This window comes from Heterocephalus glaber, unplaced genomic scaffold (assembly GCF_053883595.1).
Source record: "Heterocephalus glaber isolate CG9 unplaced genomic scaffold, H.glaber_assembly_v1.0 deba00000071, whole genome shotgun sequence".
NCBI lineage: Eukaryota > Metazoa > Chordata > Mammalia > Rodentia > Bathyergidae > Heterocephalus > Heterocephalus glaber.
The window spans coordinates 19,089,909-19,143,687 of record NW_028258137.1 but is presented as its reverse complement, the minus strand read 5'-3'; the positions used below and the strand labels follow the sequence as shown (position 1 = coordinate 19,143,687).

Below are 53,779 nucleotides of genomic sequence, written 5' to 3'. Positions count from 1 at the left end.
AAATCATTTTCTCAAGCACTTTCACTTTAGGAACAATCTGAGCTCTATCAAACTAACAAGCAACCGTCCATATTTTTTTGATAAATCACTTTCACACACTTTTTCTCATGAGCTTTCTAGTCTTGTCGTTATCTCTTTTTATCTTTCTAACAAGACAAAACTTTTATCATACAAAGTCCTCTCATATCAAAGGTATATCTCTTGTACTTTATAGCCTTTTTAATATTTTTCCTCTGTCAACTTGGTTGTGGCCGCTTGGATTTTAAAGTGTCCTCTTTTTTTCCTTTTTTCTCTGTTCTCAGATTGTTACATTTTAAATTTGACTGCTTGCCAACAGACTAAGCAAACTTGAGTCAATGTTCTTACCAAAGGGCAGAGAGAAGAGCAAGTTAACCCTGTAATTATATTTCAAGCATTTGCAATGCACAAGAAATGTTTTAAGCATAGCAATTAAACAAAATATCAATTCACATTGGAAACCAAAAGTACATTTATCAATTAGCCAAAATTTCTAATTTGATTCCTCCTGTAAAACCTCATGTCTGGCAGCACATGGTTGTAGTTTCTGAATGTTGACCATGTAGCCCCAGGCTGGGGTTGTTTTGGCTTCCAGATGTTTGCAGGCAGCATCAAGCTGGTGACACTGAGCAAGTGCTGGCCTTGGGGCTCCCAAAGCCTGGAGTGTTTTTCTCATTGTTTTGTTTCCCCACTCTCCAGCGCTTTCCAGCTGTTTTCATTTCATTTATTTACGTGAACTCATGTATTTTCCCATTCCAGTTTTTTTTCCAACCTGGGTGTGGGTTTTATCCTAGCACACTCCCTTTGTGTGTCACTGATTGCTGTCCCATCCCACCAGCTGTTTCAGAGTCACTTGTTAACTATTCTCACTTGCAGGCTGCTCCCCCATTCCATTTGGGGTTGTAGGTTTCCTCCAACTCCCCCTGAGTTGGAGTACTCCATACACCCCAGGAGGTGAACAGGCTTCCCTTCTGTCCTAACAAGATGAGTTTTCCCTGGGCCCCAAAACCATACTGCGGTCCTGTAGCACCCTGTTGTTCCAGAACCTTCTTGAACACCACCAGGCGGGCTGATTCCCTCTCCAAGCTGAAGTCTCACTTGGCAGTGCCAGAGGTCTCAGAATTCCCTCAGCTCAGACCCCTCTCAGGCCTGCAGGCAAAAGAGACAGAAACTTCATCTCCAGTCCTTCCCTGGTTGCCAGAAATGTTGCAGAATTCCAAGGGACAAGACAGACCAATGGGAGTCAGGAGGATTTTATTTTAACGTTTAAGGTGTACCCCAGCTCAATGGACTCCTGTCCAAAGTAAGAGCATTGAACAAAGAGGAGTTCCAGCTTTTATACATTTAATCAAAAGGGGGTGGTCTTTCTAGTGTCACGAAAGGGGGCGGGCAAGCAAAGTTACAGAAACAAATAAAAAGCAAGCTAGTCATGTCTCACACAATGACAGTTTTGTTCCCTGTGAATCTTGTGAGAACAGGGCATCATGAACTTTGTTTAGAAGACATAGTTGCCAATCTCATCTGTATCTTTTGAGGACATACAGTTCCTTAAAGGTTGCAAAGATTTCATTTACAGGAATGTAACTGTCTGCCCTATTAGTACTGGGGCAGGGGGCCAGCCTTGAAAGAAGGCAAATTCCTGAGAAGTCAGGTCATCCCTGAAAGTTAGCAAGAATCTTGTTTAACTTTATCTGTTAGCAAAACAAGGACTTACAGCTACAGGAGAGAGAGGGGTGATGACCAGAGGGAACTGTTTGTTTTACAAGGCCTGCTTCAATGTGAGCTGCTTTTCTCTGCCAAAACCCTTCCATCATGCCTTCCTGCCTTGGAACCAGCCAACTGTGGTCTAAAAACGTGAGCCAAAATAAAGCTCTCCTCCTTTAAATTGTGAGTGTTGGGTATTGTGTTTCAGTGACAAGTGACTAAGACAAAGAAACAGAAACAAACCCACACAACTATATCCACTGATTCTTGAGATAGAAGCCAAAAGAAATGCTGAAGAAATACAGCCTCTGTAAAAAATGATTATGAGAAAATGAATATCCATAAAGTTGAAGACTGGAACCAGGTCCTTATCTCTCACCCTGTACAAAGATCAAAATAAATCATTTTTGAAGCTCCTCGAAGAAAATATAGGGAAAACAGTCAAGGTCATTGGTCCACAAAGACTTCCTAAGACACCAATATCAGAGGAAATAACAGCAATAATCATCATCAAATTTAAGAGCTTCTGTACAGCAAAGGAAACAATCACAGGGCGAAGATTCCACCTGTAGAATGAGAGACAATATTTGCACGGTACTCTTCCAACAGAGGATGGATATGCAGAATATAAGGAGAACTCAAAACACTTAACACCACAAAATAAAAAGGGAAAGAAACCCAAATAGCCCAATCATTAAATGTAGAAATGAATTGGACACTTCTCAAAAAAAAGTTCAAATTGTCAGTAAGTTTATGAAAATATTCAACATATTTTGCCATCAGGGAAATGTAAATCAAAGCAACATTGAGATTCTATTTCACCCCAGTTAGAATGACTATCATCAGCCAGACAGGGTATCACATGCCTGTAATCCCAGTGCTCTGGGAACCTGAGGCACATTCAAGGCCAGCCTGGAAACTTAGTGAGATCCAGTCACAAAATTTAAAAATTGTTTAAATGCCTGAGGATATAGCTAAGTGCAAAGGGCCTGAGTTCAATTCCCAGTACCACTAAATAAAAGGGTGACTGGCTTATGCAGGTTTAGCAAAGCTGGGGACTGAGGTTGAAGTCTAGGATAGGCGAGATCTCAGAAGAACCTAGCCAAAGTTTGTTCAAGGAGAAAAATCACTGATATCAGTAAATAAATGTGATGCCTAAGGATTAAGACAGTGGAATAGAAGCTAGCAGGAAATCACAGCCTCTCCTGGACCTGAAATTGAGATAACCTGGAAACCAACAACTTAGTAAAGAGAAAGAGAGGACAAGCTCTAGGAATCAAGGAGCCCAGGAGAAAGCTAAATATTACTGAGAAATGGAAGACAACGTAAGGAAAAGAACAAGACAATTTGGAACACTAACCCCAGTTCTCAGGGAAGGGGACTTGTCTCACAAATACAAGGTAACCCCAGAGAGGGCCAGCAGCCTCAAGGAGAAACACCAGACAAGTAGTGCTAACCCCAAGAAAAGGTCAGTCATCATGAGGTGCAAATACAGTGTGAGGTTTTACACTGAAAGTGACTCCCTCCACATGGCAGGCTAGCTTGGGAGAAAAATCCACTAACTGCTGGCAAAGATGAGGGTGGAAGGAACACTTCTGTACTGTCGGTGAGAATGTAAATTAGTACAGTCACTGTGAAAATCAACATGGAGGTTCCTCAAAAAACTAAAACTAGAACTACCACTTGATCCAGCTATACCACTCCTTGGTATATACCCAAAGGAATTAGTCAGCACATAATAGGATACCTCCACATCCGTGTTTACTGTAACACAATATACAAAAGCCAAGATATGGAACCAGCCTACATCCCCATCAACAGATGAATGGATAAAGGAAACATGTCATATATAAACAATGGTGTATTATTCAGCCATAAAAAAGAACAAAATTTTGTCATTTGCCGAAAAATAAAGGAATCTGGAGATCATCATGTTGAGTGAAATAGGCCTATATCAGAAAAACATATATCACATATTTTTCCCAGTATATGGAACCTAGAAAAGATGATTTTAAAAAGTAGAAGGGAGACTATTATTAGACAAGATGAAGGGAAGAAGAAAGAGAGGAGCAAGGGCAGGTAATGAGGGCATGAATGGGATCAAATTACACTAAAGACATTGAACTGTGAAAAATGTGAAACTGGGAGGAGAAGGAGGCAAGAGGTGATGGGGAGATGATTCAAATACGTTACAGGCAGGTACAAACCTGACAAAATGCAACCTATTATCTGTATAACTAATATGCACTAATAAAAATGTAGGGAAAAAAGAATTTGATGCCTAAATTTAATACTCAATCCAGAAAAATTACATTGTGCAATCAATTAACACATCCCACAGAGTTAGTTTTAATGATCTGGCACCATGCAACTTCTGGCTCTTCAGCAAAATCAAAATATCCATAAAAGGTAAATGTTTTGAATGGATTCAGGGCATCCAGGCAACCACAACAGTGCAACTAAAGACCTTCAACAAAAGACTTCCAGAACAGCTTCAGAAAGTGGCAAGAATGATGGACTAAGTGTGTTTGAAGTGAGAAAAAGTATTTTGAGGATTATTGACAATATGGCCTCTACTGTAATAAATTTTTTTAAAACTTAAACATTAATTGTATTTTCTAATTATACTTTGTACTATAGAGATAGCTGCATACCCGTGTGCATTTCACAATATCTAAGCCATGGAACTAGCCCAGGTGCCCGACAACAGATGAATTAGGAAAGGTCAAATATGGTGGCTCAAGCCTATAATCCCAGCACTCAGGAGGCTGAGGCAGGAGGATCACTGTGAATTTGAGGCCATCCTGGGTTACATAGTAAGGTCAAGACCAGTCTGAATTACCTCATGAGACCCTGTCTCATACACAATATTATTCAGCCGTAAGATAGAATGAATTCACATCATTTGCAAGACAGTGGGTGGAACCGGAGATCATCATGTTAAATAAAATAAGCCTAAAAGTCAAATATTGCAAGTTTCCTCTCCTATGAAGAATTTGGGAAGGATAAAGGGAGTAAAGAAAGGGAGGAGGGAGGGGGAGAGAGAGAGAGAGAGAGAGAGGAAAGAGGGAGAGAGAGGGAGAGGGAAGAGTTTTACAGGAAAGCGCTAGTAAGGAAAAGGTAGGAAACTAGGAAGGGAGGGGTTAGGAAAGCTTGAGGGGCACATGGAGAGGATGATCAAAGTATGTTTTCTACATGTATAAATATGCCAAATGAAACCCACTAGTCTGTGTAACTAGTACGCACTAATAAAAAGAATCCCTGTGGCTAGTGTAAGAGGCAGGTATCTCCCTGTTTGTACAGATGAGGGAATTGAGGAGAGTTGCACTCAATGACTTGCCCTTCCCAGTTCTCCTGCTCCAGCCGGGGACTTCCTACTCCACTGTCAAGATTCTACCATGTCACAATCTCTCCACATCCTGAAGTTCCCATGGCCCTATCTACTTCTGTGAATTTCAGCCTCCTCCCAGCTTTTTAAAAAATATCAGGTGAAGGCTTAGCATGCCAGTGAGGCTCTCTTTGTCTTTAAATCTTTCTTATGGGAGTTCCCTTCTTATGGGAAGCACAGAGATGGGGCTTTAGCTGTGTCCCTGAGGAGTGACTGCCCCTCCTGTCCAGACGACACCAAGGCCCGGAGAGGGGACAGTATCAGTATCCACAATCCTAGTGCTCAAAAGGCTAAACTGGGATTACAATCCAAGTCCTCCCAAACTGTCCTTACCCAGGTCATGGTGTCCAGCATGGGTGCGCCAGGATAGGGGTGTCTCAAAGGCATATTTGTTTCTTGAATGAATTCCCAGTGTCAGAAGGAAAAAGGGACTTTCAGAGCCAGAAATAACCTCAGAATCAATTTGGCTAAACATGTCTTTTTTTTTTTTTTTTGGTACTGGGGATCGAACTCGGGACCTTGCGCTTTTGAGGCAGCCGCTGGAACCACTGAGCTAAATCCCCGGCCCTAAACATGCCTTTTTAGTGCCAGTCACCAGTCCCTTTCTCAGTGAACTGGATGATGGACCACAGCTCTGTGATTCAGTCACAGCCTGTCTCTGAGAAAGAGAGAGAAAACTAACCCATCTGCGCTGCTACACATGGAGAAGATATTGGTGGCAGGTCCTTCCTTTCCTATATCAGGAATCTCCTCCCCATCACCCAGGTCCTGCTGGCCAGCTTAGATGCCTGGCCTGACCAAATCAGGGTGCTGAGAACTGAGCTCAGCTGGCCTCATACTGACTTCTCTTCCTTGCTGGGAGGGCATATCCACAAGAATCTCAATGGCAAGGGCCTGTCCCATTGGCCTGCATTGGACCATGAGGAGCTGTACCTGCAACTGGATGACCACCCTGCCATGGGTCACATCCTGAAGGTCCCCGGAGCTGAAGTTCTGGATGGGGACCCTGACCTAGATGATTCAGCTAAAGGGGCCATGGGGGAGAGGCACACAGAGCTGAAGCTCCCTGTTTGGGGTAGAGAGGATAGGCTTGAGTGTAAATAGGGGTCTGGTGCAGTGCCACATGCCCACTGAGGAGCCTAGGTTGACTCCACAGTCATGCAGCCATTAACCATCCTTCAGCCATCCACTCAGCCAACATTTATGAAGAGTCTACTGCGTGATGTTCATTGCCATTCCTGCCACGGTTCCCTCTTGGCAGACTATCAGTATATCCTCCAGAGAGTGGTGGATCAGTAAATCCCAATGGACACCCACTTTTCTCCATACCCTACTGGAGGTGGGCCCCTCCTCCCTTCTTTTTTGGTACCGGGGATCAAACTCGGGTGCTTGCGCTTGTGAGGCAGGTGGCGGAACCACTGAGCTAAATCCCCGGCCCTCCCTTCTTTACTTTGTCTTTTCTCTCCCTTCTGTGTGTCTCCTACCAACTTCTACACCTTCTTCAAATGAAGGAGATGCTTGGGGAATTGACCTAACCTGGGCATCTCAATTCTAGGTGTACCTCTCAGTGAGTCCCATGTTTGCTCACATCTGTACGGGGCCAACAGAAAACCTGATTACATAAACCTAGGATCTTTGTAAGTTCAGGCTGCTGTGAAAGAGTATCTTGAGAAGGGTCACTTGTAAACAACAGAAATTTATTCATAGATTTGGACTCTGGGAAGTCTAGGGTAAAGATCCTGGCAGATTTGATGAGTGATGAGGGCTTGCTCTCTGGCTCATAAATGGCACCTTCTCACTGTGTCCTTACTTGGTAGAAGGGACAAACAATAGCCCTCACAACCTTATCACATCCTAAGGGCTCTACCTCTTCCTGCCATCATATTAGAGATTAGGTTTCCACATATGAATTTGGGAAGGGATCCAAGTTTTAAAGACCATACATATAGCACCTAGAGTTCCCTAATATCATCCACTGAAGTTGCTTACTGCCAAAAATGTCTCTACCTATTATCCCCCTAGATGGAATGTCATCTATCTTTAACATTTGAAAAAGCTTGGGCCTAGGATTTAGCTCAGTGGTTCCGCAGCCTGCCTGCCAAGCACAAGGACCCAAGTTCAATCCCCTGTACCATAAAAAAAAAAATAAAAAATAAAAAAATTGAAAGAGCTGACTCACTCATCTGTTTCTGTTTAGAAAGGTCATTGCCTCTTTTCATGATGAGCAGGACAGGGCATGTCCATTGGCCCTGGAGTCAGGCCAGTTTGGAACTGTGCAAGAGAGCCAGGCAAGTATTGAGGAGTGGCCTGTTTCCGGAAGTTTGCTATCATTGTCATTGAGTCTGAAGACATTGTGAGGCCCGTGCTTACATAATCATTACAGATTTGTAAAGAAGTTTATCTGTAAGATCTGTCTTGGAAGTGGGATTGGAGGTTCAGAAGGTCCACATGTGTCTAGAGGAAGATTCAAATTCTCTGGTTCCCTGAGAGTCTCTCCATCCAGGGAACTGCCCTTGCAATCTCCTTGCTCCCTATTTCCCACCCTTCTTCTCATCCTGTGACTAATTTTCTTTCTTACTTCATTGTTATCTCTAAATTTTGGCTTCTCCAATAAAACCCATTGTGTATCTTTGTCTCCTTGTACAAAGGTGCCAATTTGTGTTCAGTTTGTTTCTTTGTTCCCCCAAAGTATCTTCTCTCCGTCATTAAAAGGCTGTGTCCCCTGTTACATACCAAAAACACCTCTCTCCCAATTTCTCTGCCTCTGACTCACTTGCCATCCTCAATTTTCCCAGGGAGAAAGTACCCATTCCCTTTTAATCCACTGCCTTTAAACTGATTTGGGGTTAAAAAAATGAAAATGCATGCATTACCCATGATGGACTCCAGGTGGCAGACAAGGACAACGTTAAGCCTGGGCTGAGGCACTTGGCGGAGTAGAGTCCTTGACTGGCATTTAATATGTCCACTGCTTCCTGAAAGCATTGTTGAACGCTTGCTGCAAATATGGCTCTGATAGTTTTCAGTTCTAGGGGTGCACAGAACACTCCCCCAAAGTGGGTTTCCTTAGTGTTTTTAGATTTTTGTGATTTTTAAGAGTTTTGTTGTTGAACAATTTGCATACAATTATGTTCACCCATTTTAGGTGCATAATGTGGTAAATTTGAGTAAATGTATGAGGCATCCAACCACCAGCGCATCACTTTCAAAATGTTTTTCCACTGCAAAAACTCTCCTCACGCCCCTGTACAGTCATCACTGCCCTCCATCCTGCTCCCTGGCAACTTCCTAGCTGCTTTCTCTTGGTATACTTTGCTCTTTCTGTGATATCATATAAAAAAGACTCCTTTATGACTGACTCTGTCACTTAGCATAAAGTTTTTGAGATTCAAACTGTACATCTGTCCTTCTATTGTGGGGCAATATTCCGTGTAGGGAGACACTACACATGTCCACTCCCCACGTGATGCACATCTGAGTGACTTCCATGTCTTTTTTTTTTTTTTTTTTTTTGGTACCGGGGATCAAACTTGGGACCTTGCGCTTGCGCAGCAGGCACCAGAACCACTGAGCTAAATCCCCAGCCTCCATGTCTATTTTTAATATAGCTGCTCTGAACACTTTCAGGAATGTCTTCCCATGGACACATGCTCTCATTTCCTCTGAGGTAAAGACCTGAGAAGGAAATTGCTGAGTTATGTGACAAGTGTGTGTTTACCTTTTCAAAAGAAAAGCCAAAGTCCTTCCACAATGACTGCATCATTTTGCATCCCCACCAGCCAGCCATATATTATGGGGCCAGTTGCTCCACATCCTCACCAGCCCTTGGGTCTTAAATCTGATTCTGTTGAATCGATGTGTAGTCATTCTCATTGCTGATGTTACCCTGGCTTTTGCCTCTTGTTGGCCTTTCTCTCTCTCTCTCTCTCTCTCTCTCTCTCTCTCTCTCTCTCTGTCTCTCTCCCTCCCTCCCTCTCTCTCTCTCTCTCTCTCTCTCTCTATATATATATATATATATATGTATATGTATATTTTTTAAACGCCCCTCTCCACACACATAGTTATATTCCTGGCACATGTCTTCATTCTGCATTTTTACAATTACATTGGCCATCGCTGATGCCTTAGTAAATTGGTGGAAACATGGCAGAGCACATGGGGATCTTCACCCCAGTTATGGTGAACATCAGCCTCCAGATTAGGAAGAATCACTGTGTTGTCCAGCTATCATTGAGGAGAATGGACAATGAACTGGAAGGAGCTGGGGTTCTCTCAGTACCCACAGCCCAGGTATTAGCTAGGTAAAGAGAACTAAGGGCAGAGAGAGCATCTGCCCAGACATGGGCTGGAACCATGGCTTGAACCACTGGGGGTTGGATGGGAGACATTGAATCAACAAACTGGTCTTGCTGACTGAGTGGAAGTCAAGAAGCCCTGTCTGCTGCTCTGTCCTGACTACTCCAACTAACCTGAAATGTGGTTAGTCTTAGAAAATGCCAAGAAAGGATTTTTGGGATACTAGGTTGTGGGAGTCCAAGCCCACTGGGGGCTGTATGAAGAGGCCATGACAGTGGGCACTAGAGGCCACCTGAGGTCGAGCCCAAACCACTTTCTCTAGCAAGTAGCTGAGCTGGTGCTGTGACCTCCTGCTGTCTTCACTTTTATCTAGAGAAATTCTTTTCCTTTTTTCTTTTTTCTTTTTCTGCTTTTTGAATCTCCCAGATTTGGGCCTATCTTCCCAGTGGTACCACAAGCCCAGGAGAGGCCTATTGCATCCTCAGCTTTGGAACCAGCAGGTACTGCTAAATGTTTATCAGGTGGATAAATTACCATAACTCCATGTTTACAGAAGTGGGCTACAGAGCAGGAGTGGGTTGAGCAGGGGCTAGATCCTTATGAAGTGCCAAAGTCTCCACTGTGTGGCAATAAACCAGCCACAACAGAGTAGAGATGAGTCTGTGGAGACCCTCACATCAGAACCATCTGGGGATGAGGAACCTTGAAGAGGACCCAGTCAACTATGAGTCCAGAAGGCAAAGAGGAGCTTTCAAGATGGAGGGTACAGTCACATCTCACTGCCTTTGCTCAAACTGTTCCCTTCAGCCTGATTAAAGGTCTTCTTGCACCTCCTGTGGGGATTCTTCCTCCTGGACCTTTTCAGAGCAGCACTCCCCCAGGTTCTCCAATTACAGCTTTCTGCTTCCTTCTCTCTGCCCCCAACTCCTCAGTAGGCCTGTGACTGCAAGGACAGTGGATGCAGAGACTCCAGGTTTAAAGAGAGGACTCCTGGTATCTCAGAAGTCACTCAGTGCATGGGGAAGAAGCCAAAAAGGGCCAGGAAGAGGGGAGGTGGCCATGCCCTGCCTACTGGCCTCTGGCTACCAGTGACCTCTGCCTGCTCATTGTGGGTCTCCTGTAGCATTCACTTTTGGGCCCCACCTAGAGCCTGCCTAAGTCCAAATTCCACCATGGGGGAGCACTTGCTCCTGAACTGCCTGTGCCAAAACACAGAGTGTTGGCACCACAGCAGAAGGAGGGCTGTGTGCTGACCTTGGCCGTAGGGCTGGACCAATTTCATGTGTGGCTAAATATCGTGACCTGTGGGCTCCTGATTCTCCTCGTCCAGGGCCAGGGTGAGACTCCCACAGCAGCAGGGCAACACAGATTGGGGACAGGTCTACTAAACTGGGCAGAGGCAGAACCTGAGACTGCAGCAGGGAAGCACCAGGGAGGGAAGATCTGGTCAGATGACATATGACTGTGCAAGAACCCTGCACCCATCCAACAGGTCCCAAGCACCCAGGGTTTGACCCCAGAACCCCAGAGAGAATATAGGCTTCCTGAAGCAACCTCAAGGACTGAGCTGAGTACCAGGGATTCTTAGGAATGCCTGTCTAGTGGGGCTGAATCAGCAGATGGAGAATTCAGGACATTTCTTCTATGCTTGTGGACATAATAATACCTTTCCCCTGCTTTTTGGCTCCAAGTGTCATACCCTTGGCCAGAGGACTCACCTGGCCCCTTCAAAGGGGATCCAAGGAAGATTACTTGTCCTTGAGGGGGACAGAAGCCTCCAGACACTGCATCCTAAAGCAGACCTGAGAGGATACTGGGTTCCTTTCACCTTGGGCATCTGGCCTGAGGCAAAGGAGTGGCTTAGCCATTAGGGCAAAGGTAATGACACTCTGTGACTGCCTGCCATCCCCAGCTGCTTATCAGAAGTCAGGCCGGGTGTTACCATGCCTGGGCATATCTTTGATCCTTGATGCCCTCACCTAAAAGGCCCTTGCTGTGGGACATGCTGCTTTCCTGCCACCCTTTCCCAAATTCTCAGAAGGAGTCTCACTCACTTCTCCCCCATGACCCATCCCCAGGGCCTTCCTCCTTTACCAGCTATTTTCCCAGCCCTCAGAAGTCACCAGAACCTTCCAGGCAGGAAGATCTGCCCAGCCTCACAGATGGCGCAAATTTTTTAATAGTGTTTTGGCTTGAACCCATGTTGAGGAAGAATCGTCAATAAACCATAAGAGGGCACAGATTTGGGGTCCACGTTCTTCTGTCCCAGCTGGCCCTCACTTCTCCACAGGGACCATCAATAATACAGGGTCTACACACAGTATCTGGGAGTTTATCTAAGAATAGATATGTATTCTTGTCCTTGGTTTCTACCTAAATGGTCACCTCCTTGCTGGTACCATCCTTTCCTACTTCCTAACACCCTGGTCACCTCACATTTCTGCATGGCAGAGCTTTCTCATACCATCTAATGTAACTGTGTCTCTTCAAGAACCCAGAATTGCTGATACGAATGTTCCCTAATTAGGAACATTTTAACAGATTTTGTCCTTTGCTGTAACAAACACAAACATGAGGCATCAGCAGGCAATGACTACAGTGAATTATACGCAGAGAAATTTCATCCAGCAAGGAATTATGTGTAGGCAGCATATTCCTGGGAGGAGTAAGGTGTCTTTTGGACATGGAACACATCTTAGTTTGCTTTAAGTTTCTACAAGTAGATACCTGATTCTGGATAATGTATTAAAAATAGGTTTATTGATCTTACAGTTTTAAAAGCTGAAAAATCCATGATCAGCTGGCCCTCATCAGTGGGCTGTGGTGGGAGTCTTCCAACGATGCCACTACATGGCAATAGCATTTCACGTAGGAATATGGAAAGACAGCACATGCTAAAGGGACTGGCTCACACTTCTAAAAATTAGCTGTCAATCTTTTTTAATTTTGGTACTGGGGATCGAACTCGGGTCCTTGCACTTGCGCAGCAGATGGCCAAACCACTGAGCTAAATCCCCGGCCCCCTAGCTGTCAATCTTAAGAGAATTATTCTAAGGCCAGAGATTTAGCTCAGCCTGCCTCGAAAGCACAAGGTCCCAAGTTTGATCCCTGGTACCAAAAATAAAAATAACAAAATAAAACCCTAAAAAGTAATAAACAAAAATAAAAAATAAAAAAAGGAAAGAGAATTATTCTACTTCTGTGAGACCTACTCCACTCTAAAAACACAGCACTAATCCCTTCACAGGACAATTATGCCTCAGTCACCTCCCACTAATCCACCGTGCTTAAAGTTTCCACCACCTCAATACCACCACACAGGAGACCAATTGTCCAGCATATGAACCTTTGGTGAACTGACCATATCCAAACTCTAAAGCATTCTGTCCCTGCCCTCCAAGGTTCATGTCCTGCTTACAATGCAAAATGCATTCATTCCATGCTTACAGTCCCAGAGGCTTACCTCATTCCAGTTGACTCAAAAGTGCAAAGTCTAAAGCCCACTGGAAATGAAAGGCAAATAACTTTCAGCTGTGCACATGTAAATAAAGAACTAGTAGCATGGTTTCAAGATACAGCCAGCTAAAACAGACTCAGGGTAAATATTTCTATTTTTAAAAGGAGGAATATCCAAGTAGAAAGAGATCACAGGCCCTAAGGAAGTCTCAAATGCAGCATGGGAGACACTAATAAATTAAAATGCCAAGTCCAGCATCCTGTGCAGGAGGCGGCGAGTAGTGGCCCCCATGGCCTCCAACCATCCTCATCCCTATGGCTTTGCTGGCTGCAGCCCATATGTGTTGCTTTGAGTTGTTATACCAGACAGCTTGCTATTGGCTTTCCCAAACTGGGGCTGACACAGCTGGCAGCAGCGTAATTCTGGGGTCTCAAGAGGAGTGGTCCCAGCCTCACATCCTCACTAAGCATTTTAGTGAGATATCTATACAGTGGCTCCACCCCAGCAGCAAGGCCTCACAGACTTTCCATTGCAGGTCATGGAGTTGTAGCTTTGGGTACTGTATATGGTCCCTGTCCCATTCCTCTCTGGTACTCTTCCCCTGCTCTGCTCCCTGGCCACCATGAACTAAGCAGCTTTACTCCAACACACCTTTCCCCCATGATACTCCTGCCTGGGAGCCAGCAGACTACAGACTAAATGCCCTCAAAACATGCACTAAATTAAGCCTTTCCTCCTTAAGTTGTGTGTGTCAGGCATCGTGTCTTGGTTATAGGAAAGCTATACAATCACTTAACCAAACTCTACAAAGTTCTAGCTTCTTCCTAGTCTCTTTATTATTTGACCCCCTCACCAGAATCACTTATAATGCTCATTTTATAGCAATACAGGGTTTTCTAAATTGTTCCTCTAAACTCTTCCAACTATTGACTGTTAGCTAGTTCCAAAGTCACTTCTACATTTTCGAGTATCATTATAGCAACAACCCTTCTCTTGATACCAATTTTCTGTCTCAGTATGTGTTGTATTACTATAACAAAATAGCCAACAATGGTTAATATATAAATCAAATAAGTTTATTTAGCTCAAAGTTTTGAAGGCTGAAAATTCATCATCAGGTAGCTCTCTCTCTGGTTTGCCTCTGGTGAGGGCCTTCTAGCTATGTCACAACATAGCAGTGGCATGACAAAGCAAGAGCACTTGTGAGAGAGGTTGCATAGCAAGAGAGAAAGCAAGAGAATAGAGAGGGGTTAGACTCACTCTTTTATCACAACCCACTATCACTCTCCAGGGAATTAATCCACTCTCCCGGAGGCCTAATTCACTCCAAAGGACCAAAACTAATCTCTTCACAAAGACCACCATGACCCTGTCACCTTCCCCTAGACTCCACCTCTTCACTGCTCCTCCACACTGGGGGGGCCAAGCTTTCAGCACGTGAACCTTTGGTGAACAAACCATGGCAGAAAGACATTACTAAAATTACCCTCTCTCAGGGCTAGGGATTTAGCTCAGTGGTGCAGCAGCCTGCTTCGCAAGCACAAGGTCCTGAGTTTGATCCCCAGTACCAAAAGAAAGAAGTAGCTAGTAAAATTACCCTCTCTCTGCCTGGCCTCACCCACCACAACTGACATCAAACATGTAGATCCAGTATGGATAAGGGAGAAGGAGGTCCCTGAGGCTATTGTGGTGGTTTTCTCGTTTGTTTGTTTTTAATGGAACCTGGCTCAAATCTGCCAAATTCTACAGAGGCAGAACATGAAACTATGAAAGGGAAAGTGCAAGAGAATTGGGAGCTGGTGGAGATGACATCAACAGTAGGGAAACTGTCTTCCTGAATGGACACCTTCCTGCACAGTGAGGCGCAGAGAGTGACAGGGCTACCTGAGGGCTGCACAGGACAGAGTGATGAGCTTTGTCAAGGGCACAGAGTATAGTTAACAAACCCAATGTACTATAAACAATTATTCTAGCACGATCTGATTTATCTAGATTATGTCACTATTTGAAGGAAACCCTACCATCATTATTTGAAGAAAACTCCAGCCATGATATTAGTAAATTTTTGTCATATCCTACTGAAAGAAAAGGGAAGATAGATAGAAAGATTGATTGATTTCCACAATACTGTAAGTTCTCACTGAAACCAAACATATAAACAAATGTTCTTATTTTAAATTGCTTGATAATATTATAAGAATCTTTTTTAAAAATTAAGATTCAAATAAGGTCCATTATTTGCAAATTACAGAGGTGCTTTCTTTCTTAATATTAGGTTTGAAATACAATTAACATAGCATAAGTCCGCCCATTTGAGAGTGTACTTCAAAGGTTTTCAGTTTGTGAACAGAGTTCACCATGATATTCCCCTTTCCTCCTAACAACAGCAACCTCAGCCCTGCATACCCATGACACTGTCTGTGCCCACAGATAAGCTATTTGTGGCCATGTCATATGAATGGAATCATGAGGCAGCCCCAGAGAGCAGGGAGTGTGACAGACAGGAACCATGTATATAATCAGTGTCTGTAGATCAGAGTCACTTGACAAGGCTGATTGAGAATGCCAAGGAAGTGCCAATACCCACAGTGTGGGAGGCAGCTGACTAGGCAGACCCAACCCTGAGGTCCATCTCTCTGTCCACAGCCCAGGACTCTGCCAGGCCAATCTGTACCACACATACGGGGAAGATGCAAGGCAGCCTCGTCCATGTGAGGGGCACCAATGTGGGGGTCTACACCTTCCTGGGAATTCCCTTTGCCAAGTCAACTATAGGACCACTGTGGTCTGCGGTTTGCACCTCCTGAGATCCCTGAACCCTGGAGTGGTGTGAAGGATGGGACCTCCCACCCTGCCATGTAAGCTCTCTGGGGAGCAGGGGAAACTCACACCCTGGGGAAGGGGCGGGTACTCTGAGCTCTGGGCCAAGTTACAGTGCTTCTTACACTTAAACCGTACAGCCAGTTTTCATCTGCACTGGGGGGATTCACAATGAGGGTGCCGAGGCTCAGACAGTGGAGAAACTATGCCAGGCTTTTCACTCAGGGCTTGTCACCCAGAGGGCATTAGTTCCAAGTCCTCAAGAATAGAGCAGAGGGGGCCGAGGATTTAGCTCAGTGGTTCCGCTGCCTGCCTCACAAGCACAAGGTCCCGAGTTCGATCCCCAGTACAAAAAAGAATAGAGCATGGGCCGGGGATTTACCTCAGTGGTTTCATCGCCTGCTGCACAAGCACAAGGACCCAAGTTCGATCCCTGATACCAAAAAACAAAACAAAACAAAAAAAAGAATAGAGCAGAGGCATATTTGTTCCCAGACTTAGGTTATGCCATAGAGGAAGGGTCTCTAGGAGAGAGTCAGGTTGGCTCTATGAACTTGTAAGATGATTTGACTCCAGCAGCAAATACTGCAGATCCCTGAGGAGTGGAACAGTGGTAGCTTCTAGGAAACCCCACCCTCCACAGTCTCTGTGTCAATATCATGATAGGGCAAGGTGCCATTGCCAAAGAAGTGTGCATAAGCTAATGAACAGAGAGTCTGTGGGAATGATGAGGTTCCCCAAGTCAAGTAAGTGCTGTATGTATCTATGAGAAACTAAGCTCTATTTGTTCGTGCAGCACCTGTGTGGGGATTTCTCTCATGTTCCAGGCCCAAATGGTTACAGGGATAAGTGGTGAATGTCAATATCTACAGCCAATAGTTTCCATAGAGGCTCCCAAGAGTCAGGTTTGGGAAGAGTAGAACCTTAAAGTTGAGCATTCCCCAGAAGTCTGAGCTTCATCCCCACCTTCCCCAGAGTCTGTGGCCTGTTATTTGATGGACAGGAACTGGAGGGAATTATCCTATATAAGTAGCACATCAGGGAGAGCGGGGAATGAAGATGGGTGGACACAAATCTAAATCCAGGGTCTGATTTTGACCACTGCTCAGCCACTGGCTGACTGTATGCTATGGTTGGTCACAAGGTGTCTGCAGGACATCACTGCAATGAATACACAGGCTCTGAAGTTGTTGAATCTGACCGTGCCTCCCGTACCTGTATCTGAGAATTGCCTGTACCTCAACATCTACACACTTGCCCATGCCCATGAAGGCTCAAACTTGCCTGTAAGTGTCAAGCTGAGGTCAGCTGAGAGTGGGAGAAAATCTGTTCTACAGAAGATCAGAAGGCTAAGATTAGCCATGGCCCTGGGTAGACCTTCATGAGGAGCCTTTCACCATTAGGTCCCAGAAGTTCTTCTCACCCGACTGGCAGCTGGTCCCTTGGCATTGGAATGTAGTGCTCTGGATGCTCCCAGAAGTCAGAGGCTGTGGGCATTGTGTGTACCCAGGATTCACTCAACTATCTCATAGCTAGGAGATTCAGTTGGTACCCAAGGTCTGCACTCTGAGGTCACCAAGATCACAGCCATTGACTATCTGTTGGTCAAGGGAGAGTGGAGATATCTGATTAATGTTCCTGTGGCACTTTCTGGGAGACACCCTTTTTTCCCCTGTCAGAGGGGTTCTGGGAGTAATGAAGTTTTGATGTATAGAGCTAATTCCCAAGGATGAGAGGCTTTATTTTCCTGATTGAACATGGGTCACTTACCTATGGCTAAATCACCTGCTGGAGTTCTGTTTATGTAGGTAGCTGCACAAGAAAAAATCAGTAGGTAATCTATAGGTAGTCCAGGTGAGACTTGGGCTGGATAGGAGGCACATGGCATCTGTTTCAGTCTCCTCAGGTGATGGTATGGATCCATGGTGGTGCACTAGTTATAGGCATGGCTTCGATGTATAATGGATCCACACTGGCAGCTTCTGAGAATGTGGTGGTGGTCACTATCCAGTATCGTCTGGGTGTCCTGGGATTCTTCAGGTGAGCCTGGGGCTGGGCTGGGAAATGGGGACTTGGCAAAGCCAGGACAGGTGTATAATCCCTGTCCCTGCTACTTTTCAGCACCGGAGATCACCCTACCACTGGCAACTGGGGCTACTTGGTCCAAGTGGCCGCCCTGCGCTGGGTACAGCAGAATGTCGCCTACTTCAGAGGCAACCCTGACTGTGTCACCATTTTTGGCTCATCAGCAGGTGGCACAAGTGCATCCTCCCACATCTTGTCCCTCATGTCCCGAGGACTCTTCCATGGTGCCATCATGGAGAGTGGGGTGGCTTTACTGCCCAGCCTCATCTCCAGCTCACCTGAGGCCATCTCCACAGTGAGTGCCCTCAACCACCCCAGCCCAGGCTCCCTCCCTCTGCCCTCATCTTCAGAGCCTCTGTCTGTTCTGTCTGCTCTGTCTGTTCAGTGAGGACAAATAGGACAGACAAGGTTTCTTGGAAGTATCTGCCTTCCTGAGAATTACTGAGAGGCTCAAGAGTCAGAACCCACAAACCTCTGCCTCATAGAACAGAAGATAAGTATATTCTGCCACCAGAAAAGCTACACCCTGGAGCCTTCATCATGGGCAGAACCATATAAGTGTGTGAGATGGTCCCTCTGGCTGAGACCTCTGAGTTCCAGGGAAGTTGAGACAATTTCACACCTGTAGGACTCTGCTCAGTGTACTCTGTGAGATTATAGGGTACCTGCATGCAGCTGAGAACTTGGATACACTCTTCTTTCCTGGAATTGCCTTGGACACACTCCTCCCTTTTCTTGAAAGGATGATCCAGACCCTACCTGCCTCTTTACAGAAGGTGGCCAACCTGTCTGGCTGTGGGCAGGCAGACTCAGAGGCCCTGGTGAGGTGCCTGCAGGGCAAGAGTGAAGAGGAAATGCTGGCTGTTACCAAGGTAGAGCTCAATGGTCATGGGTGTGGTAGAATATGGGTGATAGAGTGGAAGACAGTAAGATCTGTGGGCCATTCCTCTTCCTGGGACAGTTTCTCCCTTGGTGTCCTAGAATCCTAAAGAGGAGGTGGAGGCCAATGTGTTAAGCCTAGCGTAGGCTCTCCTCAGGTTGGTGTGAACATCCTGGGGTGGACCAGAAAAGAGTGGAAGGCTCTTAGCAGGCATCAAAAAAGATGTCTGAAAGCAGACTTTGATCCCTAACTTTCCCCTTTCAGGCCTTCCAGATCATCCCTGGTGTAGTGGATGGGGCCTTCCTGTCCAGACACCCCCAAGAGCTGCTGGCCTCTGCTAATTTTCAACCTGTCCCCAGCATCATTGGTGTCAACAGTGATGAATATGCCTTTATAATCCCCTTGGTGAAGCCCAGTTCCAAGTCCTTGATGTCTAGGGAGTCTCTGTAGGAGCTCCAGGCCAAGCTGAACTACAACATAAACTCTCCTCCTGCCACCCAGATTGTGAGACCGATTAATACCCAAAAGGAAACTGACAGAGAAACTGTGCAGAATGCTCTGCAGAGAAGGTCAGCACAAATGGTGAGGCTCCTGGGATACCACAAAAACTGAAGAAGGACGTACCTAGATATCCTGCTCATGGAGTAACCACCAAGAACAAAGGCTGGGGGGAAGGGGGTCACTCCAGAGCTTGACCAGTTCTCCTATTCCCAGTCCTACCCCAAGCCCCATCTCCCTACCCTAAGACTACTGTCTCCCTCCCTTTGAGCATGCCTAACCTGACTGTCCAGATAACTCTGGGCCAGATGTTGCCTGCTGGGTTTGGTGACCTGTCGATGGAAGAATATATAAGCAACAATGAGGACCCCCCAGATCCTCTGAGCCCAATTCCAAAACACGATGAAGGACTTCATGTTCATGATCCCTGCACTCCAAGTAGCACATTCTCAGTATGAGTACATCTGTAACTAAGCCCAGACTGCCTTGAGGGCAGCAGAATGGTGGATCTCCAGTGACATCTGAGGTGTCCAGTCCCCTACCCATGTGTTAATTGTGCTTCTGATGCCCAGTAGTTGATGGCCCTCAGATCAGTAAATTTTCATACCTAGCTCCCATTTTACAGATGAAGAAGTTGAGGTTAGTGATACTCAGTGATTTGCCCAAACCACACAGCTAAGAGGGCCACAGTCATGACTTTCTTTGACCCTCTTTCATCCCTGAGCTCCCTGCCTCATGCTCCAGACTCCAGCAAGCTTCAGATCTAGCTATCGTGTCACCAAGGGTGAGGCAGAAGAGCTCAGGTAACCATGTTGCAACCTGTATTGGCCCTCGGGTTCCCATGCCTCTGTTTACTTCTGTGAGTTCCAGCATCAACCCAACTTTTTCAGACATCGAGCCACCCCATGTGAAGCCAGACCATGGTGATGAGAATGTCTTTGTCTTCAAATCCTTCTTCTCGGGCCACCAAGGTGAGACTTCCTTAATCTCCAGGAGCAAAGATGGATCTCTGGATGGGTCCCTTGGAAGCAGCTGCCCTCACTGTCTACATCAGTGGTGGTGAACCTATGACACATGTGTTATTTGCTTTTTTCTTTTAAGGCAAAAGATGTTAATGTAAGAGTTGTTTTTTTCTAAACTAAAACATCAGTACTCAGGTTTAATTGCAGTGCTGGCACTTCGTGAAAAATAAGTTGGTTTGGGGCTGCAGTTTGGGCACTCATCTCTAAAACGATCACCATCACTGCTCTAAATGATGAAACTGAAGCTCATGGAGAATGGGATCATTCTCCATCATCTTGCAGCTCAAAAGTCTGTCTTGAGATTAGAATCCAAGCCCTTCCTTCCACTCCAACTTGTGTTCCTTCCACCTGCCCCTACCCTGACCATGGTATATAGCATGGGTGCATGGAGAGAGGGAGAGTATTTTAAAGACGTAATTGTTTCTCAAATGATTTCCCAGTGACAGAAGAAAGAAGGAGCCTTCTGGAATCAGCCCAAAGTTGATTCAACTAGAGGCTGGGATGAGTGAGGGCAGGTTGGGCAAGGAGATGGCCTGGTTCCTGGGAAGGGCTGGGGAGGAAAGGGATCAAGCCTGGGGTCCAGGGTCAGGCTGCAGCTGGGCGGCGAGTGTGGCCCATGAATGGGCAGTGGGATGGGGGTTGAGCAGGACCTAGGTTGTTGCCTTCTTCCTTTCTGAAGTTGAACTCACTGAGGAGGAGGAGCTGCTGAGCAGGAGAATGATGAAGTATTGGGCCAACTTTGCTCGATATGGGTGAGACAATGCACCCACCTCAACCTCCTCAGTGCGTATGAACCCATCTGGTGCTCCTTTTGTCTGCAGCGATCTCATTAACGTACATGTGTCTTTAATAACATGATAACACCCTCTGAACTCCAGGCCCCATCTGGACATGGGGGTGCCAGTCATTCACCCTCTCCTAGTGACTTGGAAAGTGGGCCACAGTACTGTTGTGCAGTCACATCTTGCCTCTGAGAAGAAAATAGGCACTTTTCTCTGCTCCACCAGGAGGGCACACTGGTGGGAGGCCCTTGCTTTCCGATATCAGGAAACCTCTTCATCACCCAGGCACCCCTGGTCAGCTTGGCTACCTGGTCTGAACCAAATCAGGCCAGTGTGGACTCAGGACAGCAGAGCTCAGCCTGATCTCCTCCCCTACTGGGAGGCCATGTCCATAGGGACCCCAGTGGTGAGGACCTACCCCAGGGATCCATGTTTGAGCATGAGGAGCTATACCTGCAGCTGGACATCAAGCCTGCTGTGGGTGGTGCCCTGAAGGCACCCAGGTTGAATTTCTGAATGGAGACCCTGCCCCAGAAGATCCAGGAGCTAAAGCAGGCTGAGGAGAAGCACACAGAGCTGTAGCTCCCTGTATGAGGAGGTATAGTGGGTTTGAGTGCAAGTGGGATCTGCCTGTAGTGCCACACACCCACCAAGGACCTCAGGTTGACTTCATAGTCACATAGCCACTCACTTACTCTTCATCCATCCATTCAGTCAATACTTATGAAGAAACCACTGTGTGTTTATTGCCAAACCTGGCATGGCTCCCTCTTCTTACACATACTCAGTACATTACCCAGGGAGCTATGGATGGGTAAGTTCCAGTAGACACTCACCTTCCTCCACATCCCACTGGGCCTGTCTTTCTCTCCATTCCCCTGTCTCTTCCCCCTCTCAGCCCCATACTCTCTGCACATTGAGAAATATCTTTTGGCAAGTGTTGACCTGGGTGTCAGAATCCAAACATCCGCCTCTCAGCAGATCCTCCACATTCTCAGATTTGTACAAAGTTCAATAGAAAACCTGGATACCAGAAGCCCCATTATCTTAGTCTCTTCAGGATGCTGTTACAAAAGTAGCATAACCTGGTTGGCTTATACACCACAAAGTTGGTTGTCAACAGTTCTGGAGTTTAAGAAGTCCAGGATCAAGGAGCCAGATAATTTGGTAGCTGGTTAGGACTTATTCTCTGGTTTATAGTTGAAAATTTCCTTTTGTGCTCATATCAAAGCAGAGACAAACAAACTTCCACAGGCAAAACTTGCAAAAGCATTATATTAATCTATCCCTTTCACTAAAATAAATACCTGAATCTAGTACTTATAAAGAGAAGAGCTTTATTTAGCTCACAGTTTTAAAGGCTGAAAGACCAAGATTGAGTTCTGTCATCTGTTTGCCCTGGACTGCCTCACAACACAGCAGTGAAGCCGGAAGGTAAATGGCCAACTGCAGGAAAAAGCTCACAGGATGGCCTTGCTTTATAGCAATCTACACTCGAGGCTGGGGATGTAGCTCAGTGGTGTTGAGCCTGCCTGGAAAACACAAGGTCCTGAGTTCGATCCCTGGTTCCACAAAAAAATAAACTCCACAACTATGTATTCCATGAGAATTGCATTAATCCCTGTCAGGAGCAATGACACCAACCATTACCTCCCAATAGGCCTCACCTCCTGAAGATTCAACCACCCTATCACCATAACACTGAAGACCAAGCTTCTAGCACATGAACCTTTGGGGTCAAATATTATCCATGTCAGAGCAGACACAAATCCCAGTCTACCACTGGCATTACGACAATCTACACATTCATTCGTCTATATCCCCAAAAGGTAACTGGTCCATTCTGTGAGAAGCAGGACTAGACATATCCATTGGCCCCTGGAACCTGTGTCAGTCAGGAAGTGGCTCCTCAGCAATCTGTCTCCTGATGTTTGTCCCTAGACTCTGTGGCCTACATGATCATTGCACATCTGTGACAGAGCTTATCTGTGAGATCTTTCTTGGAAGTGGGATTGGGAGTCAAGAAGATACAGACACATCTTCAGAATATTCCTGTCCCTGTCTCTCTGAAGGATTTTCCACCAGGAAATTCCACCAGGAATTTTCCAGTCTTTCAGAATTCTCCTTACACCTCCTGAGCCCCCTGACCATTCCCACTGACCATGGGTGTCCACTTAATTCATATTCCTTCTCACCTCATTGTTGTTCCTAAACTTTCTCCCCTCCTCCCCTTACAAAAACCCACTCATATTTTATCTCACTGTACATTATGCTCAATTTCCCCTTTTGTTTCCTCAAAGAATTTTTCTGTCTGTCATTAAGAAGCTGTATCTTTGGCCCAAGAGACCTTAAGATTCCCCTCCTTTCCCTACCTCTGACCAATTTGCTCTCCTATAACACCAGTTTTCCCAGGAGGACAGCCCCTCTTCTTTCATCCACTGCTTTTTTTTTTTTTTTTTTTGGTACCCGGGATCAAACTCAGGTCCTTGTGCTTGCACAGCAGGTAGCGAAACCACTGAGCTAAATCCCTGGCCCTTGGCTACTTTTAATAAAGCTGCTCTGAACATTTCCATTTCCATGTCTTTGTTTGGACACATGCTCTCATTTCTTTGAGATAAAGACCTGAGAGGGAAATTGCTCAGTCAGTATGTGTACCTTTTAAGAAAAATGCCAAACTACCTTCCAAAATGATTACACAATTTACAACCCCACCAGCCATACATGACATTGAGTTACTCTGTACCTTCAATAAGACTTGGACTTACAGGCCTTAAATCTGATTCCATTGAATAGATGTATAATGAGATCTCTTTGCAGATGTTTCCCTATACTTTTAAACTCTGCTTCCATCTTTTTTTGCATTTAGATAGATTTATATAAAGATAAACACATAAACACAGAGACACTCCTGAGACTCTTCTTTCCTTCATTCTGCATTTTCACTATTAACTTGGTCAACAAAAGTGCCAGGGACCTCCTAATGATGGTGCAGTAGTGGAGAGCACATAAGGACCTTCACCCCAGCAGTGGTGGACAGCAAACCCAGATTAGGAAGAAGCACTGTGTTTTCCAGTTAACATAAGGAGCTTGGACCATGAGCCTGAGCTGGAAGGAGCTGAGGATCTCTTAGCACCAACAACCTAGAAATTAATCAGCTCAGAAAATTAGGAGCAGAGAAAGCATCTGCCCAGGCAGGGGCTGGGACCATGACTTGGGCACAGTGCCTTGGATGACAGAAATTGAGTCAACAACGGGCCTTGCTGATTGGATGAGGGTTAAGGAGGACAGTGGTCTCCACGTGCTGAGCAATCAAACCAAGTTAAATGTTCATTGCTCTTTCCATGGCACTGAGAAGGGACCCTCACAGCTCTGGGCTGAGAGACCTTGCAGGGCACTGGAATGTAGAGGCCAAGGCCATTTTCAGGGGCACTACAGGCCATCTGAGATGAGCATGACACCCCTTCCTCTGGGTAGTCTGGCTGGGCAGTTGCCCCCAGACCCAGGCTGCTTCCCTCCCCTCCTCCAGCCTCAGGATGCCTCAGAATCCCCTCTAGACCCCTCTTCCTTTCCTGAGGACTGAAGGCCTGAGAGTTAGCTGTCAGTTCCCCAGTGCCAGGCCGGCACACCTTCAATTCATGTTTCTCCTGTTAATAATTGACTATGACCTTGATCTTGGTCACACGATGATGAGGGGACCTGCAGAAATGCCACCACCACATGTGTGTTTTCAAAGGGAGGGGCCCTAAGAGGATGTCAGACTATGGACTATAGAGATAAGAGATTTGAAGGGAACCCAGTCAGCCATGAGTCCAGAAGGCAAGGAAGAGCTTCAGGATGAAGGGCACAGTCACACTACCAGCCTTTGCGCAAGCTCTTGCCTTCACCCCCATCAAAGGTCAATTCCGTCTGGCACAGTGGTGCACTCCTATAATTCCAGCACTTAGGAGGCTTAGGCAAGAGGATTACTGTAAATTCCAGGCCAGCCTGAACTACATAAGGAGACTGTCACAAAAAAAAAGAAAAAAAAAAGGTCAATTCCATTCCATCTATGGGGATCCTCCTTCTGCATCTCCTCAGGCAGCCCTCCTGGGTTCTCCAATTACAGCTTCTTACTCCCTCCTCTTGACCCCCAACAATTTCCTCCAACTTGTGACTGCAAAGTCAGTGGAACATAGTGACTCCACCTTTGAGGAAAACATTTCTTGTTATCTTCCAGGAGCTTCAGAAGTCACTCAATGTGTTAGGATGAGCCCAAAGAGGTCAGGACAGGGGAGAAGCAAGCATGCCCTTCCTGGTGAGCACCAGGAAACTTCCTGGCTAGTATGAGTCTCCTGAAGCTGTTTCCTGGATTGCCTAATCCCTGACTAAGGGGTCCAAACTCCAGCCTGGGCAAGGTCCTGCTCAGAGGCTGCCTTGAGTGAAAGGCACGACAAAGCAGCAGTGAAGAAACAGGCCTGGGAGCAGACCATGAGGTTGAACCAATTTGTTGTACTGCTGGATGCCATAGCTGGGGGACTCCTGCTTCTCTTTGCCCAAGACCTGGGTGAGATTCTTCAGGGGATAACAGGAATCTGGGTCTCATCTGCCAGAGGGAAAGCCTGAGATTATGGGAGGGAAATACGAGGGAGGGGCGAGCTGGTAGAGACGACAGATGACAGTGTGGGAAATATGAGCCCATTCAACACCTCCACCCATGCTAGATACCCGAGGTGGGGACTTGAGACATAGAGAGGGTCAGGGCTGCCAGAGGACACCCAACGTGAAGTCCACAGTCAAGAAACAAAAATGGTGACACTGGGCAGGTCAACAGCTTGAGCACAGGCCAGGTGAGGGTGGCATTTGTAAACTTTTCCTCCTATGTTTGTGATTGGAACTGGTGCTTTCCATGGCTAATAACTATAGCTTGGCTTCCAGGGAAAAGGTGACTTGCTCTGGGCCTGCTGGTCAGTATAGGCCCTTATCAGAAGCTCAGAACAGGCAGGCACCAAGCCTGGTTGCCTCCTTGGCCCTTAATGTTCTCACCTACATGGCTCCTAATGTGGGACCTGATAGCTGCCTTTTCTCCAACTAGTCTGGCCAGAAGGAGCCCATACTCACTGTGCCCTGTGGCCTATTCCCTAGGGCCTTCTTCCCTTATGTGCCATTGTTCTGGCTCTTTGAGAGCACCAGGACCTTCCAGGCAAGAAAATCTGCCTGGACTTACTGATGGCTACATTTAAAATACCATTTTGGGTCAGGGATTCAGCTCAGTGGTTTTACTGCTTGCCTGGCAAGCTAAGGACCCAAGTTCGATCCCCAGTACCAAAAAAAAATGCCATTTTGACTTGGACCCACATTCAGCAAGAGTATAAATTGTTCTTTGATATCTGTGGGAATTGTATCCAAGACCTCCCAGCAATACCCAAATGAGCAGGTGCTCTAGCCCTTTATGTAAAATGGCCAAGTATTTGCCTATAACCTAATCATAATTATATGCTTTGAAAAAAACACTAGATTATTTACAATGCCTAATACCAGGTAAGTGCTATGTCAATAGTTGTTGTACTATATTGTTTAGAGAATAACAACAAGAAAAATGTCTGTAAATGCTCAGTACAAATCCAGGTTTTCTTCAGTGTTCTCAGTCTTCATGGGAGATTGAATCAAGGGATACAGAGCTCACTAACATGGAGGACAACTATAATTGACAAGCCATAAGGGGCTCAGGTGGTGGGCACCACCCAGCCCTGGATTTTCCCCAGGGACATCAAATTCCCCAGGGCCTTAATACACCACCTAGTAACACTTCCCTGGTTTTAATATATTCACAGGATTCACAAGCTCAGTTTCCCCTTCCTGAACACAGTCCCTAACCTCAGCACTAGACACACAGCAATCTCCTTTGTGGGTCAATGGGTTTGGAAATTCTGGGCTTCTCATACAAATAGAATCATGAAGGCAATGGAAGCAAGGGGAACAATGTGGTAGGCTAAAAAGAGTGTGAAAGCCATGTTTGCAGAAAAGGGTCTCTTGACAAGGCTGACTGAGGATAGCAAGGAGGTAGCAACACCCACAGTGAGAGGCAACTGACTGTGCAGACCAAACACTGATGTGCATTTTCCTCCCACAGCCCAGGACTCTGCCAGCCCCATCCGGACCACACTCACTGGGCAGGTGCGGGGCAGCCTTGTCCACGTGAAGGGCATCAATGTGGAGGTCCACTCCTTCCTGGGAATTCCCTTTGCCAAACCACCTATAGGACCACTGCGTTTTGCACCCCCTGAGGCCCCTGAACCCTGGAGTGGTGTGAGGGATGTGACTTCCCACCCTTCCAGGTAAACTTTCCTGGTTGCCTGGGGATATTCAGGCCCTGGGGAGAGGTTGGGTGCTCTTAGCTCTGGGCCAGTCTGCAGTGGTTCTGCCAACTCCTCAGCTGGTTTTCCTATCTGGGAGATTTCCATGATGAACATGCTAAGCCTCCAGAGGATGAAGGAAGAATAATAGGCATCTCTCCCAGCACTTGGGAGGGTGAGGCAGGAGGATTGCCTTGAGTTTGAGGCCAGCCTGGGCTACGTAGTGAGATCCTGTCTCAAAAAAAAAACCCCAGGTATCTGGCTCGGGGTTTGACACCCAGAATGTTATTAGTTCCAGGTGTTGAAGATATGAGCAGAGACATATTTATCCCAGATTTCAGGTTATGCCATGTGTTCTCTGCCACCAGGAAAGGTGTTTCTGGGAGAGGTTCAGGCTGGCTCTAGGACTTGTAAGAGGCCTGGACTCCAGGAGCAGATACTGCAGATGCCTGAGGAGGGCAGCAGTTGTGGCTCCTAATACACCACCTCCACAGTCACTGTGCCAACCAACATGGCCCCATGCCATTGGCCAAGAAACTGGAGACAGTGATAAAACTGAGGTTCCTGGAGAGTCTAGACTTGGAATGAGGAATACTCAACTATGCATTCGTGGGAAACTAACCTCCATTCACATTTGCAACACCTGTGTGAGAGCTCTGCCCCTAGTCTAGCCCCAAATGAGTAGAGGAATAAGTGATGAACATCAACACCTGCAGCCAAAGTTTCCCAAAGAGCTCCTAAGAGTCACAATATCCCAGGTTCATAAGGAATAGGATCTGAGGCCCTCAATAACCTTGAGACCTCTCTGGAAGTCTGGGCTCCATCCCAGCTTTCCTGGTCTCTGCCTTGTGCCTTGGTGGCCAGGGACTTGAGAGGAGGACTATGTGTGAACCGGGAATCTGGGGGAGAAAGGACTGAGGGTGGCTAGGAATGAATCTGCACCCAAAGTCTGGTTTTGACCACTGCACAGCTGCTGAACTAATTGTTGCCATTGTCATCAGATGTCTACAAAATACTGATAGAATGAATACATTAGTACTGAACCTCTTGAATTTGACCCAACCCACCATTCCCATGTCTGAAGATTGCCTTTACCTCAACATCTACACACCTGCCCATGCCCACGAGGGCTCTAACCTGCCTGTGAGTATCAGGCCATTGTTAGCTGGGAGTGGGAGGATATTCGATCTGCAAGATTAGAAGGACCAAGATCAGCCTAGGTCCTGCTGCAATCTGCACCCTGATGAGAAGTCTCTCACTCTCAGGTGGGCATCTGGGCCTTGGACATGGAAACACAGAGGCCTAGCTTCTTCCAGAGGTGAGAGTCCGTGACCATTGGATGGACCTAGGACTCACTCAACTAACTTGTGCACAGGAGACCCATTTGGTCCCCCAAAGATTGCACTTTGAGGTCACCAAATACCTCAACCAATGATTATCTGTTGAGCAAAAACGAATGTAAGACGCTTAAGGTTATGTGAGGATTTCAGAGAGACACTCCTTTTATTTCCACATCTGAGGAGGTCTAGAAATAATGGAGTGAAGTTTTGAGACATTAAGCTGATTCCAAATGATGAGAGACCTTGTTTTCTATCCAACCTAGGGCCCTCACCCATAGCCTAGATCATAGCACCTAGTGGGGTTCTGTATATATGAGTAGCTTCACAGAGATAAAGCAATGTGTAGTCTACAGGTAGCCTAGGTGGGGTTTGGTCTAGGTGGGAGCCACAGGATATCTGTCTTGATCTCCCCAGGTAATGGTAAGGATCCACGGTGGTGGACTACTTACAGGTTCAGTTTCCAAACACGACGGTTCCAGGCTGGCGGCCTTTGAGAGTGTTGTTGTGGTAGCTATCCAGTACCGCCTAGGTATTCTGGGCTTCTTCAGGTAAGCCTGGGGCTAAGCTGGGAAAGGGAGACTGAGGAGAACTAGGACAGGGATGTGACCCCTGTCCCTGCTATTTCTCAGCACTGGAGACCACCATGCCACTGGCAACTGGGGCTACCTAGACCAAGTGGCTGCTCTACACTGGGTACAGCAGAATATCGCTCACTTTGGAGGCAACTCTGACCGCGTCACAATTTTTGGCTCATCAGCAGGTGGCATAAGTGCATCCTCCCACATCTTGGCCCCCATATCCCGAGGACTCTTCCATGGTGCCATCATGGAGAGTGGGGTGGCTTTAATGCCCATCTTCATCTCCAGCTCACCTGAAGCCATCTCCACAGTGAGTGCCCTCAACCACCCCAGCCCAGGCTCCCTTCCTCTTCCCTCATCTTCAGAGCCTCTGGTTCCTCTCTGTTCAGCAAGGACAACAAGGACAGTTAAGGTGCCCTTGAGGATGTTGTGTGACAGACAAAGCTGCTCCCCAGGGCACCCATCATCCACAGAACCATGTAGCAGAAGGAAGGACTCCTCTGGCTGACACCTCTAAGTATCGAAGAAGTCAAACACTTTCACACCTGCATTAAAACACACAGGGTATCCTGTGAGTTTAGGGTACAGATGCACCTAGATGGGGCTTTTGGCATACTCCTTTGCAGGATGAGCCAACTCCTGCGTGGTTCCTTTACAGGTGGTGGCCAACCTGTCTGCCTGTGGGCAGGTAGACTCAGATGCCCTGGTGAGATGCCTGCGGGGCAAGAGTGAAGAGGAGATTCTGACTATAACAAAGGTTGGGCTGAATGATCTTGAGTGAGGATAATAGTATATGGGGCAGGAAGTGCCCTTCAAACTCCTGAGAGAATATCCTCCTCTCCATTCCATGATGTTTGATAGTCTTGGGTGTGAACTTCAGACTAACTTATGTAGTTAGTGCCCAGGCATGGGACCTAATTAGGGAGGGTATTTGGGGATAAGACAGGAAGGAGTATAAGACACCCAAAAGACATCAGAAAATTTCTAGAACCTGACCTTGCTTCCTGACATACATTTTTCCCTCAGGCCTTCAAAATCATCCCTGCTGTAGTGGATGGTGTCTTCCTGCCCAGGCACCCCAAAGAGCTGCTGGCCTCTGGTGATTTTCAACCTGTCCCCAGCATCATTGGTGTTAACAACGATGAGTATGGCTGGAACTTTCCTATGGTGAGGTCCATCTTTCACCCCAGGACTGAGAAACTATGGAAAGATGTTTAATTTCAAGGCTCCAGGCTCATCTACCCCCAATTCAAGATTATTCCCTCCTATCCAGACCTCTGGAATTACTGACACCCAGAAGGAAATGGACAGAGAGACCATGAAGGCTGTTCTGCAGAGGTTGTCAGTAGAGAGGGTGAGGCTCCTGGTGTTCTGCCCCAGTGGACAGGGACCATTTAGATATTCTGGCATGCAGCCACTCCCATAAACAAAGGCTGAACTATGTGCTTGGAGGTCACCCAAGAGCTTGATCATTTCCTGCATTCTCAGGCCCATCTCCCCACCCTGAGGCAGCTTTCTCCCGCCCCAGAGCTATATGACCTGAATCTCCCTGATTCCCCTGGTTCAGATATTGCCTGCTGAGTCTGTTGACCCTATAATAGAGGAATACGTGGGGGACAATGAAGACAGCCAGACTCTTCAAGCCCAATTCAAGGAGTTGATGGGAGATATCTCCGTAGTGATCCCTGCACTCCAAGTAGCACATTTTCAGAGTAAGTACATCTGTTACTGAGGCTTGACTATCTTTGGGGGCAGTTCAGAGCTTTGGGTCTCAGGTGAAGTCTCTCATCTCCATCTCCTGACTCATGTTTTTATCAAACTCTTAAAGAAGGATTCTTAATGTCTCTCATCTCAGTAAATCATGGCTATGCTCAGAGACTGACATCTAACCATTTTACAGTTGAGAAAACTGAGTTAGTGACACTCAATTACTTGGTCACGACACAACTAGGAAGGCCAAGGCCAAGATTTAGCCAAGGCCATTCCTATAGCCCCTATTCTAGCCTGAAGTTTCTCATCCCTTTGTCCAGAACCCAACCAGCTTTGGATCTAGGTATCTTGTCAACAAGAATGAGGCAAAATAGCTCCAGGTAAAGGGCTACATCACAGCCTGTCAATGTCCCCAGGTTCCCACGGCCCTGTCTACTTCTATGAGTTCCAGCATCCACTCAACTTCTTCAAGGATATCAGGCCGCCCCATGTTAAGGCTGACCATGGTGATCAGGTTTTCTTTGTCTTTGGATCCTCCTTCTGGGGTAATCAAAGTAAGTCTTCTTGGACCACAGCTGGGTCCCTGAGGGGTGACTGTCCTCACTGTCCAGATGAGGAAGCTGAGACTCAAAGAGAAGACAGGAGCAGGTGTCCACCATATTATAGTTCAAGTCTGTACCAGGATTCAAACCTGAACCCTTCCACTGCAGTCTGTGCTCCCTCTGTCTGTCCCCACTCCAACTATGGTGTACATCTTGGGTACACGGGGTTGGGCGGTGTCTAAATGCACATTTAATTCTTGAATGACTTCCCGGTGTCAGAGGGAAGAAGGAGACTTCTGGCTGTGGAATGAGCCCTAGGTAAATTCAGCTAGAGGCTGGAATGAGTAAGAGCAGGCTGAGAAAGAGGATGATATATATCCTCAGGTGGATTAGGAGGGTAGGGACCAGATTTTGGGTCCTGGGTCAGGCTGTAGCAGGATGTGAAATTGGAACATGAATGGGCAGTGAGATGAGCAGAATGAGGATCAGGCTGGGACCTGGGCCCTTGTCCTCTTCCTCTCCTGCAGTTGAACTCACTGAGGAAGAGGAGCTGCTGAATAGGAGGATGATGAAGTACTGGGCCAACTTTGCTCGAAATGGGTGAGAGGATGCCCCTCCCTCAACCTTTCTGGGATTTGTGAGCCTATCAGGTGCTCCTCTTATCTGTGGTGACCTCATTAGAATACAGTAAGTCCTTGACTTACAAATGAGTTCAGTTCTGGGGAACTGTTCATAAGATAACAAAGTGAGTCTTGTACAGTACACCTGTGAAAGTTCACGACTCAAATATTCATAAGTCAGAAACTTACTATATATGTGTCCTTCATCACATAATAGTACTCTCCCCAAACCAAGGACAGTCAGAAGGCACCTGTGGGTACTGGTCCCTGGAACTCATCTCCCAATAACCCAGAGAGAGGCTGAAGTGCTGTGGTTCAGTCACAGCCTGTCTCTGAGAAGGAGAGACAAAAGAGATCAAGTTGGCCAGGGATTTAGCTCAGCGGTTTCGCTGCCTGCTGTGCAAGCGCAAGGACCCGAGTTCGATCCCTGGTACCAAAAAAAAAGAGAGAGAGATCAAGTTGCCCTATTCCGTATAGAGGGGATACTGGTAGGAGATCCTTGCTTTCCTATATCAGGAAACAAACCTCCTCCACACAACCCAGACTCCCCTGGCTACCTGACCTGACCCAAATCAGGGCACTGAGGACTGGGGTCTTCAGAGCTCAGAGTAGCCTTCTTTTGCTCCATTGGGAGCGCATGTCTACAGGAACCCCAATGGCGAGGGCCTCCCCCACTGGCCTATGTTGGACCACAAAAAGCTATACCTGAAGCTAGACATCCAACCTACTGTGGGCCATGGCCTGAAGGCCCCGAGGCTGAAGTTCTGGATGGAGACCCTGCCCCAGAAGATCTGGGCGCTAAAGAAGGCTGAAGAGGAGCATGCAGAGCTGTAGCTCCCTGTGTGGGGATGGAGAATAGGACTGAGAGAAAATGGTGTCTGCCTGGAATGTCCCATACCCATTGAAGAGCCTGGCTTGACTCCATGGTTATACAGCTATTCATCCACTCTTCCTCCAGCCAACCAGCCAGTACCTATGAAGAACCCACTGCAAGTGTCCATTACCGAGCTTGCCATAGATTCCCTCTTGTTAGACACTCACTAATCCCCAGAGAGCTATGGATGGGTAAGTCCTAATGGACACCCACCTTCTTCCACACCTCACTGGCTTGGCCTCTCCTCACCTCCTCACCTCTTCTTCTGCCCACCCTCTCTCCTCTTCTCCCAGCCCTACATCCTCTCCACTTTGATAAATGTGCTTTGGCAAGCATTGCTACATGTGGGTGTCAGAAGCCCACATCCACTTCCCAGCAAGACCCCATGTTCTTAGGTCTGTAAGGGGCAAAGAGAAATCAGGGCACCGGAAGCCCCAGTGTCTTAGTCTGTTCAGGATGCTCTCAGTTTTGGAAGCTGCAAAATCCAGAAAGTAGCCAGGAGATTTGGGGTCTGGTGAGGTTTTGCTCTGGGCTCTTCTATGGCACCTTGTCACTATTTCCTCGTATGACAGAAGGGATGATCAAGCTTTCTCTGGCCTCTTTTATATGGGTATCAATCCAATTCTCCTTCCAAAAGCTTCGCTCCTTAATACTGTCACACCAAAGGCTTGGTTTCTATATGTAAACATGGTGGTTGTAAACCTTCACATCACCATTCTTTTTTTTTTTTTTTTGGTACAGGGGATCAAACTTGAGTCCTTGCGCTTGCACAGCAGGCGGTGAAACCACTGAGCTAAATCCCCGGCCCCACACCACCATTCTTAATGTTCCCAGATCTTAACCAGTGAGGGTACAACTAATAAAAGTGTGAAAGTCTTTGGTCCACCTCTTGCCCTTGAAGATTAAATGTCATTTTTTATTAACATGAAACAATCCACTTACTCATCTACTTCTGTTCCAAGGAGGTGTGTGGCCCTATTTTGTAATAATCAAGGGCGAGCTTAGACCCTGAAACCTTGAACCTGGGCCAGCTGGAGTATGTTCAGGAGGCCAGTTTCACAGTCTCCTTGGTGGTGGATCTCCTGAAGTTTGCTCTTTTTCTTGTAGTTTTCAAACGCTATGAGGCCTACAATTGCACAATCAGAGCACATTTGTGAAGGGTTTTGTCTCTGGAGTGTGTCCTAGAAGTGGAAATAGGGAGTCAAGAAGGTCCAGGTATATCTATCAGAAGACATTCCTGTCCCCTGGCTTCTCAAGGGCTTTTCCATCGGAGGAGGTGTCCTCCTGTCTTTCAGAATTCCCCTCACAACCTCCTGGGCTCCCAACCATCCCCTACTCACCATGGGTCTCCAAGTGACTCATTTTCCTTCTCATTTCATTGTTGTCTCTAAATATTTTTTGGCCCCTGTTATGGTTTGGATCTAGATGTCTCCCCCAAAGCCTCATGCAATGGTTGAATCTAGAGTGTGTGGTGCTGAAATTAAGGGTGTGTGATTACTAAACCAGTACACTGATTGGTTTGGCACCACCCTAATTCTGGTTGTCTGAATAAGATAAAAGGGGCAGAAAGACACTGTTAAATTCTCTTGTTGCTTTTGTTGTCTCCTGCCACCATGAACTGATGTCCCTCTGCCACCCTGCCTTGGAGCCAGACGATTATGGATTGAAACTTCTACAAATTGTGAACTAAATAAACCTTTTCCCCTTTAACTTTGGGTATTGTGTATTTTATCTCAGCAATGAGAGAAAAGTACTAACACAGCCCTTCTTGTGTATTTTTTTTGGCGGGGGGGTACCAGGGATCGAACTCAGGTCCTTGAGCTTGCACAGCAGGCAGCAAAACCACTGAGCTAAATCCCCAGCCCTGTGTATTTTATCTTATTGTGCAAAGGTGTCAAAGCGTGCTCAACCTGCCTCTGTCCTCTGTCACTCAGAGGTGGTATCATTCATCCCATTGACCCTAGGACCCCTCGAATTCCCATGCCTCTGACTACCTTGTCCTCCTGGGCACCAGTTCTTCCAGGAGGACCATCCCCCTTCTTTCCTCCATTGCATTTAGCTTAACTACAGAGACTCTAGACCTTTGGGTTAAATGATGAATATTCTCTCATTGCCCACCCTGGACAGGGAGGGGACAGACAAGGATAACCTTACAACCTAGGTTAAGGGCCTTTTTGTAAGGCACACTATGTACACTTCCACTGAGACAAGAAAGCATTATAGAGCTCCTGAGGCAGACATGCCTCTATATATTTTTATTGTTGCTGTTTGGTGTGTTGGGTTTTTTGTTTGTTTGTTTCCTTTCTGCAGTACCAGGGCCTTTCCAGAACCTACATCCCCTGCCTTTTTTTTTTTTTGGACAGGATCTATTTAAGTCACTATATTACTAAACTGCCCAGGCTGGGCTGAAATTTGCAATCTTCCTGCCTTAATCTCCCAGAATGCTGGGATTACCAGTGTGTGCTACCATCCCCAGGACTGGCTATTTTTTAATAAAGCTGTTCTGAACATTTTCTGACACATCTTTGTGTTCATACATGCTTTCATTTCCCTGAGAGTAAAGACCTGAGAGGAACTGCTGTGTCAGTAGAATGTCAAACTGTCCTCCAGAATGACTGTACAATTTGCATCCCCACTGATCATACATGAAGGTGCCACCTGACCCATATCCTCACCAGTGCTTGGATTTATGGGTCTTAAACCTGATTCTATTGAATGAGTGAAGTGGAATCTCATTGCAGATGTTTCCCTGGCCTCTGCTTCCATCTTCTTCTCATCCCCTTCTCCTCTCTCCCTCTCTCCCTCTCTCCCTCTCTCTCTCTCCCTCTCTCCTCTTTCTCTCTTTCTCTCTCTTTCTTATTTTCTGACAGGGTCTCATTTTGGTTTCCAGGCTGACCTTGAACTTACTATGTAGCCCAGCTGGTACTTAATTTGCAGTTCCAAGTGCTTGGATCACAGGTGGGAGGCATCTGGATGAAAAACATGAATTGACAGCATGCTGGCCTGGCAATGAGAACCTGGCAGCCAAATCCCAGGTTTCTCAGGGAAGGAAGAGGGGTCACAAGGAGATTCTTAGACACGTTGAGCCCTGCAGGGGGAGGGGAACAGGGGTTTAAAGAAGCCTGCCCAGCCTGACCATCCAGAGGAAAGGGTGTCATGCTCACCTCAGACGGCCTGTAGTGCCCCTGAAAATGGCCTTGCCTCTACATTCCAGTGCCCTGCAGGGTCTCTCAGTGCAGCGCTGTCTAGGTTCCTTCCCAGTGCCTTTAAAGGGTCAATGAGCATTTAACTGGGTCTGGGTGGCCGGCATGCTGAGACCTGCTCTCCTTAACCCTCATCCAATCAGCAAAGCCTGTTGTTGACTCAATGTCTGTCATCCAAGGCACTGTGCCCAAGTCATGGTCCCAGCCCCTGCTTGGGCAGATGCTCTCTCGGCTCCTAATTCTTTTGCCCTGATTAATAGCTGGGTTGTTGGTGCTGAGAGATGTTCAGCTCCTCCCAGCTCAGGCTCATGGGAGAGAGAGAGGTAGAGAGAAGTGGGGGGAGGGGGGGGAGAGAGAGAGAGAGAGAGAGAGAGAGAAGGGAGGGGAGAGGGAGGAAAAGAAGGAAAGGAGGAGGGAGGAAAGAAGAAAGATTCATGTTTTTTGAGTTGATAAGTGACTGAAGTTGATCTCAGTAATGGGATTTTTGGAACCTACAGAAATGCCACAGTTCCAGGTGCATTTGATAGGAAGGGATGAGATTGAATATAAAGAGGCCTTCAGAGCATCTCAGACCATGTACTGTAGAGGTTAGGAACCTTGTAGAGGACCCAGGAAACGATGAGGAACTCTCAAGATGAAGGGCACAGTTACACCTCTCTGCCTTTGCCAAAATCCTTTCCCTTCACGCTGATTGAAAGTTGATTCCAGTCTCTGTCTGTGGGGATCCTCATCCTGCACCTCCTCAGGCAGCCCTCCCGGGTTCCCCAATTATAGCTTTTTACTCTGTTCTCGGAACCCCCAACACCCTCCTTCAGCCCATGACTGCAAGGACAGTAGACATAATGTAGACATAATGACTTCAGGTTTGAGGAGGGGGTTCCTGGTACGTTGGAGGTTAGATTCCAAGAAGCCAGAAGTCACAAAGCAGCCATGAGCACAGCTGTGCCAGAGTCTCCAGGAGACACACCATCCACCTCCTTTCTTTCTGCTGTGGGACACCTATATCCTATATCCTTAAACTTCTCCCAGCAACCTGTTAAAACATGATGGGCTAATATGAAGTTCTAGTCATGCAGATACATTCCTTACCCAAGGAGATCAAAAAGGTATATTGGAAACTAGTACTAAAATGGCATCCAAATTTTTAAAAATCCTGAGAATAAGAAACAGTAAAGAGAAAATTCAAACAAGTAGTGGAGGCATATGAAGTGTTATCAAATGCTTTAAAAAAGGACATCTATGGCAAAGATGATGGTGGAGGAGGAGGAGGTCATTTTGACAGTCTGGAACCCAGATAATGTCTTAGGGAATTTTTTGGTGAAAGGGATATATTTTTATTCAAGCTCTTTGAAGATCAGTCTGAGGATTTCTTAGGAACTGAAGGGGTCCCTAAGGAAGTAGAAGCCATGATGCTGGCTTGTTTGTCTCTACTTTCAGTATAGTTCCATCTTTTGGAGGTAGATTTTCTTAATTTGATTTAAGATTTACTTCATTTGAGTCACTCACTTTGTTCTCTTCCAAGTGATTTGGTGGAAGCAGAATGGACAACTTCAAATCTGTATCAACTTCTAAAATAGTTAATGCCAGAAAAATCATTACAAAGAGAATTGTCAAGGCTACCCAAGAAAGAGTGGAAATTCAAGAAGATGGCCAGTTAAAATCCTTAATGATAAATGGTAAGGAGTAGCTGCTACATTTGGATAACAAGTAATTAATTTAATGAACAAATTTAACAGAAATATGAAATTATAACAGGCACCACTTAAGGATTAATAGGAAATATTTTTGAAAATTTCAAACCAACTCAACTTTCAGTATAATTGTACTTAATCTAAAGTATTCATACATATCTCATGGGAGCCCCTATTTGTCATAGACATTTTTGGTTTATTGTTGGGACCACACAATAGAGCCAATTTTGTCTTTAAAATTGTTGTAATCTTTGTATGTGCCTTGCTTTTTTATTAAATGTAATCCAAGATGAGCCTTGACTCTTGAGTAGCACAGGGACAAGATTGTACTCTAACACCAGCATGAATCTGCTTTCCATTGTCTTTGAAATGTGAGCCAAGTAGTGTCAGCCTACTCTAAAGCTAACATTGCCAGGACGAGGCTTCTACAGAAATAATTTCAGCCAAAAAAAAGAAATAATTTCAGCCAGGCACGGTGGTGCCCTTGGGAGGCAGATTCAGGAGGATCTCAAGTTTGAGGCTAGCCTGGGCTACATAGTGAGTCCAGGGCCAACCTGAACTACAAAGAGAGACCCTGTCTCAAAAAACCAAAAAAAGAAAAAAGAAAGAAAGAAAAAGAATAAATAATTTCAATTTTTTTCAGTATTTAGAAATGAAAGGTATCGATGCATTAATGGTAATCCATTTCTGGTTTAATAAATTTAAGAATGTTTTCTAGTTGTGCACGGATGCTAGCAAATTAGTAAAGTTTTGACAATTCTTCAAATATATAATGTTAAGCCTCAATTTTAAAAAGCTGGTAAACTATGTAATTTGTTCTTTTTAACCACTGATAATCAATTTATTAAAACAGTTGCCTTAAGCATTTGCAAATGGTGACTTCAGCCTCCACTCCTGGCTCAATATTGTTGGAAATAATCCTTTTAACAATTCAGAAGGAGTGTGTAAGCCAATGAGTTGCTTGTGGATTCTCATCTGGAAATGGTCCCATGTCTGAGAATCTTCTCCACAAGGTGTTTCTCTTGTAGTGATTCTCCAGGTGTTAGTAGGCACCTGAACAGGTCCTTTCACTTTTAGATTTGCTCCTCTGATCAAGTCAGAATGCACCTTCTCCAGGGATTTCACTTTGCGGCTGGTGAGGATAATTCTAATTAGGCAAATCACCCGCTCTGGTTCTGCAGGTGTCTTTCTGGTATCTTTAAAAGCCATGGCTGTGAAGTGGACTCCTGAATGACTTGTTCCTCTGCAAGAGCAAACAGCTGTGAGTTAGGAAAAGAAGCTGAAGTCCCTGTACCACAACCTCCGCTCCCTCAGAAATACACTGTTTGCTTTAAAAAGAAAGCTAGACTGGTGGTACATGCCTCTAATCCTAGCACTCTGGAAGGCTGAAGTAAGATCACAAATTCAAGCTCAGCCTGGGTGATTTGGTAGTTTAGCAAGACTGTTTCTCAACATAGAAAATCTGAAAAAGAGGTTGTGATTCAATTCAGTGTGATCGCCCTAGGTTCAATCCAATACCACCAAAAACAAAGAAACAAAAAATGAATGTGTTTGGTGCATTCTTTCTTGAGGGGAAAAAAAGATGAAGTTAGGAAGTGGATTGGGAAGAGAATGAAAAGGACCAGGGCAGATAGGAGACAGCCCTACCTCACCCACTGGTCCCTGGCTCCCAGCCACCACTGCCTGCTCAAGGCAGCTCTCCGACAGACCACCTTGCCCGGCCAATGCAGGGCCCCGCCTACTCCCTGCTGAGTCCAAACTCCTACAGGGGTGAGGCCCTGCTTGCTCCACAGCTCCCTGTCAGCACAGAAACAGTCCTATGAGCCATCTATGCAACTGGACAGATGTTCTGTGTGGCTGAACGCGGTGGTCTGTGGGCTCCTGCTTCTCCTTGTCCTCATTTTGGGTGACAGGGGACAACAGGGACTGGGATCACATCAGCCAAATTGCCTGGAAGCAGGACCTGAGATTAAGGGAGGGAAATACAAGGCAGGGGAGGAGCTTGTGGAGAGGACAGATGACAGCGTGGGAAATGTAGGTCCACTCAACACCCTGAGCCGGGTGCCTGGGCTGGGTCCCAGAAGCCCAAGGAGGGTCAGAGCTGCCAGAGAAGAGCTGAGAAAGGACAGCTGAGTAAGGACTGTGAGACATGTGGACCACTGGGCCAGCCAACAGCCTGGGCACAGGGCAGGTGGGGGTGGCATTTGGAAGCTTTTCCTCCAGTGTTTGTGACTGGAGCTGGCACTTCCCACTGCTAATAACAATAATATCTTCACATTGTCATTATCTCAGTGTGTCACCCCCTACAGAGTACCCTGTAGCTCTGACACTGCCTAAAGGGAAGCCAGACAAAGTTATTGGCCTGAAGGAAAGAGAAGCTCCCAGTAGCACATCCCAAAGCTGAACTGAGAAGCCACTGGGTTCCCTTCATGCTGTGCACCCTTCTTGAGAGAAAGGCATAGTTTGATTTCTAGGGCAAAGGTGCCATGTTTTGTGCCAGCTAGGCAGTCCCCAGGCCCTTATCAGAAGCTTAAGCCAGGCAGACACCAAACCTGAGCATCTCCTTGGCTCTTAATGCTCACACTGATAAGGCTCCTGGTCTGATATCTGTGGTGGCCTTTTCTCAATCTAATCTTCCCAGGAAGAGTCTACATCCACCTTGCCCTCATAGCCCAATCCTGAGGGACTTCCTCCTTTACCTGCCATTGCCCCAGCTCTTGGAGGTCACCAGGACCTTCTAGACAAGAAAATCTGCCTGACCTTGCTGATGCCTGCCTTTAAAAATAAGATTTTAGCTAAATGTGTTTGGGCATGCTTGTAATCCTAGCACTCAGAAGGCTTAGGCAGGGGGGCCAAGGATTCAACTAATGGTACCCCTGCCTGCCTCGCAAGTACAAGGTCCTGAGTTTGATCCCTGGTACCAAAAAAAATAAAAAGAAGAAGAAGAAGCCTTAGGCAGAAGGCTCTTGAGTTCAAGGCCGACCTGGACAACTTAGTGAGACCCTGTCTCAGAAAAAGCGACAGAGAGCTTCTCCTGGCTTGAAGGAGTTGTAGAGTGAGTACGTCTGCCCTGTGTACCAACTTCCCTTTGAAAGTGTTTTCACAGTATTTTGGCTTTACTTGCCTTTACGTAGTCTTATCCATGTATGAGCTGTGATCAAACAAGGACATGGTTAAAGGGATACCATTTTGGGAGATGAAAGAAGAGGAACTCTCAGCCTGAGTCATGAAGATAACTGCTCACAACTTTTACAATGACCCAAGCGGAGGCTCTGATTGATATTTTCATATAGAAACTCAAGACTATGAAGACATAAGGAGAAAGACAAGGCTGCTTCACCCATGTTGGGCGGTAGTAGGTAGAACTTGAGTCATGAGATTTCTCCTTTCAGTAGAGTCTCCTTTAATTATTGCCAGACCTACTGCTGAGATGAATGAATTGATGGCTCTGAGACCTTGTGTAAATTATTTTTGCAGAGGAGTTCAACCGTGAAGTAAAGATGAGCAATCCATAACTAGCATTGACCACAAAATGAGAGTTCCTTGTGACCCAGAGTGTAATGAAAGTTTTTGGCTTGGCAGACTGTCTAGTAGAGCAGAAGGTGAAAGTGTAAGAAATAGATTGTTCACTATGTTTGCTTGGAGAATAGCTTGTATCTTTATGCAAAAGGTCTTCATATCAATAGAGATTTTTATACACCAAAATTTCTAGGAAATGGAAAGAATATATTCTTTTTTTTTTTTTTTTTTTTGGTACTGGGGATCGAACTTGGGTCCTTGTGCTTGTGCAGCAGGCAGCGAAACCACTGAGCATTCCCCGGCCCAAAAGAATATATTCTTTAAGTGACAACACTAAAGTCAAAATAGAGTTGTTTTTAGAAAATAATGAAGAAAATAACACAGAACTATAATAAAGAAAAAATCAGATCAAGATTTACTCATTATACAAATGAAAACATACAAACACTTGGAGGAAAAAATATAATATTCTATATGTTATTTGATGGGGAATATCTTTTCTTTTCTTTTCTTTTTTTTTTTTTGGTACCAGGGATTGAACTGGAGACCTTGCCATTGTGAGGCAGGTGGCAGCACCACTGAGCTAAATCCCTGGCCCTGGGGAATATCTTTCTAGAATTAAGAAAAAAGCAAAAAACTCACAGTGATTAATATATTTAAATGAGTAAATACAAATTCTTTTTGTTGAAAGAGTTCACGTAGAACTAGAAGGCAAATAATGAAGAGAATATTTGTATTATATGACAACAAATGATGGCTGTTGTTTTATATTAAGAATATCCGGGCCAGGGATGGTTCCACCGCCTGCTTCGCAAGCACAAGGTCCAGAGTTTGATCCCCAGTTCAAAAAAAAGAATATCTCCAAGGAGCCTCATGGGCAAAGAGGTGAGGCTATTAGAATGTGATTGAATTATAAGAGTGCTGCAGCTAATTTGCAGTTAGGAAATGGGGCATATCTTGGAAAGCATATCTGTCTCCCTGGCTCCTGTCTTCTCCCTCTCTGCTTCTTTGCCACCAAGACATGAGCAACTTTTCTCTGCCCAGGCCCTCTTGCCATGCAGAACATGGACTGAAACTTCTGAACTGTGAGCCAAAATAAATCTCTCCTCCATTAAGTGGGTATAGTGCATTTTGTCCAAGCAAAGAGAAAGTGACTACCACAATGGATTTACTAAGATTTGTTTACATTAGAAAAATTTTGCATAAGATTAAAAAGTTAATTTCCTATAAAATTGCCAACAAGGGCTGGAGATTTAGCTCAGTGGTGGTGCCGCCTGCCTCACAAGTACAAGGTCCCAAGTTCAATCCCTGGTACCAAAAAATAAAAAATAAAAAATAAATTTTAAAAAATAAAAATAAAAATAAAATTGCCAACAACAACAATATGGGCTTTTTTTTTTTTGGTGTTGGTGAGATTCTGAATTAATGTGGAATGCTACAGAGCTAGAGAAAGTAAAATGGAACTTTTCCAAATGTTAGAAGAATACATATTTTTAAAGAGTGGATAGTGTATACTATCTTCTTTTCACAAGTCTCTGCAAATCATATTTTGTAAAATATGCAAATCTACTAAAAAAATAAGACAAGCCAGGCATGGTGGCCTACACCTGTACTCCTACCATCTGGGAGGCTGAGGTAGGAGAATTGTCATGAGTTGGAGGCCAGCGTGGGCTACATACTGAGTTCAAAGCCAGTCTGAACTGAAGATTATATAAAACCAAACCTGTAGCTCAAAATATTTTCAGGCCAGCATTACACCAAAGAGGCAAAAACCATAAAAAATACCCTGAGCCTGAAAGCAATGAGTGGGGGGAATGAGATCAGTGCTATTACTTGTACCAGGAGCCCTGGTAGACTTCCTGCTTTTCCAAATGAGACTAAGCTGCATTTCAATAGGAATTTCTCTGTGTAGACTGGATTTACAGAAAATACTATTGTGTTGGAGAGATTAATGTTGCAACTAACCTACATACACCAGAAGCTCCAGAAATAATAATACCCGTGTGTGTATGAAGGTGTTCACGGAAGGCCTGTCAAATCCTTTACTCTGAAACTGGGCACAATAGGTAATATTGAAATCTCATTATTCAAGTACAGTGCAGATGGACTAACAAGGATTTTTAACCACAGTGATAAGAAAAACAACCAAGAATTCATAGCTAATCACTAGAGTATGAATTCCATGATGATAGGAACATGTTCACCAATGTGCCCTCACTGTTCAGTGCCCAGTTAACACACAACAGATGATCAATAATTTTACCTAATGGCTGTCAGATGACTAAATCCCAAGACTTCTTCAAAAGTCCACAAACTCATCAATTGGAAAAACTTTACCAGAGAAAGCAGAATTAATCAGGAAAGTTAAAAGTAACTGGAGAACAAGCATAATTACAATACTGAAAGAGATGTAATAGTGCTTGCCAACATATAAAAGAAATGAAATGGGGAATGAACTCTTCATATACTTATTACATATATGTGTTTATTTAGTAATTAGTAATTGATATATAATATAATATATTGTTTTCAAAAACGAGAGAGACAGAGACAGAAAGAGAGAAAAAGAAAAGGAAAACAGGAAGAAAGGGAGGGAAGAAGGAAGTTGGCTTGGACCCCCATTCAGCTAGAACATAGTTATTCCTTGATATCCATGGGATTTTGGACCCAGGAGATACCAACCTATATCCAAATCTACAGATGCTCCAGTCCCTTATATAAAATGCCCTAATATTTGTATATAACCTAAGCATATATACTTGGAAAAAAACACTAGATTAGTTATAGTATCTAATACGATGTAAATAATTTTTACACTACATTATTTAGGAAATAATGACAAGGAAATTCTGTATGTGGTTAATACAGAACCAAGTTTTTCTCTGATTATTCTCAATCTGCAGAGTGGATTGAATATGATAATAGAGGACTCACTGACACAGAAGGAAACTGTAATTCACAAGCCCTAAGGGACTTCAGTAGAGGGGAGTACACCTAGCCCTGGCTTTTCCATAGGGAACATCAAATTCCCTAGGGCCTTACATGAATAGGGCCCAGTAATACTTCAGTGGTTTTTACTGTAGTCACAGAATTCATAATCTCAATGCCCCTTTCCTGAAACATAGCCTCAAACCTTAGCACTAGACTGTCAGATAAAAGGGCCAAAGACCATGACCAGACCAGGCCACAACAAGCCTTTATTAGGGGAATAGATCTGCCGGGCTATCTCTGAACAAAGGAGAGACAAAAGCAATATGGTCGGGGCAGGGAAAATCTTTTATAGAGACTGGGGTGGGGTTTGTAGTGGCTGAGGTGGGGTTGAGTGAAGTAGTGACTAGGGAATGGAGGAACCAGTGATGTCACTAGGTGGTAGGAGATGAGCAAGTATTAGGTTACTTTCTAGGCAGGAACGGGGGCATGCTGGGAAGAAGGGTTTGTTCTTTGGAGGGAGCAACCATCTTGGCAAGACGTCACACAGGGGAGGGGGCAAGGCACCATAGGAAGAGGGCAGCTACTATACATAATAGCTGCTGAGGTAGTGGGAGACCTATCATAGACACCCACTAATCTGCTTTATTTGTCATACAAATAGAATCATGGTGAGATTCATGGTACAAAGTGACAGGGTAGGAAGAATGTAGGAAAGGTAGGAAGTGTTTCCAGATCAGAGTCACTTGACAAGGCTGACTGAGGATGGCAAGGAAGTGCCAATACCCACAGTGCGGGAGAGAGCCGACTGGGCAGACCCAACCCTGACATGCATCTCTCTGCCCACAGCCCAGGACTCTGCCAGCCCCATTCAGACCACACACACGGGGAAGGTGCAAGGCAGCCTCATCCATGTGAGGGGTGCCGACATAGGGGTCCACAACTTCCTGGGCATTCCCTTTGCCAAGCCACTGTGGTTTGCACCACCTGAGGCCCCTGAACCCTGGAGTGGTGTGAGGGATGGGACCTCACACCCTACCATGTAAGCTCTCTGGGGAACTGGGGAAACTCAGGGCCTGGGGAGGAGTCAGGTGCTCTGAGCTCTGGGCCAGGCTGAAGTAGTTCTGCCATCTAAACCCCACAGCCAGTTTTCTTCTGCTTTAGGGGTATTCCCACAATGAGAACACTGAGAATCAAGAGGCATGGAGGAACAATGACAGGCGCCTGGCTCAGAGCTTGTCACCCAGAGGGTATTTGCTCCAGATGCTGAAAAGAGGAGCAGAGACACACTTATCCCCAGATTCAGATCATGCCACATGTTCTCTACCACCAGGGGAAGTGTCTCTGGGAGAGGGTCAAGTTGGCTCTATGAACTTGTAAGATGCCCTGACTCCAGCAGTAGGTACTGCAGATGCCAGAGGAGGGAACCTGTGGTGGCTACTTTGAGAACCAAGGAGGCTTGGGAGCTGTGAAAGAGATGAGGCCCCTGGAGAGTCTAGACTCGACATGAGGAGCATCCAACCCCTCATCTATGGAAACTAACTTCCATTCTCGCCTCCACCACCTGTGTGGGGGTTCTGCCCATGTGCCACATCTGCACGGATTAGGGGACAAGTGATGACTGCCAACGTCTGCAGGCAATGGTTCCCATAGAGACTCCTAAGAGTGACAATTTTCCACCTTCAGGAGGAGTGGGATCCAAGGCCCTCAGCAACCTTAAGCCCTTCCAGAAGTCTGGGCTCCACCTCAACTTCCCCCAGAGCCTGCAATGTGTGTCTTGGTGACCAGGGACTTAAGAGAAGGGTCGTGTGTGAGCATGGAATAAGGGAGAGCTGAGACTGAGAGTGGCTGGGAGCAAGTCTGGACTCAGGGGCTGGTTTTGACCATTAGACAGCCCTTAGACTGACTGTTGTCATTGTTACCAGGTGTCTACAAAATAGTTATCGAATGAATATATCGCCAGTGAATGTTTTGAATCTGACCATACCTCCTATCCCCAAGTCTGAGGACTGCCTGTTCCTCAACATTCACACACCTGCTCATGCCCATGAGGGCTCTAACCTACCTGTGAGTAACATTACGTGGTCGGTCAGGAGTGGGGGGATATTTATTCTATAAGATCATTAGAGGGGGCCGGGAATTTAGCTCAGTGGTTCCGCCGCCTGCCTTGCAAGCACAAGGTCCTGAGTTTGATCCCCGGTACCAAAAAACACAAGAAAAAGCAGTAAAGAGTCTAGGCATTACCCCAGCAGGGTTTGGGCTGGGTGAGACCCATGTGGCAGCATCTGTCTTGATTTCCCCAGGTGATGGTATGGATCCACGGTGGTTCATTAGTTATAGGCATGGCTTCCCAATATGACAGATCCATTCTGTCAGCCTTTGAGGACCTCGTAGTGGTCACTATCCAATATCACCTTGGTATCCTGGGCTTCTTCAGGTGAGCTTGGGGCTGGGATGGGAAATGGGGACTGAGCAGAGCCAATACAGGCCTATGAACCCTGTCCTTGCCACTTTTCAGCACTGGAGACCAGCATGCCACTGGCAACTGGGGCTACTTGGACCAAGTGGCCGCTCTACGCTGGGTGCAACAGAATATCTTCCACTTCGGAGGCAACCCTGACCGTGTCACCATTTTTGGCCAGTCTGCAGGTGGCATAAGCGTGTCTTCACATGTTGTGTCCCCCATGTCCCAAGGACTCTTCCATGGTGCCATCATGGAGAGCAGGGTAGCTGTGGTACCTGGCATCATCTCCAACTCATCTGAGGGCATCTCCACAGTGAGTGCTCTTAACCATCCCAGCCCAGGCTTCCTCCCTCTCCCCTCACCTTCTAGTGCACTGGTGCTCTGTCTGTTCAGTGGGGGAGACAAGAACAATTGAGGCACCTTGGGACCTGACTGCTGCCTTGCTGGGAATTACTGAAGGACTCAGGGGTCAGAATCCATACAGCTGTGCCTCACGGAAACTGAGTATGTCCTGTCGACAGCAAAGCTGCTCCCTGGGACGCCCATGGTGGGCAGAACCATGTAGCAGGAAGAATAGCTCCTCTGGCTGAAACCTCTGAGTACCAAGAAACTCAAACAATTTCACACCTGCACAGATTTACAGAGTACCCTATGAAATTTAAGGACATCTGGGGCCAGAGATTTAGCTCAGTGCTGCGGCCGCCTGCCTCGCAAGCGCAAGGTCCCTAGTTCGATCCCCAGTACCAAACAAAAGAAAAACAAAACCAAAAAAACAACAAAAAAAAGGACATCTGATGGAGCCTTAGGTATACTCCTCTCCCTGCCTGGAAGGATGAGCCAGTCCCTGCCTGGAAGGATGAGCCAGTCCCTGCCTGATTCCTTTACAGACGGTGGCCAATCTGTCTGCCTGTGAGGAAGTAGACTCAGAGGCCCTGGTGAGATGCCTTCAGGGCAAGAGTGAAGAGGAAATGCTGGCTATTAACAAGGTCAGGCTGAATGGTCTTGGGTGGGATGCAAGGAAGTAACTGTATGTGAGTCAGGAAGGCCTGAGTGCCCTTCAAACTCCCAGGGACATTTTGCTCATCTCCATGCCATGATGTTTGATAGTCCTGGATATTAACTGGCACACTGAGCCATGTAGAGCCAGGCACTGGACCTTTTACAGTGGGCATTTGGAATGAGGCAGAAAGGGATATGAGGCACCCAGAGGACATCAGAAATTTTCTAGAACTTGACCTTGATTCCTGACCTTAATTTTCCCCTCAGGCCTTCAGTTTCATTGCTGGTGTAGTGGACAGAAACTTCCTGCGCAGACACCCCCAGGAGCTGCTTGCCTCTGCTGATTTTCAACCTGTCCCTAGCATCATCGGTGTTAAAAATGATGAGTTTGGCTGGATCATCCCCAAGTTGAGGTCCATTCTCAGCTCCCTATGTCTGAGCAGCTCTAGGGAGATGTTAGTTGTTTGTAGCTCCAAGCTCATCTACCCCCAACATGAAACTCTTCTCCCCACTACCCAGGGAACAAGCATTATTGACACCCAAAAGGAAATGGACAGAGAGACCATGAAGGAGCAGCACTCAGCAACATATATGGTGAGGCTCCTGTTGTCCTGCCATGATATACTGGGCCCTCCTTGATTTCCTGCCATGCAGCCACTCCCATTAATAAAGATTGACAGCTTGATCTTTTGCTGCATTCCCAGTCCCATTCCAGACATTATCTCCCCACCCTGAGTCTTCTGTCTCCCGGCCCCAGACTCTTTCCGACTCTTGTCTATGTCCCGACTCTTCCTGATCCCCCTGATCTAGACGTTGTCTGCTGAGTTTGGAGACCTGGTGATGGAGGAATATGTGGGAGACAGTGAGGATCCTCAGTTTCTCCAAACCCAGTTCCAAGAGATGATGGGAGATGCCATCTTTGTGATCCCTGCACTCCAAGTAGCACATTTTCAGTGTGAGTACATTTATAATGAGGCCTGATTGCCTAGGGGCCAGCTCAGAGCTCTGGGTCCAAGATGAGATCTCTCATGTCCATTTCCTGACCCATATCTTTATCAGATTGCTGAGATAAGATACTTGATGTCCCTCTTTTAGGTACTCCTTTACTGGCTGAAACTGACATCTACCAATTTTACAGTTGAGGAAACTGAGTTAGTAACATTCAGTCCCTTGACTAGTAACCACACAACTAGGAATGCCAAGGCTATGGTTTAACTGAGGTCCTTCCCACAGCCCCTATTCCAGTCTAGGATCCCTTCCCCATTGTCCAGAATCCAATCAGCATTAAACAAAATGTCTTATCACCAAGGAGAGGCAGAGGATCTCCAGGTGAGGAGCTACCATGTCACAGACTGTCCATATCCCCAGGTTCCCGTGGCACAGTCTGCTTCTATGAGTTCCAGCATCCCCTAACTTCCTCAAATATTCCAAGCCACCTCACGTGAAAGCTGACCATTGTGATGAGATATTCTTTGTCTTTGGATCCTTGTTCTGGAGCAAAAAAATTGAGTCTGCCCTGATCTTCAAGAGCTGGGATAGGGCCACAGCTGGGTCCCTGAAGGGTAACTCCCTTCACTTTTCAGAGGCTCAGAGAGAGATAGAATTAGGTGTTCACCATACTATAACTCAAAATCTGTTCCAGGCTTAGAATCTAAGCTCCTTCCACTCTGGCTTCTGCCATCTCCACCTGTACCCAGTAAAACCATGGTGTCTGGCATATTTGCAGGGAAGTGGGTTCATGAAGGAAGAAGGGACCTTCTAGGCATCCTGGTCAGTGGAATAGGGGTTGATGAGAACCTGGGTACTTGTCCTCTTCCTCTCTGCAGTTGACTTCACTGAAGAGGAGGAGCTGCTGAGCAGGAGGATAATGAAGTACTGGGCCAACTTAGCTCGAAATGGGTGAGAGGATCTCCCCTTGCCTCAACCTTCTCAGGGTGTGTGAACCCATCAGACTCTCTTCTTGTCTGTGGTGACCTCATTAGCATATTTGTGTCCTTAGTTACATGATAACAGCCTCCCTACTCCAGGACCTACATGGACATAGAGAGGGGCCTTGTGGCTGCCAATCACTCGTCCCTCTGCCAGTGACCTAGAGGGTGGGCTACAGTGCTGTTGTTTAGTCACAGCCTTCCTCTGAGAGGGAAGGAGAAAAAAAGGCCATTACCCTGCCCCAAATAAAGGGGACCTTAGAAGGAAATCCTTGCATTCTTATATCCAGAAAACCCCTTCTCATCACCCAAGTCCCCTAGCCAACCTGGCTACCTGGCCTGACCCAAATAAAGCCTCTGAGGTCTGGACTGTACAGGGCTCAGGCTGACCTCTCCCCTCATGTTGGGTGGGTGTGTCCACAGGAACCCCAGTGGCGAGGGCCTCTCCCACTGGCCTGCACTGGACCACGAGGAGCTATACCTGCAGCTGGACATCAAGCCTGCTGTGGGTCGTGCCCTGAAGGCCCACAGGCTGAAGTTCTGGAAGGAGATCCTGCCCCAGAAGATCCAGGAGCTAAAGAGAGCTGAGGAAAACCACACAGAGCTGTAGTTCCCTGCGTGGGGAAAAGGGTGGGCTTGAATGGAGGTGAGGTCTTCCCGTGGTACCACACACCCACAGAGGAGACTGGGTTGATTCCACATTCACACAGCCATTCACCCATTCATCCATCTGCTCAGCCAACACATATGAAGAACCCATTGCATAATGCTCATTCCCAAGCCTGCAGTGTGTCTCCTCTTGTCAGACACACTCAGTATATTCCAAGGAAGCTGTGGTTGGGTAAGTCTCAATGGATTCCCACCTTCCTCCACATCCCACTGAGCTAGGCCCCTCTTCCCTCCCTCAGATATCATTTTTTCCACCCTGTCTTTCTTCCCCTCCCAGGCCCACATTCTCCCCACTTTGAGAAATGTGCTCTGGGGATGCTGCTCTCACCCAGATGTCAGAACCCCACATCCACTTCTCAGCAAGGCCCCATATTCTTGGATCTAAAAATTGCTAATAGGAAATCTGGACACGAGAAGCCCCAGTATCTTAGTGTACTCAGGAAGCTATTTTTTAAAAAGTATCATAATCTGTTTGCAAATGTTAACTGCTCTCAGTTTTGGAAGTTGCAAAGTCCAGAAAAGGTACTAGCAGATTTGGTATCTTCTAGTCTCTTCTAGGGTAAATTGTCACTATTTCCCCATATGACAGAAGAGACAATCAAGCTCTCTCAGGCCTCTTTTATATGGGCATCAATTCCACCCGCCCCCCCAGACTTCCTTCCTTAATACCATCACACTGGACACTGGGTATCTCTCTATATGTAAAAATCTGGGATGTAAACCTTCAGATCACCATACTTAATGCTCCCAAATCGTAGCCACTGAGACTATAACTAATAAAAATGTGAAGTCTCTGCACCCAGCTCTTGCCCTTGTAGATTAAATGTAGTTTTTCATTAACAAAAAAACAACCCACTTACTCATCTATTTGTATCCCAAAGAGGTGACTGGTCCCATTTTGTTAGAACAGGACTGAGCATGGTCCCCAGAGTCTGGGCCATCTGGAGTATGTCCAGGAGGCCGGTTTCCTCAGTGGCCTGCCTCCTGAGTTTGCGCTTTATCTTCTTTGGCAAGCACCTGAAATCTACAACTGCACAATCATGGCACATCTGTGAAGGGTTCTGTCTCCAGGATATATTCTAAAAGTGCCATTGGAGAGTCAAGTAGTTCTAGACGTGTCTTGCAGAAGAGATTGCTGTCTCTGCCTCCCTGAAGGCTTTTCCATCCAGAAGGGTATCCTCCTGAATTTCAGAATTCCACTTGAAACCTCCTTAGACCCTGAATATTCCCTACTCACCATGAGTGTCCAGGGTATTCATTTTTATTCTCACCTCATTGTTGCCCCTAAACAACTTTTGGCCTCTCCAGTAAAATCCTTCTCATGTATTTTATCTCATTGTACAAAGATGCCAAAGTGTGCTCTACCTGCCTCTTTGTTCACCTGATGCATTTGCTCTCTGTCACTAAGAGGCTATTTCACTTACCCCACTGACCATGGCATCCACTCTATTCCCTTACCTCTGGCCAACTTGTCCTCCTAGAGCACCGGTTTTAACAGGGAAAGCATCCCCCTTCTTTCCTCCACTGCATTTAAGCTTAACCACAGAGACTTTTGAGTCTAGTCCTATGGGTTGAGGAAGACTTTCACATTGTCCACCCTGGGAATGAGGGGGCAAACAAGGATAACCTTAAACCTGGGATGATGCATTTGGCAGAGGGTAGAGGTATCCTTTTAGGCATACTGATGCAATGCCGATAGTACTCTACTGTGAGGTGAAAGTCTTATAGAGCCCCGGATGCAGGTGGACCCCTGTATGGTTTTCAGGCTGCAGCTACACAGGACATTCCCCCAAGGTAGATTCCCTGGTATTTTAGATTTTTAGTAGGTTTTTTTTTTTTGATAGTGGGGATCAAACTCAGGACTTTGCGCTTGCCAGGCAGGCTCCCTGGCACCACTGAGCTAAATCCCTGTTATCTTATTTTTTAAAAGCTATATTGTGAAATAATTTGCATACAATTAAATTCATCTATTTTTACTGCATAGTTTGGCAAATTTAAGTAAATGTATGAGACATCCAACTACTGACACATCGAGTATGAGGATGTTTCTTTCACCCCCAAAACATTCATGTTCTTTTCCAAAGTCAATCATTGCCTTGAGTACCTCTTCATGGTAATGACCTAATTGCTTTCTGTTGCTTTAGTTTGCCTTTGCTCAAATATCATATAGAAGATAATTGTGATTGACTGTCATTTTGCTTAATGTTTCTCAATGTCAAGCTGTATCTGTTTCCTTTTATTGTAGAGTAGCATTCCACCTATCACTATACCACATTTTTTTCCCCAGTACTGGGCATTGAACCCAGGGCTTTCTTTTATTTTTTATTTATTTTTTTTTTTTGTAGTTCAGGCCAGCCTTGAACTCACTTTGTAGCTCAGGCTGACCTTGAACTGTGAGTGCTAGGATTACAGGCCACCTTGCCCAGCTAAACCCTCAAGGTCTTTGCACTGCACTACATTCCCAATCCTTTTCATTATTATTTTTATATCAAAGCAGTCTTGCTAAGTGCCCACATCACCCAATCTGGGCTTAAACTTGCTCCTGTCTCACCATCCCAGAGGGTTGGAACTATAGATGAGTGCCCCAACACCCAGCCATGTTTGGCTATTTTTAGTAAAGCTACTCTGAGGCCAGGGATGTGGCTCACCAGCACATTGCCTGCCTGGCAGGGGAGAGGTCCTTAGTTCAAACCCCGGTACCAAAAACAATAAATAAATAAAGCTACTCTGAAAATTTTTGACATGTCTTTGTGTGGACATGTGCCTTTATTTCCTTTGTTCTAAAGTCCTGAGGGTGAAATTGCTGAGTCATAAGACAAGTGTGTCTTTACCTTTTAAAGAAAAATAGTAAACTGTTTTCCAAAATGACTGTACAAATTTGCACCCCACCCCCACCCCCCACAGTCATGCGTGAAGGTGCTACTTGCCCCATATTCTCACCAACACTTGGACTTATGGGTCTTAAATCTGATTCTATTGAAAGTGTGTAGTGAGATCTCATTCCAGATGATTCCTTGGCCTTTTCACCTCTGCGTCCATCTTCCTTTTCTCACTGTTCCCCTCTCTCTGTCTCTCTCTCTCTGTCTCTCTCTCTCCCTCCATCTATATGAATATATATATCCACTTATACCCCCCAACATCTGTCTCTCTCTCTCCATCTATATAAATATATATATATCCATATATATATATATATTCACTTATATCCCCCAACCTCCACAGGTAAGCTGCTGAGGCTTTTATTTCCTTCATTCTACATTTTTACTATTAACTTGGTCAACAGAAGTGCCGGGGACCTCCTAATGATGGTGCAGTAGTGGAGAGCACATAGGGACCTTCACCCCAGCAGCAGTGGACAGCAAACCCAGATTAGGAAGAAGCACTGTGTTTTCCAGTTAACATAAGGAGCTTGGACCATGAGCCTGAGCTGGA

General features: G+C 46.1%; 1 protein-coding gene and 4 pseudogenes across 3 annotated transcripts; 4 read left to right on the top strand and 1 right to left on the bottom strand.

Annotated features, from left to right (window-relative positions):
- The first annotated feature begins 15,271 nt into the window (after positions 1-15,271).
- LOC101701222 (cocaine esterase-like) lies at positions 15,272-21,532 on the top strand (annotated as a pseudogene).
- A 3,803-nt stretch (positions 21,533-25,335) lies between these two features.
- Positions 25,336-34,656, top strand: LOC101725754 (cocaine esterase). 2 transcript variants are annotated; one of them, XM_004843076.4, is made up of 12 exons: positions 25,336-25,493; positions 27,060-27,264; positions 28,284-28,425; positions 29,037-29,170; positions 29,252-29,510; positions 29,859-29,957; positions 30,227-30,367; positions 30,474-30,554; positions 30,768-30,912; positions 31,327-31,464; positions 31,980-32,052; positions 32,720-34,656. In XM_004843076.4, exons 1-12 carry the CDS (start codon positions 25,418-25,420, stop codon positions 32,904-32,906), a joined length of 1,680 nt encoding a protein of 559 aa, XP_004843133.1. In that variant the 5' UTR covers positions 25,336-25,417; the 3' UTR covers positions 32,907-34,656. The 2 variants fall into 2 exon arrangements, with proteins under 2 accessions (XP_004843133.1, XP_004843134.1); XM_004843077.4 differs by lacking the exon at positions 31,327-31,464.
- A 129-nt stretch (positions 34,657-34,785) lies between these two features.
- LOC147830644 (dnaJ homolog subfamily B member 6 pseudogene) lies at positions 34,786-38,006 on the top strand (annotated as a pseudogene).
- A 678-nt stretch (positions 38,007-38,684) lies between these two features.
- Positions 38,685-39,049, bottom strand: LOC101700506 (small ribosomal subunit protein uS10 pseudogene; annotated as a pseudogene).
- A 606-nt stretch (positions 39,050-39,655) lies between these two features.
- Positions 39,656-53,522, top strand: LOC101726355 (cocaine esterase-like; annotated as a pseudogene). Its single transcript, XR_015448974.1, has 11 exons — positions 39,656-39,746; positions 45,137-45,329; positions 46,213-46,354; positions 46,591-46,724; positions 46,806-47,064; positions 47,639-47,737; positions 48,018-48,344; positions 48,561-48,705; positions 49,119-49,255; positions 49,577-49,649; positions 50,102-53,522. The product of XR_015448974.1 is annotated as a cocaine esterase-like (transcript).
- The last annotated feature ends 257 nt before the right edge of the window (positions 53,523-53,779 follow it).

What these genes read in the sequence shown, in the direction of transcription:
- LOC101725754 (XM_004843076.4), top strand. Translation starts at nt 25,418, where the DNA reads ATGAGGTTGAACCAATTTGTTGTACTGCTGGATGCCATAGCTGGGGGA. An exon ending in GTGACTTCCCACCCTTCCAG is followed by an intron (nt 27,265 to 28,283) that starts GTAAACTTTCCT and finishes CATTGTCATCAG; the next exon opens with ATGTCTACAAAATACTGATA. An exon ending in CTCCTTCTGGGGTAATCAAA is followed by an intron (nt 31,465 to 31,979) that starts GTAAGTCTTCTT and finishes CCTCTCCTGCAG; the next exon opens with TTGAACTCACTGAGGAAGAG.